General features: G+C 42.6%; 5 protein-coding genes across 6 annotated transcripts; all 5 read right to left on the bottom strand.

Annotated features, from left to right (window-relative positions):
- Window positions 1-2,940: 2,940 nt before the first annotated feature.
- Window positions 2,941-3,947, bottom strand: LOC309326627 (olfactory receptor 4N2-like; the record flags this gene model as incomplete). Its single annotated transcript, XM_081835497.1, has 1 exon — window positions 2,941-3,947. The coding sequence occupies one exon, from the start codon at window positions 3,945-3,947 to the stop codon at window positions 3,024-3,026; it is 924 nt and encodes a 307-aa protein (XP_081691623.1). The 3' UTR covers window positions 2,941-3,023.
- Window positions 3,948-7,780: 3,833 nt separating this feature from the next.
- Window positions 7,781-8,857, bottom strand: LOC309326617 (olfactory receptor 4Q2-like; the record flags this gene model as incomplete). Its single annotated transcript, XM_081835486.1, has 1 exon — window positions 7,781-8,857. The coding sequence occupies one exon, from the start codon at window positions 8,855-8,857 to the stop codon at window positions 7,913-7,915; it is 945 nt and encodes a 314-aa protein (XP_081691612.1). The 3' UTR covers window positions 7,781-7,912.
- A 7,901-nt stretch (window positions 8,858-16,758) lies between these two features.
- LOC309326879 (uncharacterized protein) lies at window positions 16,759-36,163 on the bottom strand. Its single transcript, XM_081835911.1, has 4 exons — window positions 34,970-36,163; window positions 23,256-23,334; window positions 22,428-22,494; window positions 16,759-17,954 (listed from the first exon to the last, which is right to left on the bottom strand). Exons 1-4 carry the CDS (start codon window positions 35,944-35,946, stop codon window positions 16,999-17,001), a joined length of 2,079 nt encoding a protein of 692 aa, XP_081692037.1. The 5' UTR covers window positions 35,947-36,163; the 3' UTR covers window positions 16,759-16,998.
- On the bottom strand, window positions 28,376-35,026 carry LOC309326614 (olfactory receptor 4Q2-like). Of its 2 annotated transcripts, none has more exons than XM_081835482.1 (2): window positions 34,906-35,026; window positions 28,376-29,405 (listed from the first exon to the last, which is right to left on the bottom strand). In XM_081835482.1, the coding sequence occupies exon 2, from the start codon at window positions 29,398-29,400 to the stop codon at window positions 28,450-28,452; it is 951 nt and encodes a 316-aa protein (XP_081691608.1). In that variant the 5' UTR covers window positions 29,401-29,405; window positions 34,906-35,026; the 3' UTR covers window positions 28,376-28,449. The 2 variants fall into 2 exon arrangements, with proteins under 2 accessions (XP_081691608.1, XP_081691609.1); XM_081835483.1 differs by lacking the exon at window positions 34,906-35,026 and adding an exon at window positions 31,398-31,545.
- A 6,309-nt stretch (window positions 36,164-42,472) lies between the features above and the next one.
- Window positions 42,473-43,408, bottom strand: LOC309326625 (olfactory receptor 4D5-like; the record flags this gene model as incomplete). Its single annotated transcript, XM_081835495.1, has 1 exon — window positions 42,473-43,408. One exon carries the CDS (start codon window positions 43,406-43,408, stop codon window positions 42,473-42,475), a length of 936 nt encoding a protein of 311 aa, XP_081691621.1.
- Between the last annotated feature and the right edge of the window lie 28,433 nt (window positions 43,409-71,841).

Here is a 71,841-nt window from a genome sequence, read left to right on the forward strand (position 1 = left end):
AAACCGTGGCGCGCAGCTCTACGTCTTAAACCCTAGACCGCCGAAGCTCTGTCTGAATCTCCTCCCCTCTGACACCAGTTTAAGACTCTAGCCCTGCTCCACCTCTTCCTCTGCTCTCTCCTCCGCTGGGTCCTCCTGTCCGCTGGGGCATTCCCCTTTCTGGACTCTTCTGACGCTGAGTCCCCTGACTCCTCCCCCTGCCTCCGGCGGGCTTTAGGACCTGGTTCCCAATCCGGGTTCTATGCTGTCCCGCGCGCCTGTACATTTGAACTTGGCGCTCGCGCCAACCCAGTGACCTTCCTCCTGACCGTTACACTGCTTTTGTCGCTGCTTCCCTCTTCCGGGAGGCTAGCTGGACCTGACCTCCCCTCCGTTCCCTAACTCTCCGATGGAGGCGTGGTCAGCCCTGACTCATCTTCTCTCCCTGCTGGGGAAGACGCTGGCCCCGATACCTGGGACTCTTCCCCCCCACTACGCTCTGGTGGGGAAGCTGGTCCTGATCTCCAACTGCTGCTCTGGGAGTCCCCGCTGGCCCCTTGCTTCTGGAGTGTCCCCCTTGGGACCCCCCTTGCCCTGGCCACCGGTGCCCCCTTCTGTGAATCTTCTGATTCGCTGGAGAGGCTCATGGAATCTCTCGGGCCACTGTCATCTTCTCCTACGCTGCCCTCAGATTCTTCCCCTTCGCTCTCCATTTCCTCTCTTCCCTGTGCCTCTGCTCCTGAGCCCCTGACAGATACTAATGTTAAAAAAACTCTCTAAAATGTACAATTTGTTGTTAGAATGGCATACAAAGGATGAACAAGTTAAATCTGTGATGATTGATTGGGGAAGAGATGCTGGACACAATATAATCTTGGAAGATTGGGAAAGGCTATGGAAGAAAGGGGTTAAGTTTACTGCATGTACGGTATTAAAAGAAAACATTATGAAAATGGTGTATGGTACTTAACCCCGGTGAAATTAGCAAAGATGTATCATACAAAGGATAATTTGTGTTGGAAATGTAAAGAAAAAGAAGGTACTTTCTACCATATGTGGTGGACGTGTGAAAGACTTCTGGGAGAAGATTTATATTGAGTTGAAAAAAATGTTGAAAAATACGTTTATTAAAAAACCAGAAGCCTTTCTACTTGGAATAATAGGAATAGAATCCCCCCCAAAAGATGTTAGATTGTTTTTGTATGCCACTACAGCGGCAAGAATTTTATTAGCCAAAAACTGGAAATCACAAAAGATACCAACAATAGAAGAATGGCAGATGAAGATGTTGGACTTTTTGGAGCTGGCCAACCTGACTGGAAGAATCCGCAACCAGAAAGAAGAGGAGACCCAAAAGGATTGGAAGAATTTTAAAGAATATCTAGCTAAATACTGTAATATAAGATAAAGAGAAATCTCTTGGAAGTAAAAAATTAGGACTAGGGTTACAATAGTGTCAGGGTTTTAGGGAGAGAGGAGACAGAGAGCGAGGGCGAGGAGGAAGAGGACGACAACGAGCCGAGGTTGTCCCAAAGTCCGTCTAGCGAATCAGAGGATTCCCAGAAGGGAGCCCCCCTGGTCAGGCCAAGGGGCAATAGAGAGGGAATCAGTCAGAAAGAGGGGAACGAAGAGGGAATCCCCAGTGGGAGTGGCAAAGCGGGACCAGCTCCCCCGTCGGAACGGAGTGGAGGGGGGGGAGTTGCCAGTGTGTCAGAAAGAGCAGGACAGGAAGGAGGAAGGGGGAGGAGTTCGGAGCAAGACGTCCTGCCTGAAAGGGAGGAGTGTAGTACCGAGAGCAGCGTAACTGTAGAAAGGAAGGTCAGAGGCAACGTACGCGCGCCAAGTTCAAATATAGAGGCGCGCGGAAATGAGGAGAGCTCTGAGGAGGAGCCTGGTGCCAAAGCACGAAGGAGGGGGGAGCAGGCGGGAGAAGACTCAGCCTCTGGGGAGTCCCGGAAAGAGGGAAGACAGGGGGGCAGGAAGACCCTGCGGAAAAGGAAAGAGAGGAAAAGGTGGAGCAGTACAAGCCTCTTAAATTGGTGCAGGGGAGGGACGGACTCAGAGGGGACTTCTAACATCTAAGGGTAACAGATGCGGAGCCACGGAGTTTGGATGTAATGACGACAATGATCTTCAATAAAACCTTTTGTATATAGCTTGGACTGGACTTTGGTCTCTTGTGAGCTGGGACCCAGGGTGGCTCTGACAAATAGGTTGATGTAGTTAAAAATACAAATGATTGGAATATTAATAATGGAGAAGAAGTTAGTAAATTAAAGAAGTTAATATTATTAGAAATATGAATTTGGAGAACTGCTAATTAGGTGATAAAATGAAATTCAGTTACAGGGGATTTGAGGAAGTCAGTCATCAATGTAATGCAATCAGGATTTGGAAGTTAAAATTCTTTTCTATGTGTTTTTCTGTTTTTTGTGTATTGTAATGTTTTTCTTTTGTATTTTTTCTTTTTCTTTTGTATGTGACTAATGTGAAAATTAGTTTAAAAAATTGGGGGGGGGGGAGTATTGTCCACACTGATTGACAGTGGCTCTCCAGAGCTTCCCTACACTTCCTGGAAATGCTAGGGATTGAATCTGGGAGTGTCTACATGCTCTTTCACTGAGCTATGACTCTTGCAAGACAGCTTTTATCTACAGAGAAGGGAAATGACTGGTTGTATGGTAAGGAGGGGTTGCCATGATGATTTTCTGGGGGCAGTACAAAGGAAAAGGATTTGCTCCATTTCTGCACTCCCCAAAGAGGACACATATTTTAGAACAATGACCAAAACACTAAGACCTTTATTGCTTTTATTTTGTTTTTTATAAAGGTTTTGTTTCCTCAGTGGGGGAAAAAGTGGAGTCTTTTTTATTTGGCATTATTTATTTGTTTTATTTTATGTTAATACCATGGTTACTCCAAGGAACACAAAACAGTATCCATGGTCACCTGTTCCCCTGTATTCATTCATTGGAGTGTCAGAAAAGGGTGCTGTCTAGCCTGTGCCCCATGAATCTTGGGAAGAGGGACTGATTGTGAAATCACTAATTTTTATATTTCTTCAACAGTCTCCACATAGCAACTTTTATCTCCTTGTTTCTCAGTGTGTAGATCATGGGATTCATCAGAGGGAAGACCACGGTGTGGAAAAAGGCCACCACCTTGTCAAAGGGATAGTCCTGGAAGGGACGGCAGTAGATGTAGATGGCTGGACCAAACATAATGCAGGCGATGATGATGTGGGTGATGCACGTAGAGGAGGCTTTATTCTTCCCATGGCTTGAGCTTGTCCTCACCTTTATTAGCAGGGCCCCATAAGAGATGAGGAGGAGGATGAAACACGCAGTGCTTACAAGGCCACTGCTAACAAACATGACAAATTCTAATGTGTAAGTGTTGGTGCAAGCCAGCTTAATAATCTGGGTGATATCACAGAAGAAGTTGTCAAGCTCATTGGGGCCACAGAATGGGAGAGGGATGATGAGAATGACCTGGATGATGGAGTGCAGGAATCCTCCAACCCATGAACATACCAACATACCCCAGCAGACTAGTTGGGTCACCACAGTAGCATAGCGCAGTGGCTGGCAGATGGCCACATACCGGTCAATGGCCATGGCAATGAGAAGGAACATCTCAGCTGCACCAAGAAAATGAATGAAAAAAATCTGAGTGATACATCCCAGGTATGATATAGTCCTGCGACCAGAGAATATGTTAGCCATGAGCTTTGGTGGGGTGACACAGCTGTAGCAGATGTCCAAGAAGGCCAGGTTGGCTAAGAAGAAAAACATGGGGGATCCCAGATGGGGGTCCTTACAGATTGTCACAATGATGACAAAGTTTGCAGGTAGGATGATGATGTAGAAGAGCAGGAGAAGAACACAGAGGAACAGCTGCATCTCCCAGAGCTGTGACAACCCCTGGATAACAAACTCTTTCACTACAGTGTGATTCCCATTTTCCATCCTTGCAGATGTAGTCCTGAAAAACAATTATATCTGAATTGTTAAACAATAAATGATTGCAATACCCCTGCTCCTTTTTAAATCGGGCTCCGGTGGCACGGTAGCAGTGGGAGGCCCCATTAGCTAAAGTGGTGCTTCAGGTTAAGAACAGTTTCAGGTTAAGAATGGACCTCTGGAACAAATTAAGTACTTAACCTGAGGTACCCCTGTACATTATTTATGCAATGAGTTCTGCTTCCCTCCTGGAGCCTGATTGGTCTTTTCCTGCAGGCCAATCAGTTGTTGCATTCTAGGCTCCTATTTGCCTATTGTTCTAGGATCCAAGCTTAGTACATAACACAGAGCCAGTGTTTTGTAGTGGTTAGAGTGTGGAATTAGTACCTGTGAGACATTCAGAAAAACCTTCTGACACTAAGAGCTGTTTAGCAGTGGAACAGATTCCCACAATGGGAATCTGTGGTTTTTTAAACAGAGGTTGAATGGCCTTCCAATTCTAAGATTCTATGAATTGGGTCTGGAAACTAAATGATAGCTAGTGCAGTCAGGCCAGGATCAGTGTTACATGATCAAACCATCTTCCCCAGTGAACAACCTGACTGTTGAATTCTCCACCAGTTAAAGCTTCCTAACCTTATCCAGTGTCAACTCCACATATAGTAGTAATCTAACTTAGAGGTTACCAGAGCATAGACAACAGAAGTTAGGCTATCCCTGTCCACAGGGTCACCAGCTGAAGATGATGGAAGACACTCTGCATCACTGAAGCCATCTGAGCCTCAAACAACAGCAATGAATCCCGATGTACCTCCCTCACAGGGTAGTGAGAGCTAAATGAGGTGGGGGAGAACCATGTATGCCTTCTTGAGCTCCTTGGATGGAAGGTAGAACATAAATGCAAAGAAACAACAAAATTCTTTCCTTGTTGTTCTCTATTCCTAAGTTTTATAGCACCTCTGTCAATTACATGCATGTTTTGCATTTACCTAGAAATAGGAATCAGGGACACATACAGCACTGACACATACAGCACATGTCTGTGTTTGTTCTTGCCTTCTGATGCCACTATTCCTTTTTTCATACTTCATTTTCTGTTCACAATCGGCCAAATTTACACAAGGAATATTGTCATGATGATAGGAAAAGTATTTCCTTTGCAATTCAGGTAGAGATGGGTAGATCTATCAGTTTCAGGTTCTCTCAGTTTCTCATCTTTCCAATCTTAAATTCTCTATATTTACACACAACTCCATGGTTTTTTTAAAAAAAGAAAACCACATAAATATTTATCATCATTTTATTGCAAATTTCTCCTAATATAAATATTTTTGTATGCAATTTTGCAAAATATACACAGATTTCTGCAAAACAATTTCCTTTGATCTAAACATTTCCGTTAAATATTATTTTCACTTATGTGCATTTTAATGCACTTTTTGCTATATTATCAGCTACACATTACTTAGGTGTAGGACTAGGATGGTATTCACCTCTAGTCCTACTCAGCGCAGACACATTGAAATTATTGGACATGGCAATCTTTTGTTCATTAATTTCAATGGGTCAACTCTGAGTAGGACTTAGGTGACAATAATTCCTACACTGCAAAATTCAAACAGGTGCAAATTTCAAAGGTTGTCTTTTCTTTGGTTTGCATATTGTTCAGAAAACTAAACGCAGGATATGAGTTACATGGAGTCCTCTGTGATCTGAACATGATGTCACTAATAGTGACGAGGAGAAATTCAGTTCAGTGTGCAGTTAAAGCCAAATTGACCACATTTGCACTTTCAGAAACAATAAACAAACAACAACTATTCTTTGAAAATTGCACTTATCTGAATGGATTGAGCCTGCGACCTTCTGAAGTGCAAAACAGATTACCACAATGGCTCATTTCCCAAATCTAAGGCTAACAAGACAGTGATCCAGTGCTGTTGCTGCTGCTGGTGGACCCTACACCTTCCTCCCACCAACCACAGAGATTCTCAAGACCATGAGCAGATCTGGCAGAACCCTTTTGCTGCCTGAAGAGATGAATTAGATCAGGCTTCCACAACCTCAGCCCTCCAGATGTTTTGAGACTACAGTTCCCATCACCCCTAACCACTGGTCCTGCTAGCTAGGGTTCATGGGAGTTGTAGGTCAAAAACATCTGGAGGGCCGAGGTTGAAGAATCCTGAATAAGATGGTGTCCCCCCCCCCAATAATACCACACACAGCTGCTGACAAAACTGACAGCTTAACTTTACTTTGATACCAGAGAATCCTCAACTACACCTCAACTACAAATAGCTTAGGATGCAAAGGGCAAGCCATATGGCACACCCAGTTCTGTCCTGCACATTTCCCGCCCTCCAGCATTTCCCCCCTTGAGGCAGCTTCGTCAATTTGTGTAAATGGTAGTGCTGGCCATACATGCAGAGCTCAGGGACTAGGGACAGAAGGATTTGTCATTTTCAGTTTCTTGGTTTCTCATTTTTCCTATCTTAAATTCAGTTTCCCACATTTCAACATCAGTTTGATATTTGTTTAGAAAAAGAGTCCTAATCAAAACCAATCAGCATTTTAATACAAATTCCTTCTGATTTTTGCATTGAAAGTAATGACTGTCCCCTTAAATCAAGAGTAGGGAGCCACTAGTCCTCTAGATATTGCTGGACTACAACTGTCACCATCCCTGACTACTTGCCATGGCATCTGGAGCTGGTGAAAGTTGAACAACAGCTGGAGGGCTGCAGTTTAGCCAACTCTGCCATAAAGGCTTGATCCTCCACCAGACCCCTTCCATGTTCTTTTTGCTTCCTTAGTATTGATCAGCAAGGAAGATAGGAACATAAGAAGGGTCTGCAGGATCAGGCCAGTGGCCCATCTAGCTCAGCATCTTTTTCTCATTGTGGCCCACCAGATGCCAGCAAGCAGGTCAACAGCACTCTCCTCTACTGTGGCTTCCAGCAACTGGTATCCAAAGTGAGCTGAATGATCAACAGAGGGGCAAGGGAGGAAAACTAAAGCCATGTAAAAAGACAATGTAAAAAAAGCAAAGATGAGACAAACATTTACCCTTTGTTGCCCTTCAATTTGCAGACAGCCTTTCTGGCAGAATAAATCTTCCTCATCCTCATAGTTATATTGCTTATGGAAGAAGTGCATCCAAGAATATACTGAGCCCAGAAGAAACACCTTCCACTGATCCCAGAGGACCTCATTAAAAAAGTTAGCAATAGCCAATTTCTTTTATTTCAGTGGTGCTTCAAGGATATTGATGGTCCCATTTTGACAATCCCATTTTCTAGTCACTTCCCCATTTAATTGTCTTATTTATTAAACCTCAGCACACAATGCAGATAATAGTTCTCTTTGTTTGTACATGAACTAATTATATGATACATACATGGCTATGGGCTTTGGGTAGTAATAACAGAGTTTTGTTAAATGACTGAAATGTACTCTAGTCTTCCCCAGCCTAGTGCCTTCCAGATGATGACAACTCTCATCAGCCCAAACTAGCACATGATAGAATACTCAGAAATGTATTAAACTTCAGAGACTTCCCTATGGCTTGAGTAAATTAATGAATTCAGGGTAGAGTGATAATAGCATAGATTTCAATGTAGAGTGATAATCATATCAGGGCTTTTATTCAGCTGGAACTCATTGGAACTCAGTTCCAGCAGCACTCAGTTGGGCACCATTGTCATAAGACAACAACGGAGGTGTTCAGGGTGAATTCCAGCATCTCTTTTTCTAGGAAAATAGCAGTGATCATGATAATGATTTCCTATAAACCATCCACCATACTAGCAAAAGAACAGGGTGGGTCATAAAATAATATATCAGAGGAGTCAAAGCATCTCACATTTTATCAGTTCATGGCTGTTTAGATAATTACTTTGGAGACTTTCCAGTTAACACACTGTGTACATTTTAACTGCTGTGAATGTCTTTATAGGGAAGAATGCAGGGAATCACATGTCTACCTTCCCACCAGAAATTGTTTCCCTGCTTCTCAGCTTCCTCATGGCTGACTTCACATCTTTATTTCTCAGAGTGTAGATCAATGGATTCAGCATGGGGGTGATGATATTGTAAAGGACAGAGACCAGCTTATCTACTGAGAAAGTGGAGAAAGGCCTGGCATAGATAAAGATGCAAGGACCAAAGAACAATGTCACCACAGTTAGGTGGGAGGCACAGACATTGAGTGCTTTGCGACGTCCCTCAGGGGAGCGGATCCTCACCAGAATAGTGGCATAGGAGGTCACCAGGATGACAAAGCAGCTGCTTGAGATGAGGCCACTGTTGGAGACCATGAGGAGTTCAATAACATAGGTGTCAGTGCAGGCCAGCTTGATCACAGGTGGGACATCACAGAAGAAGTTGTCAACTTGGTTAGGTCCACAGAAGGGCAGCCTCATAGTAAGGATGGTCTGGACTGTAGAGTGGATGAAGCCTCCGGTCCAAGAAGCTGCCACCAACCAGCTGCAGAGTTGCCTGTTCATGATATTGGGATAGTGCAGAGGCTTGCAGATGGCCACGTACCTGTCATAGGCCATGATGGTGAGGAGGAACATCTCGGCAGCACCCACAAAATGGAGGAAAAAGAGTTGAGCCATGCAGGCATCAAAGGAGATGCTCCTTTTCTCGACCAAGAAGTCCATCAACATCTTGGGGGCTGTGACAGTGGAGTAGCAAAGATCCAGGAAGGAGAGGTTACCCAGCAGGAAGTACATGGGTGTGCTCAGCCGGGGGTCAGAGGTCACTGTAAGCATGATGAGGGTGTTTCCTGCTAGGGTGGCTGTGTAGACCAGGAGGAAGACCACAAAGAGGGCGGCTTGGGACTGCCATGATGGGGAAAGGGCTGCCAAGAGGAATTCATTGACCCGAGTGTAGTTTCCTTCCAGGTTCTCCATTTTTTCCTATGAAAGCAAGGAGAGAGATTTATTTAGTTATTTATAAATTGCTAGCAGAATAGATTACTGTCTCACTAACAGGGAGGCCTTTTAATTAATCAAAAACTTCAATATCGATAACAGTGATCATTTGCCTCTAATCATCTCCACTATTGGCCAAAATTCAATTTAGCACTCTCACATAGAACAAGGAAAAATTGATAAAGCTAATGTTCCAGCATTGTGTAGGAAAAAATGGACACCTGAGCTGGCTACTATAGTTGAGACTGGATTGAATTCGCAAACTGCAATTAATTTAAGATCAACTATAATCAATGACCTATCAACAGATTCCTCCCTGGTGGTTTACGATAATCTCATTGAGTTCTTGCAGGATGTGGTCTCTGTTAACACAAACCCAGCCAGCAAGCCCCATATAGCTAAAGGGTTCAGATGGTTCGACCAAGAGTGCTGCACGAAGGAGAAAGCCTTAAGGAACTCTTATATGGCCTATAGAAATGCTGGCCTAAACCATTTACCCCCAACTTATTTCAAAATTTAAAAAGAGTACAAAGCCCTTTTGGCTTCAAACAAAAGGCAGTCTGAACAAGACTCCTGGTCTCTCTTACTGAATGCCTCGCTAAACAATGAAACAAAACTCTTCTGGAAACTGGTCTCTGGCTTCCTGAGCAATAGCAATCCAGCCCCTAGCTGTGCCATTCCAGCTCAGGTATGGGAGAACCATTTTAGAAATATATTCATGGAAAATTCAAATCTCCCCTCCAGTTTTTATGATGAAGATTCGGCAGAATTGTCACTGCTCCCACAATGGAGCCCAGTTACAGTGGAAGAAGTCTACACATTAATTGGGAACCTGAAGAGTAGTAAGGCCCCGGGAAATGACTTTATCTTAGCTGAATTGATCATATCAGATCAGCACTGGTGGGATCCTCTTCTGGCAGCACTTTTACGTTAGTAAATAACTTGGGCAAAGTACCGTCTAGCTGGAAACGTGCAATAGTAGTCCCAACCTTTAAGAGACGCCAGCCAAATGTGCCTTCTAATTATAGGCCAATCAGTCTGTTTTCAATTTTGGAAAGCTGTGGCCCCGCTTTCTCTGTAACAAATTGACAACTTTTCTAAATGACTATAATATACTATCTGAAACTCAGGCAGCTTTCCGCGAGAACCACTCAACATCAGACCACTGTCTAATGCTGTCCCTCCTAGCCGAGAAGTACACCAGACCTCTACAGGGAATACTCTTTGTGACCTTTATGGACCTGAAATCTGCCTTTGACTCCATCCTCAGATTCCAACTATGGTCCAAATTACAGCTAGTACTAAGGATAAACACCTCCTGCATCTTATTAAAGCCCTGTATTGTGGAAGCAATTTGCAGGTTAGGTGCAGGTTGCAGGGCCAGCTCTCTGACTGTATTGAGATGGCCAGGGGAGTGAGAAAGGGATGCATTTTGGCCCCTACTTTGTTCAGTTTGTTTTTGATAACTTAGAGGCAAGCTTAATGGGCCCTGATGGCCATCTTCCAAAAATGGGGATGAGAAAGACCCCTCTCTTGCTGTATGCGGATGACATGGCCATCCTCTCCTGAACCAGACCTGGCCTGAACTACCAACTAAGGAAATTCTCAGACTACTGCTCTGGTAATGGGTTATCCATCAATTATGAAAAATCAAAAGTCCTGGTGTTTGAGAAGAGATTCTCCCTGAGTAAATAGGTACCAGAGCAGACCAAATTTGTCCAGTACGTAGGGCTTCTATTCCATCATTCCAAGTCCTGAAAACATCATTGGCAGGCAGCCTATCAAAAGGCAGAGGTAAGCAAACTGGCTATACTTCGATTCTTTTATCCAAGGGGAGGCTATTATGTTCCACCAGCCATTAAGGTATTTAATGCAAAATCAGTCTCTCAACTCCTCTATGCCTCAAACGTCTGGTTCAATGCTCATTCTCCAGGTTTGATGGCTTCCAGGCAAAGTTTCTCTGGTAAAATGTGTTCCAAATGCAATACTATTTTTAGAAACAGGTGAATGTCCTTTATCAACTAAAGCATGGTGGGCTGCCCTGAGATACTGGCTCAAGATCTCAGTCTTTGGCCTAGGGAAGGGTTTACGTCCATACCTAAACAACGAGGAGTTTACCAGCTCATGGATGAAAATTATGGTTAGAAAAACCACTTCAATTGATATGCCACCTTCTCTCCTGTACCATCTGGGCTATGATACTGCCTTTGAATCTCTGGGGCAAAGGCATATCACATAGTGATCTCCAATCTCAATCTCATGTTATCTGTGGCCCATTAGCAGTAGGAATTTACTATGGGTTCAATTTTCAGACACCTGCATATCTTAGAAATTTGTCTGTACCAACATCTTTTCACCAAAGCCAGATTAATTGTATTCCCATCAGAAGTGTTAAATAGCAGACTGAGAGGTATTCCTTATCAAAATAGGATCTCTGTATGCTCTCAGGACTTCGACTACATGAGGCACATTTTATTGCATTGCAGACAATATTATCAAGCTAGGGAACTATTGATTAAAGCACTATTGGCAAATCGACTGGGTCAGTCTGAAGCCTATTATACCAAATATCTTCTGGACGACAAGTCCAAAGATATCACAGTGGCCATGGCAAAGTTTCTTTCAGTAGTCATACGAATCAAAGATCAACATGACTAAACAAATAATGCTTCGGTCTCCCTTCCCTGGGGGGTTGTCTGTATGAATCTGTATTTTATTCTGAATCCATGTTATGGGTTGTTGGACCACAATAAAGATTTATATATATATTGCTAGCTCATTAAGCAATATCCTGGTGATATACAATTAAATCATTACAACATCATAAAATGAGCTACTTTGGGAGAAAAGGCGGGAAATAAAAAATAAAACTACTTAGAGCAGATCCACTGAAATAAATAAACATGACTCATTTAGGACAATATATTTCAACAGGTCTGCTCGGAGGAGCACTAGCATTGCATTCAAACCAAGATTAGTAAAATCCAGAAATCATAAAATTCAGAAGAAATGGCCAGTGCTTAATCAAACCATTTATCTAAAAATTCTTGTTTTTAGAAGGTGACCAAGTACTTCAATGGTAAGTGCTTGTCTGATTTTGATAGTCACAGTCTTGCAAAAATCCTGGTGCCACCATGCTAAAAACCTTAATTTGGTGAAGATACTGCTTAAAATAACCTGGTCCCTTGATGGCTTAAACATTTTCGTGATTGTCCCTCCATCTTTTTGGCAACTGGAGGATGTGGTCTAGAAGATACCAAAGCCTACAGCATTATGGTCAAGCTATTCCTTTCCAGAAATAGGAATAGCTGAGATGTGTCAAGGGCCATTTCAAGGTTCTGTTTTACCCTGTTTCTTCTGGTTAGGTATGGTGCTTTTAGAGTGTTGCTATGGTTTTAGAAGTCACTCTCTGCTTTCTATGTGTGTCTCTCTCTGACTTGCTTTCTCTCTGAATCAAACTGACTGGGCTAGCAGTTGACTCTGGCAATGGGAGAGTATCTTCCTCCATTGTATCTGATGACAGCAGACTAGTTTAGTGACTGCATAGAAACATAGGAATCTGCATTGTACTGACTCAGACCTACAGGTCAATCTGGCTCACTATTGTCTACAGTGGCTCTCCACGGCTTCCCTACCCTTCCTGGCAGTGCCAGGGATTGAACTTGGGAGTTGCTGCATGCAAAGTGGTTGTTCTTTCACTGAGCTATGATCCTCTCTCTTGCAAGGCAGGCTGTGTGGCACACAGCTGTGATCTCCAGAGCAGGGAGATAACATATGGCTACTGCTACTACCTCCCATCATCATTATAATAATAATAATCACCATTATTATTATCCTGAGTTAGTTGGCCACCTGAAGCAGTTGCCTCATATTGCCTAATGGTAGGGCCAGCCCTTCTTCTGTGCTTGACAGGAGACAATTGACAATATTGTAGAATAATCACAACCTATCCCTAAAATCGTTAAACTCAAAAGCATCAATCACCACAAATACTCTTACAGAAATAGAACATCTATAGCCAATGATATGCCCTTTAAATGTTATTCAACTCCAACTCCCATCAGTCCCAGCCAACATGGTCAGTGATAAGGGGAGTTGTAGTCTGGCAACATCTGGAGGACATGATGGTTTCTGTTTGAAGGGGGGAAATGATTAGCAAATTTGTTTCAGGTCTCCCCCATCAGCCTTGTTGATTCCACTTGCTCTCTACTTACTCAGTCTGAAGTTGTGTGGAAAATGTCTCTCCCCAACTGATCACATCTTGGAATGAGAAGTGAGAAGTTGTGTTCTATTGTCGCTCAACGACATCGAATGCTCTCTGCAAGCCAGAAAATGAGAACATTGAAAAGACATCTCAATTTATCCATTTGGATCTTGGTGAGGCAATCAGGTGCTCTGGGCATTAAGGAGTTGCATGACTGTGATTGCAAAGGGAGTTTGTTTCCGCTGTTGCTGCTCTCATGTCTCCAATGAGGAAAAGACAGAAAACTCTGAGAAGTTGTAAAGGAAATTCCTCCTCAGCCCAATTTACCTTTAATTTGCACTGAAGTCCAGTAGAGTGGATTTGTACTTTGCAACCAGCTTCTTGTTTTTCATGTTTGACATTTTATATGCTGTATTGACTTCAACTCCCATCATCCATGACCATTGGCCATACCTCCTGGGACTGACGGGAGTGGGAGCCTGTGGTGTATATATAAATGAAAGTGTGTAAATATTAGAATAATTACAGTAAACTAGTATGTGATAGTATATATATTTTGCTAAATATATAGGTGAGTATAATTTCTTTCTTTCTTTCTTTCTTTCTTTCTTTCTTTCTTTCTTTCTTTCTTTCTTTCTTTCTGGTGTCATGGTTAAGAGCAGTGGACTCTTAATTTGGTGAACTGGGTTCGATTCCCTGCTCCTCCACATGCAGCTGCTGGGTGACCTTGGGCTAATCACACTTCTCTGAAGTCTCTCAGCCTCACTTACCTCACAGAGTGTTTGTTGTGGGGGAGGAAGGGAAAGGAGATTGTTAGCCGCTTTGAGACTCCTTGGGGTAGTGACTCCTTAGGGTAGTGAAAAAGCGGAATATCAAATCCAAACTTTCTTTCTTTCTTTCTTCCTTCCTTCCTTCCTTCCTTCCTTCCTTCCTTCCTTCCTTCCTTCCTTTCTTGACATGCACTGGAAGCCAGTGCAGTGCATTTCAAATACAGTGGTACCTCGGGTTAAGTACTTAATTCGTTCCAGAGGTTTGTTCTTAACCTGAAACTGTTCTTAACCTGAAGCACCACTTTAGCTAATGGGGCCTCCTGCTGCTGCTGCACCACCGAAGTACAATTTCTGTTCTCATCCTGAAGCAAAGTTCTTAACCTGAAGCACTATTTCTGGGTTAGCGGAGTCTGTAACCTGAAGCGTATGTAACCTGAAGCGTATGTAAACAGAGGTACCACTGTAATGTTTATTTATGATCTTCTTGGTTTACAAAAGTGTGTGCATTGTCTCTTTTTTCAGGTTGTATAATAGTTGAATTAAGGTGTTAGGCTGGGAGAGGGAGAGATTGTGCTTGGAATGTTGGAAGAAAATAGTAACTGGATAAGAATTTAGATAAATTGACTACTGGTGGGTTTTAGTTGAAAGGAACAGTGGTAGTTGGAGTTTCATGGGATGGGGTCAAGTGTTTGGGGAGCTGTGGCATCATTAGTGAGATAGAGTGGGGTTGGTGTTATTAATGGTCATGGTTTTGGGACAAATGGTGAGTATATATTTAGCCTGGATATATTTAGAATGGTAGAGTAGGTAGGAATGTTCATATGAACCAAAATCATATCTTAAGTATGTAACTGAAACCATATGCTAATTGCACTGAACTATCATAAATTCATTTATTATCTCTGTGATCAATAAAATTGTGGGTGACTGCTGACTGAGGTGGGACTCATTCAGTATCTGTGAAGGCAGAAAAATAAATAATTTTTAAAAGGTCTAATAGCAATCCAGTTCACTGCTCTACAACTTAGAGAGAATGGGGTACAGGGAGGTTGAAGTAGATCTTTTTTTTAAAAAAAAGGATATTTATTAAGGTTTCCAAATTAATACAAAAACAAGAAAAAACATAAAAATAACAAAAATGCAAAAATGCAAAATTAAAAAACAATTAAAACAAATACAGTTTCCATTACTTATTTCCATTATTTCCCAGACCTCCTCTCACCTCCCCCTTTTGTATTCCAGTTCCAATTATTAACTCAGCAAATCCTTATTATAACTTATTATAACTTATTATAACTTATTATAACCTATTTCTCAACCATTACATTACAGCTGATAACCACTTAATTTCAGTCCAACATCATTCTAATCTCCATTAATTTTACAATGCCTCTGTAGATAATCTTTAAATTTCTTCCAGTCTTCTTCCGCCGACTCTTTTCCCTGGTCTCGGATTCTGCCGGTCATTTCTGCCAATCCCATATAGTCTATCACCTTCATCTGCCATTCTTCCAGAGTGGGTAGTTCTTGTGTCTTCCAGTACTTCGCAATGAGTATTATTGCTGCTGTTGTTTCATACATAAAAAAAGTTCTGTCCTTCTTTGACACCAGTTGGCCGACCATGCCCAGGAGAAAGGCCTCTGCTTTCTTCAGGAAGGTATATTTAAATACCTTTTTCAGTTCATTATAGATCATTTCCCAGAAAGCCTTAATCCTTGGGCACGTCCACCAAAGGTGAAAGAATGTTCCTTCAGTTTCTTTACATTTCCAACATTTATTATCGGGCAAATGATAAATTTTTGTAAGCTTGACTGGTGTCATGTACCACCTATATATCATTTTCATAATATTCTCTCTTAAGGCATTACATGCCGTAAATTTCATACCTGTGGTCCACAACTGTTCCCAGTCAGCAAACATAATGTTATGTCCAACATCTTGTGCCCATTTAATCATAACAGACTTCACCGTTTCATCTTGAGTATTCCATTTCAACAGCAAGTTATACATTCTTGACAAATTCTTAGTTTTAGGATCTAACAATTCTGTTTCCAATTTTGATTTTTCAGGGAGGTTTAAGTAGATCGGAGGGTGGTGCCAGAGAACCACATAGCTGAAGGGAAGGCAGGACAGGTGGGTTTTTGGGGTGAGATACAAACCAGAATGATACAGACAGAAGTGGGTAAAAAGAATAAATGGTTTTGGCTTTGAAAAGATGTAGTCCCCTAGTGAGGATTGGGTATAAAGAGAGTGATTGGGGGGGGGGGTTAGTTTCTGAAACAATGACTAAGCCTCCACCTCTGTAACTTTGCCAGATGAAATCAGTGATGAGAGGGTTAACACTGTACCTTATTGATGACACTGTTCTCATGAGTCAATCTGCATATTATACCTTAAATGGATTTCCCCACTGCTTCCTTTGTTCTCTTGGTCTTCCTTTTCCACTTTACTCAAATTGGAAAATGTCAAGGTTAGGGCTCTGTAGAGGTGGCATTATTTTCCATCACAGAGTTGGGCTGGGTGGGAGGGTTTAAACCTTGACAATTATCCAAGCATTGTGATGCTACAAATAAAATTATGTCTGTATGTCTTTATGTTACCCACTTCAGATTTCACTGCTGACTCTCTCACCCACCCCACCCCAAAATATTTGCAGAGCCACTCCTAGTCTTCTGGTCTATGGAGAAGCTCACCAACTATATTATATTTTTAAGTTACATACAACATTTCATTCTCTCTCTCTCTCACACACACACACACAACACCATTGTATTATCCCGTATATTAATGTTATTTATTTGAACAATGATATTTTGATTAAATATCATACTCAGTTTATTTGATTACATGTTGTATTTTCATGTGCTTGATCTCTTTATTTATTTGATTGCATAGGATGTTTTCATCATTGTCAGGGAGTAATAATTGTGATTCAATCTCAAGCTTCTGCATAGGAAAAGAAAACCAAAGTGCTATAATATCAGTTTTAAAATGAAATGTCATTGTTGATTAAGCATTTGCAGGTTAGATTTGTATGTTGCTGCTGTTGTCATTATTTAAATTTGTTATCCACCCTTCTCCATAAAAGCAAAAGCATGGCTGTTTAGATAGTTTCTTTGGAGGATATTCTGTGAAAGTCTTTAGAATCACGTCTCTACCTTCCCATCAGAAATTGTTTCCTTCCCTGTCAGCTTCCTTATTGCTGACTTCACATCTTTGTTTCTCAGAGTGTAGATTAATGGATTCAGCATAGGGGTGATGAGATTGATATTGTAAAGAACATGGGTCAGCTTGTCTACTGTGATAGCAGATAAAGGCTCAGTGTAGATAAAGATGCAGGGTCCAAAGAACAATGTCACCACAATTAGATGGGAGGCACAGACATTGAGGGCTTTGCGTCGTCCCTGAGGAGAGCGGATCCTCACAAGGATGGTTGCATAGGAGATCACCAAAAGGACAAAGCAGCTGGCTGAAATGAGGCCACTGTTGGAGACTATGAGAAGCTCAGTGATGTAGGTGTCAGTGCAGGCCAGCTTGATGACCGGTGGGACATCACAGAAGAAGTTGTTCAATTGGTTGGGCCCACAGTAGGGAAGGCCTATAGTGAGGAGTAATTGAACCATGGAGTGGATGAAGCCCCCAGTCCAAGAGGCTGCCACCAGCCAGCTACAGAGCTCCCTGTTCATGATATTGGGATAGTGCAGAGGCTTGCAAATGGCCACATACCTGTCATAGGCCATGACAGTGAGGAGGAACATCTCAGCAGCGGCCAAGAGATGGAGGAAAAAGAGCTGGGCCATGCAGGCATCAAAGGAGATGCTCTTCTTCTCAGACAAAAAGTCCACCAACATCTTAGGGGTTGTGACATGGGAGTAGCAAAGGTCTAGAAATGAGAGGTTCCCAAGCAGAAAGTACATGGGTGTTCTCAGTCGAGGGTCTGAGGTCACTGTCAGCAAGATCAGGCTGTTTCCTACTAGCGTGGCTGCATAGACTAGGAGGAAGAACACAAAGAGGGTGGCTTGGGATTGCCATGTTGGAGAAAGGGCCACAAAGAGGAATTCATTGACTCTGGTGTAGTTTCCTTTCAGGCGATCCATTTTGCCTGCAAAAGTGGAAAGAAGCATTTTTATTTATTTATTTATTTAATAAGAATATTGATAAGTGGCCACTTCATTAAAACAGATCATGGGGGTGGAAAATAAAATAACGAAAACCATATAAAATTGGCTGCTTGTGTGTGTGTGGGGGGGGAATGGCAAGCTATGACCAACCAACCAACCAACTAACTAAATAAATATATGCTGTATCCAATGCTATTCCTACTTAGAGTAGAGCCATTCAAATGAATGGCCTGCCATTTTCATTGGCTCTACCCTGAATAGGACTACCATTGAATTCAACCCTAAATCACAAAACATGGATCAGATTATCAAGACTGAATCTAATCAATTCTCTATAAGTGCTTGGTGAAACTAAAAATATTATCAACAGATGGAGAAGTAGCCATTACCATAAAAACTTTCAGTTGGTACAGAAAATAAATCAATATGCGATAACTGTGGGACAGTCGGGAAGGCTTGGCCAAGTGATTATACTGATCCAACCTGTACACTAGGGAAAATTTGGTCCTTTGAGTAACCTGGATCCAGGTTGTTTAAGCACTTTATTCACTAACAATAATACTGTTACCTCCAAGGGACTTTTTAAAGTGTGCAGTTGGACCTAGAATCTGGATGGCATATACGCAACTTAAATCAGGGTAGAATGTGCTCAGTGTTTATACTTAAAACAAACTGTCCAAATCACCTTCTTATTTTTGGCCGCAACCTCCTCCTCTTCACCATCTTCAGGCTGGTAACATTTTGCCCCATCCTTATAAATACTGCTAAAGTGATCCTTCCCCCCTGCTTTTGATGACTTTAGTTACCGACTAAGGCAGATTCCTAAATGAATTGTTGTTGTATAGCAGATAAGAACGACTAGTGTCTACGGAAAAACCATCACTGATAGAATGTAAGCAAGGATCGAACTATGCTTTGCAGTTGTTCAGAGCTTCAGAGCTGCTCTTCTTCTTCTTCTTCTTCTTCCTCCTCCTCCTCCTCCTCCTCCTCCTCCTCCTCCTCTTCTTCTTCTTCTTCTTCTTCTTCTGGGTGTCTCATGGGGAGCTGAGATAATGCCTGGTTAGCTCAGTAATATTCTGGCCTAGTAATAGAATGACATTCAGCACCATTGTAGTATGTTAATAAGGAGGTGCTCTGGCCAAATGCTGGGATGCAGCATTCTGCACTAGCTGCAGTTTCAAGTGTAGCCTTACATAGAGTGCATTGCAATAATGCAGGGGTCAGCAAATTTTTCCAGCAGGGGGCCGGTCCACTGTCCCTCAGACCTTGTGGGGGACTGGACTATATTTGGGGAGGGGGGATAATGAATGAATTCCTTAGCCCCACAAATAACCCAGAGATGCATTTTAAATAAAAGGACACATTCTACTTATGCAAAAACACACTGATTCCCGGACCATCCGCAGGCCAGCTTTAGAAGGTGATTGGGCTTATTGCCTACCCAGGCAATAATGCATTCTAGAAGTTGCCAAGGCTTGCTCGACTGTGGCCAAGCTGTTCCTTTCCTGGCAAAACCATAATAGATACATTATAGGGCCATGTTAGTCCTTCCACCCCTGACTCCTGCCTGGTTTCTTTGACCCATGATGGGGCTTCTAGGTGGTTTTTAAGCATAATTGCCAATTGACACTCATTACCCCTACAGTTCAAAAAGTCCAATATCAAGCCCAAAGTTCAAAATCATGTGAACATTTGAATTTCCAGATACAATTGATCAATATCTGAAGACTTTTATTTCCCCACTCTTCTGCCATACATGCTACACATACTGTATAGGTGACTGGAGTCATTTACTGGTGTAAGCTTTTGGACACTAACAGCAATTGCCTGGGACTGCCAACTTTCACAGGTTGAATGGCAATAGCAACAACATTTTAGGTATACAGGGTAATATCTCTCTGTCTGTCCATTCAATTATTTTATGTATCTGGTCTCCAGAATGTCAAGGTGTATACAGAATATACAAGGTGTAGGAATTGGTAAAACTGTCAATTTCATTTTAGCAATTTCCCATTTTTGCAGCATCCAGTTCACTACATTTCTATATCAGTTTGAGGGGATGCAAAATAATAATATACATTTGGGGGTGCCAAATGTGGCCTCATAAAGGCCTCTTATTATGAAAGATTACCAAGGTCTGCCCCTCCACAATTGGCTAGGGAACTACAAAGTCAAGTTTTACAAAATGTCAATAAACCTCTAGTAACTTCCAATAGAAACAAGATCCAGTTAAGCACTATATCCCTGGAACTACTCAGCGCTTTAAACGGGATGAGGGTAACAAGTTCTGTTTTCTTTATTTACATATTCATAAACAGCACTTACATACACAATATCGTAAGGTGGTGTATAGTCTAATTAATACCATAAAACCAATAAAAGCATCAATAAGAGCCAAGACACTGCTTGTCATGAGTTCTCTAGTGCAGCAAGGAACTGTTCTAGGCACCCATATAGATAGACTACGACAGTTAGTAGTGGGATGCCTTCTTCACTAAATTTTCACAGCATACAGTGTACCTCGGGTTACAGATGCTTCAGGTTACAGACTCTGCTAACCCAGAAATAGTACCTTGGGTTAAGAGCTTTGCTTCAGGATGAGAACAGAAATTGTGCGGTGGTGGCGCAGCAGCAGCAGGAGGCCCCATTAGCTAAAGTGGTGCTTCAGGTTAAGAACTGTTTCAGCTTAAGAACGGACCTCCAGAACGAATTAAGTTCTTAACCTGAGGTACCACTGTATTCAGTTCCTTACACAGAAAACTCTTCTAATGATCACTCATGATGGCAGTGGGTATCATTTAGCACTCTCCTAATGAAGCAGTTTTTAAGATATCTTCAGTAACTCTAGCAAACATGATTAACACCACAGTCCTAGAAAGGTGTGCACTGGAATGCAAACTTTATGTCATAATATTATACCTTGCATTTTGAGGACCCAGGTAGTTCTGCATCAGGACATTTTAAAATTCTATCCATATTGTACATTGGGGGTGGGGGATGGGGATAAGAGAGAGCTAATGAAATCAATAAAACTGCCACATTATACCTTATTAGTCCTGACAAATGTCAAATGTCTCCTTTAATAAGGTGATTGGGAGATTGCTATCAATAGCTGGCTTTTTGTGTGGTCCAAGGGATATCTAAGAGTAAGATCTCTTTGTGGGCCCTTTCAGGGTGTCATCATCTTCAGGTAGGATTCAGTTACTTTATGGCGAATTCAGATTGTACATTTACAGTTGTTTGGGAAATCTTGCACTCTAGACATGCTCCCCCCCCCCAAATATTTAACTTTTTTTCTGATAAGGAAAATGCGGAGGAAAGTATGTGGCAATACTTCCTTGATGCAATGTTGCCTAACCAAATTACAAATGAATTGGGCTGACTGCTCAATAAACAGGTCTTCTGCAAGTGCCCAGAAGCTCTACTCCCCACCCTAGCTAAGAATTGTGCAATTGAGATGCCTACCTAAGAGCAAGAGATGGATTTGGGACTCGGGAGTTAACAGGGTTTGGGGGGGTACTGGATTTCTCCCTGCGAACCTGATGTTGGCGGGTGCAGTGGTTCTTAGCAGTCTATTAGGGTGTTTAAGCTATTCCAGCACCTATGCTCAGCTTGTATTTTTGCAAAGAAACACACATATTACAAAATGCCAATAAGCTTCCAGAGATCTCCCTCCAACAGGAACCAGACCCAGGCAACCTGGTACAAGAGGCTGGGCAGACTTTTGAAATACACATACTTGCAGAAAGAGAAATAAACCCAATCCCAGAGAGAAGAAAATAGGAGAATCACAGACCCTTCTTTCTAATTGTCATCTGCTCCATATGAGGACTTGTTGTCTCAGTTTGATTCAACTGTGTCTGCCTCAGCAATCTTGGGGACTGGATGTGGTGTGTGAGATGAAGCAGCCAGAGGGTTGCTCTCCACCCATCCCCAGCATTATCACCACCACCACCATTATCCTTTATTATTTGCCCCCCCCCCGAAATGTGACCCAGAGCAACTTTGAAATGAAACCGCCATGTGCCACCTCAAGTGATTGTCTCACTTTGCCCTGCTTCTCTGTTTGACAAGCATCACAAGACAATTGAGAGAATTATGGAATAATCACAAAATGCAAAATCTCCCCCTAAAATCACTCAACCCCAAAGCATCTATCATCACAAATCCTATAACAGAGAATTAGAACAGGGCTGTCAATTGGATGCCACCCAGGGTTTATTCAACCCTAGCTCCAATCAGTCCCAGGCAACATGCTCAAGGATAATGGTAGCTGTGGTCCAGAAACATCTGGAGAACACATTAGCTAGCTGTGAATTACAAGACAAGTTCTAACCCTTTCTTTTTTTTTGCAAGCTAGTCTGTGTCTGAAGGAGGGAAATTGGTTAGCAAATTTATATCAGGTCTACCCCATCAGCCCTGTGTGTCTCACTTGCACTCTCTTCCTTACTCACTCTGAGGTTGCACAGGGAACATCTCTTCACAGCTAATCAAATCTTGGAGTGTGAAGTGAGAAATTGCCTTGCAGTGTCACTCAATGACTTTGAAAGCTGGCAAATGGGAACAATGAAAAGTCTTATTTAATTATCTCTTTGAGTCTTGGCACATATCTGTAGGCATTAAGGAGCTGGTGAGTGTGGTTGCAAAGGGAGTTTCTTTCCAAAGTTACTGCTCTAGTATTCCCAGTGAGAGAAGGGCAGTAAACTTTGAGAACTTGCAAAGGAAATTCTTCCTCAACCCAGTTTTCCTTTAATCTTCACTTAGCAAGTCCATTAGAATGGATTTGTACATTGCAACCACCTTCTTGCTTTACAAATCTGAAAGCAATCCACAGTGTTGCAACACCAGTGTTCACGGTGCTTTGCAGTATTGAATAGACCAAGACTCTGCCTACAGAGTGGTGTGGTGTAGTGGTTAAGAGAGGTAGACTCGTAATCTGGTGAACCGGGTTCGCGTCTCTGCTCCTCCACATGCAGCTGCTGGGTGACCTTGGGCTAGTCACACTTCTTTGAAGTCTCTCAGCCCCACTCACCTCACAGAGTGTTTGTTGTGGGGGAGGAAGGGAAAGGAGAATTTTAGCCGCTTTGAGACTCCTTCGGGTAGTGATAAAGCAGGATATCAAATCCAAATTCTTCTTCTTCTTCTTCTTCTTCTTCTTCTTCTTCTTCTTCTTCTTCTTCTTTCCTGTTTTGCCTTAAGTCATGAAGTGAGACTGGCTGCCTGTACTCTTCCCATAGCAGAGGTTCTGGTCTAAACCAATTTTAGTAGAGTCTTTTATTTACCAGAAGCAAGATGGTATAAATAGGTGAAGGTGAACTTGTGACCATGCAGCTCTCACTCAGAAAAATGAAGTAAAGGCACCTATAACAAAACAGGAACTTTATATGTTTATATAAGAGGTTGTAGCTTAACAGTGATGTTTAATAAGTCTTCACTGAAGATATTAAAGTGGACAGAGAAATGCTTCCTATGACTGGCTATTGTTTTACTCCACCCACAGAACACTTCCAGCCCCTCCAGATCTTAACACTTTCTTTAGGTAAAGAGAAAATTGTTTGGCCACAGACTATTCCTAATGCCAACACTAACCCACTCTGTTTCATCTATCCTATCTGAGTCTGCTCGGTTAGCCAGAGCCCACGTTGATCACAGCGCAGAGACACATGGTAGACATGGAATGCAGTCAGCTTTTTATTAACAGAAAATAACAACACAGTAGAGTCCTCTGGTTTCTCTTAATCCAGCTGAGATGTTGCTGAAATTGATCACTAGCCCTGACCTTTCCCCTCTAGCCTCTCACTCTGGATTCATCTCAAGCAGACAAAGGCTGTGTTGGTGGGGGGGGGGGCTCCTCCTCTAGACCGGTTTGGCCTGTTGTTCGGCAATGTGCAGGACTCTCCTCAAGCGGGGTGTCAGAGGGGGAGGAGAGCCAGCAGGATTGGGACTGTTCTGTTGTTGGGCAGCAAGGGCAACCTCTGACTCTTCTCTGTCTGAGTCTGTGCTCACACTGTGACTCTCAGTCTCTAACCCTATCCTGGAAGGCCCTCCTTCTCCTGACCATTCTTGATCACACAACTCCCCCCCCCCCCGTGCTTCTTGCACCACTCAGCTCATCCCTTCTGCAGACTGCTCTTCAGTGTCCCACCACTGTGATCCAGGATCTAAGTCATTTTCTGTGTCCTTCCTGAGGGGCTCTTGGGTGGGCAGCTTCCAATGCTCTTCCTCATCCAGCCAGTCCTTGACATCCCATTCCCCCACGCCTCTTGATTAGTTGATCTACTTGTCAGCTCCCACTGGCAGTTGGGTCACAAAGAGGCAGACCCAAGGGTTCTCCCTCACAACGTTCATATACATATATATCTGGTATATTTTTATGTATACACACTGCACCATATATTAGCAGGTTTATTTTCTTATTGAATACTTAGCTTATTGTTATTTTTTACAATAATATTTTAAACCTCTTTGTTTATCTGAGTATATGTGACATTTACATCACAGTCAGGAATTAACATTTGGGATTCAGTCAGAAGCTTGAAGGTAATCTACCTAAGAAATGGAAACCATACTGCCATAATATCTATTTTAAAATGAAGATTCCTTACTGTCTAAGGACTTCCTCCTTAAGTTTGTATTTTGCTGCTGTTATCATCATTCAGATTTCTTAACCACCATAAAATCAAAAGAATAGTTTGGGTCCTAAAATCATACATTCAAAGTTTCAGTGCCCCTCACATTTTTTTGAAACCACATCAGTTTAGATGGCTGTTTTTGAGACACTGCCATCACATATTTTGCCCAGCTTTGCTGTTGTGAAGGTCTTTATAAGCAGCAATCCAGGGAATCACATGTCTACCTTCCCATCAGAAATTGTTTCCTTTTCACTTGCTTTTCACTTGTTTTTATTTTGTAAAATGATTTTACCGTATGGTTCGTATTTTAAATTATCATAAACCACTAAGATAGATTTCTATGATACAACAGTATATAAATATATTTATAACAAAATAAAATAAATCTTCATTTTAGAATACTTGTCTTTATTTACAAATATACAGTTCGAGCAAATATGAAGGGACAGTTAAAATATGCATGCCTATGAATGGGACTTACTTCTGAGTAGATATGGATGGGATTGCACTGTCAGTCTAGATCAAATCCGGTGTGTTCAATAGGACTTGGACTAGGGAAAGAGTAGACTGAGTTGCATCCTTTATGTACCAGGATTTGCTTTAACTTTTGAGAGCATCAGTAGTACTGCATCAAGAAATTTTAATATTTATCTATATCGTACACTGGGGGTTGTGGTGCTGGCTGGACATGAGACGGTTGGTGGAAACAGGAAAAGCTGTTGGATAAAACCTTATCAGTCCTGAAAAAAATGCCAAATGTCTCATTTGACTGTGGAGAGGTGTGTGTGTGGCTGCTTGCTATCAATAGCTGCCCCTTTGAATGGCCAAGAAGTAAAATCTCTCTTTGGGCACCACCATCTTCAGGTAGGGTTCAATCACATGCCAGCAAATTCAGGTTGTGCATTTACATGTGATTAGGATGTCTTGTGCAACAAACATGCCTCCAAAAAATATTGCACTTTTGTGCTATGGGACAGACAAAAATATGAATTGACACTTCCTTGATGCAATGTTACCTAACCCCCCCTCGAATAAATCATGTGGGCTCACACTCTCTACTCTCCAACACAGCTAAGAATGGTGAAAACAATCTGTCTGAGAAAAGAAACTGCAGTTGGTGAAAAAAAGAAGGGGGGTAGAAAGAGGGACAGAGAAATGACTTTGGGGCTCTGGGATTTAACCATGATTGAGGTGCTGGATAGCTCCCCAGGAACCTGACAGAGGTGCATTGGACCTGGACAGTCTGGGGGAATATTTAGGATACAACTTCACTTGCACCCAGCCTATAAATTTCTGAATAAACACATATACTGGAAAATGTCAGCAAGCCTCTAGAGATCACCTTCCAAATTGAACCAGATGCAGGCAATCTGGTTTAACAGGTTGTGTAGGCTTTTCAAATACATAAGCATGCAAAAAAGAATGCAAGAATCCCAGAAGAATGAAAAAGGACAAACAGAGATTCCTCTTTCAGCTTCCGATAAATACTTTTCATTCCAGTTTGGTTTACTTTTGTCTGCCTCAACGATCTTGGAGAATGTCTGTGGTGTGTCAGGGGAAAACCAGAGAGCTGCTGCCTCATAGCAGTAATATTATCACCACCATCACAAGTATCTTTAATTAGCTGCTTTTTTCACAAAACCTAACCCAAAGCAAGTTATAAAATGGTACCAACATGTGCCACTGAGGGTGATTGCCTCACTTTGCCCAATAGCAGTAACAGCCCTGCTTTTGTGCTTGATAAGGACTGCTAGACAACTGAAAGAATTATGAAACAATCACAAGATGCAAAATGCCCCTCCTTAAAATTTCTCAAAAGTAGCTATAGTCACAAATCCTATAATAGAGAATTGGTGGCAGCCAGTGGGATGCTGCCCAAGGGTTATTCATCCCCAGCTCCAATCAATCCCACACAGCATGGTCAATGGTGATGGGAGTTGTAGTTCAGAAACATCTGGAGGGCACCTATCTGGGAATTACAAGACAGGTTGTAACATTTTTTGCAGCCTAGTTTGTGTTTTAAGGGGGGAAATTGCTCAGTGAATTTAGAGCACGTCTACCCCATCAGCCCTGTCCATCTCACTTGCTCTGTCCTTACTCACTCTGAGGTTGCATGAGGAACAACTCTTCACAGCCACTAAGATCTTGCACTGGGGAGTGGAAAGTGGCATTCCAGTTTCACTCAATGCCTTTGAAAGTTAGCAAGTGAAAATAATGAAAAGACTTCCTGATTTATCTTGGCAGGGCAAACTGATATGGTGAGTATGGCGGAGCTGAATGATTGTGGCTGCAAAGGGAGTTTCTTGCCAAAGTTACTGCTCTGATGTCTCCAGTGAGAGAAAGGCAGAAAGTTTTGAGGATTTGTAAAGGAAATTCCTCCCTGGTCCAGTTTACTTTTAATTGGCATCTATTATGTGCCATGTGTAAGGTTCCATGGTGTAATGGTTAGCACTTTGGACTCTGAATCCAGCGATCTGAGTTTAAATCTCGGTGGAACCTACTCCTTAGTTTTAAGGGACTACTCCTTAGTTTTTAAGGTTCTAAACCACAGAGCCTAGGGCTTGCCAGTCAGAAGGTCAGTGGTTCAAATCCCCGTGACGGGGTGAGCTCCCGTTGCTTGGTCCCTGCTCCTGCCAACCTAGCAGTTCAAAAGCACATCAAAGTGAAAGTAGATAAATAGGTACCGCTTTGGCAGGAAGCTAAACGGTGTTTCCGTGCACTGCTCTGGTTCGCCAGAAGCAGCTTAGTCATGCTGGCCACATGACCCAGAAGCTGTATGCCAGCTCCCTCAACCAATAAAGCGAGATGAGCGCCATAACTCCAGTCGGCCACGACTGGACTTAATAGTCAGGGGTCCCTTTACCTTTACCTTTTATGTGCCATAGGATGGATTTGTACTTTGTAAGCACCTTCTTGATTTAAAAATTTGAAGGGAATTGATGTTGTTGCACCATAATTGTCTAGAGTACGTTACAACATGAAAGAGAAAAGAGCTCTGCTTCCAAGGATCTTACAGTTTAAAAGAAGGAAGGGTAGTGAGAGATAAACAGGGAAAGTGCATGTAAATGATTTAGTAGCACCTGCTTGGATTTGGCTACAGGATAGGTGACAGAAGGGCATAGGGATCTAAGGGGTTCACAGAAAGTGACTGCTAGTTTCCCCTTCCATGTTCAGAATAGGCAATCTGGATCAGAACCATAGTGTGGGGAGAAAGGGTTAAAGACCATGCATGTCATGTCCCCAAAATAATTGGAGTAGGGTGGTTGTTTAGAAATAATTACTTTGGTAGTGTCAATGAAATATGTTTTTGGACTCAAGAGTGTTCCCAGTTCTACAACTTAAAATATCACACTATCAGGTTTATTGAATGTTATATATCAAAAACTGATATATTTGTTTAATACACATACTAAGTTTATTTAATTACAGGTTATATTCACAGGCATTTAACCTCTTTTTTATTTGATTGCCAATGATATCTACATTACAGTCAGGCAGTAATAATAGGGATTTGAGCAGAAGCTAGCAGGGCTTTTGCATAGGAAATGAAAACCATAGTGCTATAATAATGCTTTTTAAAAATGAAGCCTCCTTACTGATAAAGGACTTGCTGATTAAGCCTGTAGGTTCTTATTGTTCTTGTTGTTAATTAGATTTCTTACTAACTCCTCGGCATTAAAAAAGAATATGATGGGTACTTAATTCATATTTCAAATGTGCCAAAGCACATTTTTTAAAGATCAGTCCAATTTTTATCAAAAATGGTTGCTTTCAACACTCTCCAATTACATGCTACACCCAACTATGCTGCTGTGAAGGTCTCTATAAGCAATAATCCAGGGACTCACATGTCTACCTTCCCATCAGAAATTGTTTCCTTCCCTGTCAGCTTCCTTATGGCTGACTTAACATCTTTGTTTCTCAGAGTGTAGATCAATGGATTCAGCATGGGAGTAATGATATTGATATTGTACAGGACAGGGGTCAGCTTGTCTACTGAGATAGTGGATAAGGGCCCACCGTAGATAAAGATGCAAGGACCAAAGAACAATGTCACCACCATTAGGTGAGAGGCACAGACATTGAGGGCTTTGCGCCGTCCCTCAGGGGAGCGGATTCTCACCAGGATGGTGGCATAGGAGGTCACCAGGATGACAAAGCAGCTGATTGAGATGAGGCCACTGTTGGAGACTATGAGCAGTTCAGTGATGTAGGTATCAGTGCAGGCCAGCTTGATAACTGGTGGGACATCACAGAAGAAGTTGTCCAATTGGTTGGGCCCACAGTAGGGAAGCCCTATAGTGAGGACTAACTGGACTGTGGAGTGGATGAAGCCCCCAGTCCAAGAGGCTGCCACCAGCCAGCTACAAAGCTGCCTGTTCATGATATTGGGATAGTGCAGAGGCTTGCAAATAGCCACATACCGGTCATAGGCCATGATGGTGAGAAGGAACATCTCGGTAGCACCCACAAAATGGAGGAAAAAGAGCTGGGCCATGCAGGCATCAAAGGAGATGCTCTTCTTCTTGGACAAAAGGTCCACTAGAATTTTAGGGGTTGTGACTGTGGAGTAGCAAAGGTCCACGAAGGAGAGGTTCCCCAACAGGAAGTACATAGGTGTTTGCAGTCGAATGTCAGAAGTCACGGTCAGCATGATAAGACTATTTCCTACTATGGTAGATGCGTAAACCAGGAGGAAGACCGCAAAGAGGATGGCTTGGGACTCCCATGTGGGGGATATGGCCATCAAAAGGAATTCATTTATTCTTGTGTGGTTTTCTTTAAGGTGCCCCATTTAGCCTGTAAAAGGGGAAAGGAAACATATTTTTTTATTCATTCATTCAAAAATATTTTATAAGCTGCCAGCTCATTGAAGAAATCATCTCAGTGTGCTATAAAATTGCTAAAACATCATAAAATAGGTTCCTTGAGAGAGAGGACAGGAAACAAGTAAGTAAACCAAAGCTAAACCCATTTTTTTCCCCTTTCAGAGTAAACCAATTGAAATGAATGAACATGACTAGCTTTCATTTGCTTCTAAGTGAAGGGGGTACTTTTGATTCACTTCTCTATGCATGAAACATTTATTCCAGAACTGATCTTCTGCATAGCTTTTTCTGGAAGATGTTTGAATAGAATATATCGTGTTAAAAAGCCAGGGATTTTTTCTGGGGGTACTCAAGGTTATGCAGTACTGACACCTTTCTTTCTAGAAGAAAAGCACTGTTTAAAACCACCACTTTATTTCAGATCCTTTTATCCCTTATTTACTCAAACCTCTGTTGTTGTTGTTGTTGTTGTTGTTGTTGTTGTTGTTGTTGTTGTTGTTGTTGCTGCTGCTGCTGCTGCTGCTGAAAACTGTCATTTTCTTCTGTGTCCCTTCCTTCCCACTTTGCTCAGACCATTTCCATTATTTAAAACTGCTATTTTCTGTTCAGTGTCTCTTCACAACTGCTTTGCGCAAACTTCTGCTGTTATAGAATCAAAGAATCATAGAACTGTGGAGCTGGAAGGGACTCAGAGAATCATCTAGTCCAATGAAGAAGAGTGAAAATTGATGTTTTAAACTTTTCCCTTTTCCATTTCTCAGTTGCCTCATGTGGGAAAGATAAAGGATACAAGGCCCTCTAATATTCCATTGTATCTACTACCATCACTCCTGGTACCATTTGTTGTCTTTAACATAAGGTTCTAGATTCAATGTGGTAATTTAGAAAGGATATTTTAAACATCCATATGTGCACAACATCCATCAACTGAACTTGAGATTCTCTATCTGAATAAGCAAAGTGACAGCTTGCTCTTAAGATTCTCAGCAACATATATCAGTATGGGTTGAATACACAAAGGGGGCTGCAGAACAGGAGAAGGTATGGAAATGATGGTGATCACACAGAAAGGGAGAACTAAGAAGAGAAAGGGGAAGGGTGGAGAGATTTAAAAAAGAAAGAGTGAAGCTGAAAATGAAAGTGGAAAGGGGGTTGCCAACGTTTCCCCCCCCCCACAAAAACCCAGAGTGAATAGGAGGAATGGGAATGAGGTTGAATATGAAAGCACTGGCATAGAAAGGTATACAGCATGGGAGTTGGGCAGAATGTGAAAACAGTGCTTAGATGTTGAAGTCTTTGGGAGGGGGAAGATACAAGAGATACCGTACATGCAGTGGTTTGTGTGCAAGAGAGGTTGTAGAAAATGTGAGGCAAGCATGAGGTGAAGGTGAAAACAGAGGAGCAGAGCATTTTGTGCTTACAGCAATCAGCAGACAATTGACAGAATTGTGGAATGGTCACAAACCACAGAATCTCTGCCTGACGTCTCTGAACTCAAAATCATCTATCACTCCCATATCCTACGGTAGAGAATTTGAATAGATATAGCCAATGGAATGTTGTCAAGATGTTAATCAACTCCAACCAACCCAGCCAACACATGGCCAGCGATGATGGAAGTAATAATAATAATAATAATAATAATAATAATAATAATAATAATAATAATAATTTATTATTTATACCCCACCCACCTGGCTGGGTTTCCCCAGCTACTCTGGGTGGATTCCAGCAAAATAATAAAATACAAGAATTTATCAAATATTAAAAGCTTCACTAAAGAGGGCTGCCTTTAATCCAGCAGCATGTGAAAGGCATAACATTGATAAGGTCTGAATTAAAATATAGATTCTAAACCTTCTTTGCAACTCAGCTCGTGTCTGAAGGGGGGTAATATTTTTTTAGCAAATTTGAATCTGAACTACCCCATCAGCCCCATCCATCTCACTTGCCCCTTACTCACTCACTCTGAGGTCACTTGAAGATTGCACAGAGAACTTCTTTCCACAGCTGATCCAATCTCAGTCTCAGAATCAGCATTCCGGTTTTGCTTGATGACTTTGAACTCTCCATGCCAGATGGAAAATGGGAACAATGAAGAGGATGCTTGATTTATCCCTTTAGATCTTGGCAAGGTAAACTGGTGCTATGGGCATTCAAGAGCTGGATGGTCATTGTTACAAAGGGAGTTTGTTTCCAAAGTTACCACTCTGACATCTGGCTCTGGTGTCCCCAGTGAGGCAAAGGAAACAAACTTGGAGAACTTGTCACCATCTGCAAAGCACAGCAAATTCATCCTCATGCCCTGTTTAGATTTGATCTGAACTCACTAAACCCAGCGGAGTAGATTTGTGCAGTGGATTAGCCTCCTTGTTTTACAAATGTTAAAGAAATTGTTTTGTTGCATCAGCAGTGTACACAGTGATTCACATCCTAAAAGAGAACAGGCCTCTGCCTCCAAGGAGCTTACAGACTAAAACTTGATTCAAGAAAAACAAGGAAGGAAGGATAGAGAAGGAAAGAACAGGGGGAAACAGAGAACAAATCTTTAACTTGGGTTCAGCTACAGGACAAAACCCTAGTGGGCATTGGACCCCCTGGAAGGCCAAGATTAACCCACAAACCAGAGCTCCCCTCTCCCGAGTTGGAGGAAATTTGTTTTCTGCTGCTCAGGAGGGTAGGATCCAAACCAACGAATTCCAAGTAAAAGGTGGGGAGGGGGCTTGTCTGATAGTATGAGCTGTGCAACAGTGGAGCAGCCTTCCTTAGAAGGCACTGGACTCTCCCTTCATTAGAAGTGTTGAAATATAGGTTGATGTCTGCCTATCCCTACCAGGGATGAATATTTATTTATTTATTTAACTTTGATCCTGCCATTCCTCAAAGGACCTTAGGAAAGCTTCTGTGGTTCTCCCCCCCCCCCACCCTGCCCTGCCCAATTTTATCATCACAACAATCCTATGAAGAGGTTTATGCTTAGTGAAAAGGCCTCTCCTCCTTCTGGAGGGGAGGTGTTGTGGGCGGGAGACGATTTCCGCATCGCGCAGGGGGCATTACGCCCCCTGCCCCATCCACATGGCTGGCACCCCACGCCCCAGGTTGAGCACCCAATCAGGCGGCTTGGTGGGGGCGTGGTTTGCTGCTCAAGATGCAGCCACGCCAGCCATTCAGCCCATTTGCTCACGGGTTCATCTTTCAGATCGGGGAAACGACATTTGGCTAGGTAACATCGTCAGCAGTATTAGGGATTGGTTACAGCTGTGAGGGTATTGGGGGCAAGCCTCTTGGGCTCGGGTGGCAGTTAGGCATTGGAATGTGTTGCTGGTGTGTGGAAGGGCAAGGTGTGGCCATCGCCTACCCCTTCAAATTTGGGTATTCCGTTAAAGGAATCCGGCGGTCATGAATCCTGTCCGATGCCTGTGTCATGGGGGGGCCATGGCATGACCCTCGGTGACATCGGGGAGAGCTTTTAGTTGTATTAGCATCAACAGGCTCCCCCTACTGGTGGTTAACCCCTCTGCAGACTCACCCCTCTTTGAGTGGGTGGAGTCAAATCTTCCGTGGTCCAATGCCTAAGCCAATACCTTCTCTCTTGCTGTAATCAATAAAGTTGTGGCCTTTTCTTGCCCATTAACCTTATATTCTGTGTCCATGTGTCTTTATTCCACCAAGCGGGGGTCGGGTCCTCGAACCACAACAACCGGTCCCATTTTACAGCTTAGTGAAAATCAGTGTGATTTTAAAGTGGTGGAAGCTTCTAGGCCTTATGAAGATTTTTGATTTTTTTTGAGAGAGAGAGAGTGATGCATAGAAGGAATAAAATGAACACCATGGGATAACTGGATGTGCATGATAAGACATATAAGAACATTTATTTGCTTGCAGAACGCACTGCACTTTAAGCTTCTAAGGGGGGAGGAAGGAAACTTAGTAGAGTTGTGTGTGTTGAGCTGGTAATTCCACCTTCTGAATTAAACAGTGGTGAGGGTTTATGAGGCAAGCAGCAGACAGAGAAGAGGAGATTGTTCTGGCACTTTCTCATGCCGTGAACAACTTGATGCAGATCACTGTCATGTAGAAAAATGAGTGTTACTGCACTTTTATGGACTGGATCCCGAGCTGCTGCTTCTTTCACAATATATATGTTAATGCCAATGTATATTGAGCAACACGGGACATGGGTGGCACTGTGGTCTAAAGCACTGAGCATCTTGGGCTTGCCAATTGAAAGGTCAGCGGTTCGAATCCCCACAACGGAGTGAGCTCCCGTTGCTCTGCCCCAGCTCCTGCCAACCTAGCAGTTTGAAAGCACGCCACTGCAAGTAGATAAATAGGTACTGCTGTGGTGGGAAGGTAAACAGTGTTTCCGTGCCCTCTGGTTTCCATCACAGTGTCCCATTGTGCCAGCAGCAATTTAGTCATGCTGGGCATATGACCCGGAAAGCTGTCTGTGGACAAACACCAGCTCCATTGGCCTGAAAGCGAGATGAGCCCCGCAACCCCATAGTCACCTTTGACTGGACCTAACCGTCCAGTGGTCTTTTACCTTTATCTTTTATTGAGCAATAATGTATATTTGTGTACAACTACCAGTCATTGTACAACACATGGAAGATATGCACATAATCTGTTTATGAATGGGAAATTGTGTGTACTCCTCTCCCATACATATTGGGGGACATGCATATCTCAGCTACATCTTATACATTCTCCAGACATTAGGCATACTCTCTAACAGACTTTGAGGGGTGTGCATGTGTCAGACCATTTTGTACATTCTCCAGGCATAATGTGTAATGTCTGTGGTATCTTAATTTCATTATGCAAACTCTCCAGCAGGCCTCAGGTAATGTAGACATCTCAGTTTTTATTATTTCACAGCAGGGTTTTGTATTCTGGCATTGAAAAGATTTCTTCATTTCACACTGCTTAAGGACGTTAACACCATTTAAAAAACAAGCTTACTCCATGAAACTGAGCTCAGTAGAACAATAGAGAGAGCTTATTAATAGTTCACTTAACCAACATGTACATCTTTAATATAATTTACTTACAGGAATTTTATCCCATGTACTTGTTGAAAGGCAACTGATAATTTGTTAGATTTTTTTTAAAGACTGCTTCTAAAATTTTATTTCACAGGAGTCTTTGAAATAAATTTATTCTGTTATAGAGCACACTAGAATTTAGTTGGAATTTACATGATCAGCTTTAATGCAAAAAAATTATGCCATTTTCAGTTAGAATTTTCCTATAATTTCAGCGTAAGTTAAGAAACGACTATTCATGAGGTAATTGAATAGAATATTTTATATGGATGTATTTCAATTCAATCATGTAAGAGTGTGAATGTGTAGAGGCAGAAAGGGGTTGGGGAGATCAATCATAAGCAAAAGAAGCCACTGGAAAATTGTGGAGAAATGGTGTTTCCTAGTGATGTTTCCTTATTAAAACTGACCATATCTTCTCACCCTTGGTCATGCAAGGAAGACCCCAGGATGACTACCATTCTATTGATCTCATGTTTCCTTGCACAGGAGGTATCTGTTGACCACCTTCTTCATAGCTGTGGTGATCTCCTTATTCCTGAGGGTATAAATAATGGGGTTTAGGAGTGGAAAGATTATTGTGTGGAAGACAGAGACCACCTTGTCAGGAGCATATTCATCAAAGGGTCGGGCATAGATGTAGATGGCAGGGGTAAACATGAAAATGACTATGGTGATGTGCGAATAGCAAGTGGAGAGAGCCTTGCTGGCTGACTCACCAGTGGTGTTCTTCTTCAGCATGGTGAGCAAGAAGATGTAGGAAACCAAGAGGGCCACAAAGCAGACCACAGAGATGAGGCCACTGCTGAATATCATGACCATCTCCTCAGCAAAGGAGTTGGCACAGGTGATCCTAAGAACCTGGGTGATGTCACAGAAGTAATTGTCCAATTCATTGGGTCCACAGAATGGAAGGCGGAGTATCAACACAACTTGGATGAGAGAGTGGACAAAGCCCCCAGCCCAAGAGGCTATCACCAATAGGATGCACAAGCGCCGGCCCATCATAGTGGAGTAGTGCAAGGGACGGCAGATGGCAACGTAGCGGTCATAGGCCATGACTGTGAGCAGGAACATCTCAGAGGCACCCACAAAGTGGAGGAAGAAAAGCTGAGCAATGCAGCCCCAGAAAGAAATGATCTTGCGCTCAGCCAAGAAATCAACTAGCATCTTGGGGGCAGTGATGGAAGAATACCAGATGTCCAGGAATGCCAAGTTGGCCAATAGGAAATACATGGGTGAGCTGAGATGAGGGTCACTCCGGATGGTGATGATGATCAGCACATTGCTTGGCAGGACAATCATGTAGAAAGTGAGGAACAGGGCAAAGAGGAAAAGTTGGACCCCACGTTCATGTGACAGTCCTGTCAGGATGAACTCAGTCACTTGGGTGCTGTTCCTCAGACCCTCAAAGTGGGTAGACTTCAGCAACCTAAGTTTGGCCACTGCTGTGGTGTCCTCCATACCTCAAGTGAAGTTTAAGTGATCTGCACCTAGATAGGAAAGGGGGACCAGAAAAGAAAGAAAGAGGAGTGGGGAAAGAGGAGGAAATAATGAAGGAGCGTCTCCACCCCCATTGTTCAGTCCGGATACTGAGGTCCAGCTCCAAGGGCCTTCTGGCAGTTCCCTCACTGCGAGAAGTGAATTTGCAGGGAACAATGCAGAGGGCCTTCTCAGTAGTGGTGCCCACCCTATGGAATGCGCTCCTATCAGATGTCAAAGAAACAACCAACCAACCAACCACCACCAGCAACAACAACAACAACAACATTTTATTTATACCCTGCCCTCCTCGGCCAGGGCTGTGCTCAGGGTGGCTAACACCGAATATAAATTACAATAAAATGTAATAGAAAAAAAAGAAAAAAACAGTTAATTAAAATACAGCTTAAAATACAGCTATCTGATGTTCAGAAGACATCTGAAGGCAGCCCTGTTTAGGGAAGTTTTTAATTACTGATATCTTAATGTATTTTTTAATCTCCTGTTGGAAGCTGCCCAGAGTGGCTGGGGAAACCCAGCCAGATGGGCAGGGTATAAATAATAAATTATTATTATTATTATTATTATTATTATTATTATTATTATTATTAACCTTTGAATTAAAGAAGGGCTTCTCGGTGGCTGCTCCAGGACTCTGGAACTCCTTCCCTGGAGAAGTTAGACTGGCTCTTTCCTTCCCTGCAAGTGAAGACTTTCTTATTCCAATAGGATTTTGGTACCTGACTGCTTTTAAGGAAAGGATGAGTGCTGTGCTGCTTTTATTATAATTTTCTGTATGTTTTAATAGATCATATATCTCTTGTTTTCTATGCAGTGATGGGTGAGTGATTGGATCAATAAATAGACACATGAGTAGATCAATTTACCCTAGTCTTTTTACACACACACACACACACACACACACACACACACACACACCACCCCATATTATGATTATGATTATATCCCACCTTTTCCCCTGACAGGAACTCAAGGTGACATAAAGAAGACAGCACCAGCTTCCTTTGTTCTTATTTATGTGTTCCTATGACTTAGCATAACCCAGCTTCCTTTGTTCCTTAATTCACCAAGGACCTGATTAGGTGCCAACCACACCAAATAAACCTCATTTTTACTTTTTCGTGGTGTTTCACCCTAGAGCTCCACTTTACATTTTCAAACAAATCGCCAATATAAGGGAAAGTAAGAGGGAATCATAGAATCATAGAATCATAGAGCTGGAAGAGACCACAAGGGCCATCAAGTCCAACCCCCTGCCAAGCAGGAAACACTATCAGAGCACTCCTGACATATGGTTGTCAAGCCTCTGCTTAAAGACCTCCAAAGAAGGAGACTCCACCACACTCCTTGGCAGCAAATTCCACTGTCAAACAGCTCTTACTGTCAGGAAGTTCTTCCTAATGTTTAGGTGGCATCTTCTTTCTTGTAGTTTGGAACCATTGCTCCGTGTCCGCTTCTCTGGAGCAGCAGAAAACAACCTTTCTCCCTCCTCTATATGACATCCTTTTATATATTTGAACATGGCTATCATACCACCCCTTAACCTCCTCTTCTCCAGGCTAAACATGCCCAGCTCCATTAACCGTTCCTCATAAGGCATCGTTTCCAGGCCTTTGACCATTTTGGTTGCCCTCCTCTGGACACGTTCCAGTTTGTCAGTGTCCTTCTTGAACTGTGGTGCCCAGAACTGGACACAGTACTCCAGGTGAGGTCTGACCAGAGCAGAATACAGTGGCACTATTACTTCCCTTGATCTAGATGCTATACTAGAGGGAGCTGGTGTCATCACAGGAGCCAACTCTTAGGGGCCAAGATCCCTTCAGTTCCCCTCCCAAGTTGATGGGCATTGCCATTCAAATGGTGCTTGTGCACTGCATCTCATGAGTGGGGCTTACCTGGGCTCCCCCCACCGTTTTATTCAAGTTGGCACCCTTGGGTGTCATTGTGTGTAGGAGGGCAGAGAAGAGCAGCGGTGCTGAGTGTGTCTGCCTCTCATCAAAGCAGCAGCTGTGACATTAAAACAGAAAAGTATTTGTAAGCTACTCTGAGCAGCTTCCTATGGGTAGGGGTTATAAATCTTTATATTAAAGTGGCAAGCCTGATATTGAGGACCTCATGGAAGATGTTCTAAGTCAGCCAATGTGATCCCTTTCAGATGTAGTTGGACTATAACTCCACCTGTAGCACCATGTTGGCTATTCCTGTATTTAGACAACAGAAATTACTTCTGTGTCTTTTGCTGTCACTTGAACACAGGAGCCAAAGGTTCATCCGACTGGCAGCAGCTCTCCAGATTTTCAGAAAGGTCCATTTTTCCTAACCCTATCTGAACATGTCAGGGGCTGAACCTGTGACTTTCTACATGCAAACAGATGTTCTGTCACTGAGCTGCAGCGCTTTCACAAGCATGTCTCTGTCACACCCCCGTAAGAGCTCCTTCCTAAAAGCAACAACAGAGTCTTGCGCAATCTTAATGACTGACACTTTTATTATGGTATAGGCTTCCATGAACTCAAGACTGCAGAAGCTTATGCCCTAATCAATGTATCAGTCTCTAATGTGCCACTAAACTCTTGGTTGATTTTGCTGCAATAATAATTACATGTCTATAGAGATTTATAAAGAAGCGTTTGGATTTGATATCCCGCCTTTCACTCCCTCTAGGGAGTCTCAAAGCGGCTAACATTCTCCTTTCCCTTCCTCCCCCACAACAAACACTCTGTGAGGTGAGTGGGGCTGAGAGACTTCAAAGAAGTGTGAGTGGCCCAAGGTTTCAAAACATTCCTGGTTTAGCTTATTTAGGATGTGTTCAATACCTCAGGCAAATTGGCTGAAATACGAACCTATTACTCTCCTCTCATTTGGTCCTTTCTCATCCATTAGCTGTTTCAACATTCTTGCTCTCTGATTTCTTTCCATCCTAATATCTATCATCAGCCTTCAGTCATACCTGACTAATACTTTACACACACCATACTCACTTCTTAGTCACACATCTTTTTCTGACCTACTTCAGACAAAACTCCCATTAATGAGGGGCGACCCAAAAAAAATTAAAAACAGTACGTCCTAGCATCAATTCTGCAGAGTGCTATAGAAATAAATTTCTGAAATCAAAGAGGTATTTCTTCTTCCTGTAGCAATCATACTCTCTGTAGGAAAAGGCATTACCTTAAAACAAAGGGCATCCTGTAAGCCTTTTATGGGGAAGAATCACTCGCAGGACTATAGGGACTATGGATTAGCAGAGTCTGCATGGCACCTACCAGCTAAAGTGAAGCCACTTCTTTCCACCAGCACAGCATTTGCTCTACCTGAGAGAGCATCTTCTTAGCAACATATGATTTGATCTACAAAATGCAATGCCCTTAATGGGCTTGGAAGTTCTGGATCGGTTGGGGCCCAAGAGAGCATGAGCGACTTCTGGGCGACATGCAGGTTGCAAGGGGAATTATTAAAAGTGCAACTTGGGTTTTCCCATGGGGTACTCAGAAGGAAAAAACTTTGAGGAGCTCCCCTGGCTACTGAAAGTTACAGTGGGAGATGAGAAAGGCAATGGGCCAGCATCCAAGAATTCCCTGTCTGATTCATTATATCATCGCAACGAACCTGTGAGGTAGGTTAGGCTGAGAAGCAGGGCCTAGCCCAAGGTCATGCAGTCTGCTTTGTAACCAAGCGGGGTTTTGAACCATGGTCTCCCAGGTCCTAACCACTATACCACCCTGTCTGTCAGTGTTATGTAGGGATTGAAAAATTTGTCAATTTCAGTTTCCCTCAGTTTCTCATTTTCCCAGTGTTAATTTCAGTTCCTTCCACACAGTTCCACAGTTCACAACCACCACTACCCTTAAAAAAGTCACCACAGAAATTTGCCAGCATTTTGGTGCACATTTTCCCCATACATATATGCATATATGGAATGACATTTTACCAAATAAACACATTTTTAACAACCTGTAATGCATTTTTTAACAACATGTAATGTATTTTTCGATGTTCTTTTCACCAATAGATGCAGTTTTACACGTACATTCCCCTAAAATACAATGTTGTACTCTTTTGCATAGGATTGCATAGGATTACCTTTACCTTTTTTACCTTTACCTTTTGCACTGGTAGTTTAAGATTTCAGCAGGAGCTGCTTGGTTTGGGATTAAGATGGAATGGGAGGTAGAGTGGCTTGCTGCTGATTCATCTGTTTCTTAATAATACAGTAATACACCCACACCCACACACCATACTTTTCCATGTATAAGACTAAGTTTTTTTCCTTTAAAATTATGCTAGAAAGTGAGGGTCTTATACATGGGTAGTGCATAGGATGGACGTTTGACTGGTTTCTGCCGCGGCTGTCAGTGGCTATTGGGCATGTCATTGGTTGCTGCATCAATGACTGGTGTTGATTGGCTGACACTGCAGCAATTGGGCGGGCCATTGGCAGCTTCTGGCGGAATGGGGACAGACGAGAGGTGGATTTTGTGACATGTGCCACCTCCCCCCATTTTCTTAAATTTGAATCCCCCAAAACAGGGGGCATCTTATACATGGGGATGTCTTATACATGGAAAATTACGGTATGTAAGAAACCAAGTTTTCCAGGAAGCTTACAGTAATAATAATAGTAATAAAAACCTAGAAGAACAGAAACGTATAATACAACATAAACTGGAATGCAGAAGCAAATTAAAAAAAGCACAACTATCTCAACCTTGAAACAAAAAACATACATGGAGTTGTAGTGTTGTTGTTGCTGTTGTTGCTGTTACTATTGTTGTTGTTATATTAAAAATCTATTTATTTAATTTTCCAGATTAATATTTACATTCACATAATAACATAATATATAAAAACAAGATTCCCAAGAATCCCTTGGACTTCCCTCCTCCCTTTTGTAGTATTATTGTTAATACTTTCCTTCTGCATCTTTTATATTAATCCAAATTTGTGTATCTCCATTATGTCCGTAGTTCATTGTTACATTACAAGTGTTATTCCAATCCCACTAACGATTTTAACTGTTTACAATGGTTTTTAAGATAAATTATAAATTTCCCCCATTCCTTATTAAAGCCTTGGTCATCCTAATTTCTGATTCTTCTGGTCATTGTTGCCATTCTGGCATAGTCCATCAACTTAATCTGTCATTCTTCTCTGGGAGGGACTCTGTCTTCTTTCCAGCTCTGGGCTAATAACATCCGCACAGCCGTCAGTGCGTACATAAATAATCTTTTCTGCTCCCTTGGAATTTCTGCACATAACACATATTTGATCCTGTTTTATACATTATTGCTAATTTACTTGGAGTTAGATACCATCGATACATCATTTTCATATAATTTTCTTTCAAACGTACAACATGCTGTAAATTTTAAAATCACATTTCCATAACTGCTCCCATGCTGCAAATTGTATATCATACTCAAAATCTTTCACTCAGTGTATCATTGCAGATTTAACCTGTTCATCTTTTGTAAACCATTCCAGTGAAGTGGTATTATTAATAATAATTACATCATTTTGTTTGGCTCAGAGGAGAGCCATTGAAATTCTCCAAATATTTGGCACCATCAATTTTGCCTACAACATTGATGTACGTAGACAATATTGTACAGTATTATACATCAGCCGTTCAGGATTTCAGGCAGGGAATCGTTCCATGCCCTACCTAGTGTTGATGGTGACTGAACCAGGGACCTTCAGTTTTGAAAGCAGATGCTCTCCCACTGTGCCACAACCCTTCCCTTAATGTTCAGGCTGTGAATGCCATTGCTTATGTAGCAATGCTAGGAAAGATGCTAGGTCTGGGAAATTGTGGTGGATGCAAAGTGGTGTGGAAGTACTTGTTATCCATAGCAGTGGTAAAAAACAAGTAACCTCAGGAAAACAAGAAGGGAGTTATTTCTTAGTGCCACTTGGAAAGGTGAGGGCCCCCAAACCCTGAGAAACCATTAAAGAATTGCTTTCCTATCCCTTAGAAAATTCTGGGATGTGGCAGCCCCAATTTCTCTCCCCCCAAACAGGGTGCAGAAAATCAAGAGGTTGCTGTAGAAATCAATAAGGTCTAGACTTCTGGATAATTGACAAATCAACTTTGCTCTGCACAACAGTTAACATTTGTATGAAACAAAGGATTGGGATAACTATAAACTGTCACATAACACTAAGAAAGCTGCTGAGCAAACCTATTTTTGTAACTTCTTTCAACTTTTGTAATTTTCCAGTATATTTGAGAAAGTGACTTGTGTGCTTGTCATATATCAACTTCTGTATAAATATTTTGCACTTACAATGTTCAGAGCACCTATGGCACAGGTGTGCAAGGTTTCTCTCCTGATACGCATATCAGAAAATAAAGTGATGCCCCGGCATATGCTTCAAATGATTCTCTCATGGTCTGATTTCCACAACGTGGTCATTTGTACACAGCTTCACCTTGAATGGTGAAGAAACCATGTACAATATGAATTGGAGTCAGTTGCAAAGTCTGTCAGGGAGTCAATTTCTTCTGCTTCTTTCCCTTGAGCTTTTCTAATGCAACTTTGAAATCTTTGTTCCTCAGGGTATAAATGAAAGGGTTCAAGATGGGAGTGATGACAGTATAGAGAACAGAGATGGCTTTGTCCATGGGGAAGCTGTGGAAGGGATGGATGTAAATGTAGATGCAAGGCCCAAAAATCAGGGTCACGACAGTGACATGGGAGGCACAGGTGGAGATAGCTTTGCTCCGGTTGGGTGCAGACCCTGCTCTGAGCTTGGCCAGAAGGATGGAGTACGACACAAGCAATACCACAAAGCACATTAAAGTCACGAGGCCACTATTGGACACCATGAGTAGCTCCACCACAAAGGTATTAGTACAAGCGAGTTTGACCACCTGTGGCACATCACAGTAGAAGTTGTCCAGCTTGTTGGGACCACAAAAGGGCAACTGGGTAATAATGGCCACTTGGATGATGGAGTGGACAAAGCCACCAGTCCAGGAGGCACATACCAGGGCACCACACACTGCCCCATTCATGATGACCATGTAGCGCAATGGACAGAAGATGGCAATGTAACGGTCATAGGCCATGATGACAAGAAGGAAGATCTTGATGCCGCCAATGAAGTGGAAGAAGAAGATCTGGCAAATGCAACCCACATAAGAGATGGTGTTGGTCTTTGATAGGAAACCAACCAACATTTTAGGAGCAGTTATGCTAGAGTAGCAGAAATCAAGAAATGAGAGGTTTCCTAAGAGGAAGTACATAGGGGTATGGAGGATAGGTGCATAAGCCACTAGGCTAGCGATTAAGAGGTTGCCCAGCATGGTTGTGCCATATACAGCCAAGAAGAAAGCAAACAAGAGGACCTTCACTTCTGGCTTGCTGGTCAGCCCAAGAAATACAAACTCTCTCACAGTGGTGTCGTTCTCTCCTTCCATCATGTGTGTTGAGGCCTCACTGATGGGACTCTGAAAGAATACAGGATAGTTATCAATAAAAGCTATGGAAGAAAAAATTAAATAAAGAAAAAATGTTCCATTGATGTTGTGGACAACGTTTTGTCACATTTTGGTAGGACCATAAGAAACTGCATTATATCAGTCCAGACCATTGGACCATTCACCTCAGTATTGTCCACATGGGATGGCAGTGGCTGTCCAGGGTTTCAGTTTGAGACATTCTCAGTCCTACCTGGAGATGATGGGAATTAAACTTGGAACTTCCTGAGTGCAGATACTCTACCACTGATCTATAGTTATAACTTGATAGAATTGGTTGGTTGGATGTGTGTGTGTCCAGAAAAAAGCATCACTTTGTGGGCTGTATGCAGCTGGTGGTATTTCTGAGTACAGTGGAACCTCAGGTTACATACCATCCTCCTTACAAATGCTTTGGGTAACGAGCTCCGCTTACCCAGAAGTAGGTCTCCTGGTAGCGAACCTTGCTCTGGGATGCGAGTGGAAGTCGCGCGGCAGCAGCGGGAGGCCCCATTAGCAAAAGCACGCCTCAGGTTAAGAATGGTTTTGGGTTAAGAACGGACCTCCAGAATGAATTAAGTTTGTAACGGGAAGTAACACTGTACTCGTTTTGCTCTCATTCTTGAAACATAGGAACTGCAACAAAATTGCAATGGGCAGAGCTGCTGTTTTGATCTCCAGTGTTTCTACTTCATTCCAACCCCTCTCCCATTTTATATTTCCCCTTTTCACGTGGGCATTCCATGACAATGGTCAGTTCTCGCTGGGAAGTTTTGGGGTCCGCTTCCCTTAGAATACTTTCCTTCAAAATTGCCACGAACACCTTGAAGTTAATCTGTGCCTTCTGGTACCTCCCTCTCATGAGTGGTGCTATTTTGGTTACATAAGCAATGACACTCACAGCCTGAACATTAAGGGGAGGGTCAGGGCTCCATGGTAGAGCATCTGCTTTGCACCTTGAGCCACAAGGTGATACTGTGATTCAGTATAAGGCAGGTTGCTATGCTCGTATTGGAGACAGAGGGAAAGATAAATTTGTCCTGTGCCACATCAGAGGCCACTCACATCGGATCTGGCCAGCTACAGACCTATCAGCCTCTTACCTACAGTTAGTAAATTATCTGCAAAACACCTCCACAATAAATTAATCAACTGGATTGATGTGAGGCTATCCTTGCGGAAGAGCAAGCAGGATTCAGGCAAGGCAGATCTACTATAGACCATTGCTTTGTCCTAGCCCACCTCATAGATAAGTACACCAAGCAATCTCACGGTGTGCTGTATGCTGCTTTCGTTGATTTGAAAGCTGCTTTTGACTCACTCTCACGAGTAAGACTATGGGCTAAACTGAACACCTCAAGCATAGACAAAGATTATTATATCTGATTAACTGCCTTTATAAAGACACTGTGCTGAAAGTGTGTTCCTCTACAAATGGCCAACTTACAGGATCTGTACCAGCCACAAAGGGAGTCAAGCAAGGATGCATTTTAGCTCTGGCCCTCTTAACCTATACATAAACGACATGGTCCAGTGCCTAACATCTCCAGATTTCCATGCCCCTAAACTGGCCTCAAAACCAATCACTGTACTATTATATGCTGATGATGCGGTCCTCTTATCCCAAACAAAAATAGTCCTAAAAAGATTGATAAGAGAATTCTCAGTGTATTGCCAGAGAGAACACCTGGTCGTAAACTATCAGAAAACTAAAGTTATTGTTTTCTCAAGAAAATATAGGCCCCACAGTTGGTGTATGGACAATCAACCAATCAAACAGGTCAAAGCTTTCAAATATCTGGGCCTTTTCTTCCAGTCTACGGGGTCATGGGGAGTGCCAAGACTTTGACTCGCTTTTTCCATACAAAGGGTGGCAAACATATACCATCAGCCCTAGAAGTCTTCCAAGCTAAACCCCTAGCACAGCTACTATACGGGGCTCAGATTTGGACTGGTAACCATCTTAGCACTTTGGAAGCTGTTCAATCAAAGTTTCTAAGGCAGATTTTTTCCTGTACCACCATGCGTCCCAAACGCATCATTGAGACTGGAGGCAAGTCTCCCTTCAGTAGAAGTATAGACCTGGCAAAGAACTCTTAACTTCTGGCTCCGCCTAAACTCAAATCCCCCCGGTTTACTAGCCCTAGTACTTCAAGACTCCCATAAAAGTGCCTAGCTTAAAACCATCTATCCAAAACTTCACTCTTGTGGCCTATCCCCACAACACCTACTTACTATGGGCCCTACTAAAGTAAACAGTCTAATTGGTCAATGTCCACAAAATATCAAGCATCAGAATAACCTGGCCACTAGAAGGAAAATCTGCCCTTGGTATGTTCATTTTCCACCTCTCCATTTTGATTCTCTGGCCCTATATCTGCACAAACGTATTATCCCAAAATACAGATGTGCTTTTATACTTGCAAGACTGGATGTTTTGCCACCTGCAGTACTTGAGGGTCGATTCCAAAAGATTCCACCTGAGAAACGTCTTTGCCCCTGTGGAGATGGTAGCACCGAAACAGCGGCACACATCCTCCTGTCTTGTACTCTCTACAAAAACCTGAGGAACGAAATCATCACCCCACTCGTACTAACCATCCCAGGGTGCTCAACCACTGGCACAATGTCCTTTCTTCTATGAGATCAAAATGAGCAGATAACAGCAAAGGTGGCTAGGTTCATAGCAGGGGCAATCAGAATAAGGGCCACTAACTGACGGCTGATTCAGGACTTTAAATTGTGCTCTTATATCAAACTTCCTTTTCTGCATATACTGTAATGTTTTACTGTTGCTATGGCCATTGGGTAATGCTAATAAAGTTTTGTCTTATCTTAAAAAAATAAAAAATAAAAAATTTGAAGGGTGGAGCTAAGGTTGCTGTTGTTTTTCTTTTAAAACAAAGAAAAGAGGGGTGAACTTCCGCCTACACCTCTGCATCATGACTATATTGATTATAAATAGAAATTTGATTGACAGATAAGATACTTAGTAAGCATTTGTAATGCCCCTACAGTGGTACCTCAGGTTACAGACACTTCAGGTTACAAACGCTTCAGGTTACAGACTCTGCTAACCCAGAAATAGTACCTTGGGTTAAGAGCTTTGCTTCAGGATGAGAACAGATATCATGTGGCAGCAGTGCAGCAGGAGCGGGAGGTCCCATTAGCTAAAGTGGTACCTCAGGTTAAGAACAGTTTCAGGTTAAGAATGGACCTCTGGAACGAATTAAGATCTTAACCCGAGGTACCACTGCAGTTATGTAATGTTACTGTCGATTTTATGCTATTATGCTGTGATTTTTTCTTCATTTTGGAAGTATAGAATAATTGCAAATAAATAAATACACAAACTACTTGACTTCATCAGGTTTCATCTTGCCATACTGTTTTTGACCTGCATGTCCATTCAACAAAGTATTGTTTTACATCAGAGATGGGCTAACACCTGCCCTACATGACACAATTCCACACACACACACACACACACACACACACACGACTCCCACCTACATATTTTAAGTCTACAAAACAAGAGTGCTTACTCAGGTTCTCTTAACTAGCTGCTTCAGGTCAAGGTCTACCAAGGCAATAATTCTATCTAACAGCCTCAGCAACTAGCACAGCCATTAGAAATGCTGTAGTAAGCCATGGGAATGTCTTAATTGACTTTGGTTTGCAGGCATTTACCTCCATTGTCCTGGTGGTCTTCAATCTAACTTGCAGCTTCATTTAGGAGTGTGGAACTGTTACATTTCCTGGTCCCACCACACAGAGACTCCACCAAGATGGAATATGTTTGTGGCTGCTGATATATCACTTCTGAAGGCAAAGGAAACAAGTATAAGCACAATGAATGAGTAGTTCATGAGAAGTTAGTGACACCATATCCCAGAGCTTTGTTGCAAAGGGAATTATTAATTTGTGACTGTGCGGTGCTCATCTGCAGACAGGAAGTGAAAGGAACTTCATGTCCTCAAGAGGGTAAGAGTACAGGGAGGGTGCATTATTCTGTGTGTCAGAAAGCTCAGTTTCTGCACATGTACAAGACTTTTTGCATCATCCTAAACCACCATAGTTGTCAATGGAGACAATTTGTACCTTGTGTGATGAGAAACATTCTAAAGTCAAATAACATATTTTGCTAAAAGGAAAACATGGAATATGTTTGGTTCTTTTTTAAGTATTAAGGGACTTTTTTTTTATTGGGACCACAATGTGCAGGGAGGGATGGTTTAACATTCCTCTCGCCACCTGTTATCCCTCTGCAATGAAGCAGTTGTCCTTAATGAACAAGCTCTCATTGTCCGCCCTGTTATGTACTGAAGTTCTCACCCTGGACCAGCAAGGGGATACTGTAGATAGTTATGCAAATGAAGGATCGAAAGTGACATTCAGTGATTGGATAGTTTTAGAAAGTTGTTACAGTAACGTGGTACTGGAGCTCTATATAAGCAGGCTGACTGAGCCCTTCAGTGGAGTTCTGTCCTGGCCTGTGAATAAACAAGAGTTGTTTGAAGAATCGCTGTGTCGTCTGATATGTTCACCCACAACTTAACACCCCCAGTGCCAGGTTATATGTCTTTCCTTGGGAAGGGCATTCCAAAAACTGCACCACCACAAAGGAGGCCCTTTCCCTGGTTTACCAACTGCATAAGGTCCAAAGAGGTATATATAGGAGGAGGTGTTCCTTCAGGTCTCCTGGTGCCAAGCCATTTAGGTCTTTTAATATTAAGTATTGGACTTTGAATTGGAGCCCCAGCTTTTTATTATCAGACATGCAACAGAGAGAATGACCATCACACTGGTTTTTGGACTTCCAGGACCATGTGAATTGATGTGATTAAGAATGTAAGAGCAATTCTACTGGATTGAACCAACGGCCCATCTAGTCTAGCACTCTATTTTCCCTTGGTGATTACAAACAAGACATGAAGCCAGTAACCCTCTTGCTGCTGTTTACCCACAGCCACTGGCCATTCTGACAGTGGGGGCAAACCTGTGATACATCAACTCACACCTCTGAATAGTTAACATGAACACTGTTGATACTTCAGAAATCTAATGATTCATTTGACTCTAGCCTTACAGTGGGGATGGAAAACTTGCGGCCCTCCATGAGAACCCCAACTGCCATCATCCTCAGGTAGTGTAGACAATGGTCAGGGATGATGGGAGTTGGAGTCCAGCAAAATCTGGTGGCCCACAGGTTCCTCTTCCCAAAGGGGATCAATAATGTGAGCAATGTAACATATGCTTCCAGAAATGGTCACCTCCTCTGGTTCCATCCAAGGTCATTAAGGTACAATTGAGTGAAACTGAGCACAAGTGACCCTCCTGTCACTTCCGAGAGAAGAGATGCAGCATACTTAGACAAACATGTTTTCTTACACAGTGTGCCTCTGGAGAGAAGATTATGAATCCTGTAATTATCTGAATGTACTCCACATCTTGTTCACTCCCAATCTTGGCGGTTCTCAACAGACTTTGGAGAGATCATAGTCAACATCAATAACCAACCCTGAAGGCTTATATAAAATGCCCTTTTGCCATACAGAACTGGGTGGGGAGGGACTCTGGAAGTTTTTTCTCCATGCTTTATAGTTTGTGGGCAAAGTCCTTTGATAGTTTTCCATGTGATTTCCCACCCAGAAGGTGAAATGATTAACCCAGGTGCAGGTTTGCTACCTCAGTGACGTTTGTGTTGGAAACTGCAGGACTATTGTCAGGAGAAAGGGGTTTGCCCCCCCCCCCCCAGAATGCTTGGTCTCTTCCTGTTTCTTCTAGTTATTCAGCCTCAAAGATACAGTAAGGCAAATCTGTCAATGTGCACTTTGGACAATCCAGTCCATATCCAGCACCAGTATTATCAACCAAGTAGCTTCATCATTGGTGGAATTGCTTCTCAACTCTTATTCTTCTCAGATAGTATAATGTTCAATGGACCACCCCAAATGAAGCAGATAGAGGGACTTGCGTAAGTAAAGGCACTTGGAGACAGCAGTTGTTTGGGATTGGGACTAAATTACATCCTGAGGTCTTTCGTGCAGACACTGCTAGTGTCTTATCCATGGTTTTGCAGAAGCTGTGTAATCAATATTGTAGACCCAGTTCTGTGGAACTTCTTCTTTACTGAAATTAGATAGCCTCCTTCCCCAGTGAAGACTTTAAATAATAAATAAGTAAATAATCAGTGGGCATTTTAATATCACTTTTCTAGTTACTTTTCATTGATTTCATTTCATTTTGTAACCTTATTGTACACTGCTCAGAAATTACAGCGTTAAGCAGTATCAAAATTGTTCAAACAAACAAACAAATGCTGATTAAGATAGAGACACTGATAAGACTGCTTGGTTTGGTAATGGCAGTTTCTACCTTTGTCTCTTCTTCTTTAGGGGCTCACAGAGAGCAAAAATTGACATGTGATTCTTCTTGCAGATCAGTGCCAAAGAACTATCAGCATGTCATCTCCTTGGTGTTTGCTGTGAAGGAGATCAGTGAGAACTCTGAGCTCTTACCCAACATCACTTTGGGTTTCCATGTCTATGAGAACTACTTTGATGCAAAGATGACTTACCAGAACACCTTGAAGCTTCTCTGCAGTCAGGATAAGATTGTGCCCAACTACACCTGTGACACTGAGAAGAAGATGGTAACCATCATTGGGGGGCTGGACTTGGAAACCTCCCTCCACATAGCCACTATCTTAGGCACTTACAAGACTCCACAGGTAGGAGTTTAGGTTAGGTTTATTAAATTTATACAGCACTTCCCACTAAAAGAAAGTGTCAGGGATTGGACTGAGGGGGACTGGACCGAGGAGGAGTGGTGGAGATCGTCCCCCCCTCCTCTTGAACCTTCCAGAGAAGAGGAAGGCAGTATTGATTTACAGCAGTGATTTGAGGAAGGTCACAGATCAGAGACAGGTGAACAGAAGAGTTGGGAGGTGTAGGGAGAAGATAAGGGGGAGACAGAGACAGAGCAGCCAGCTGATACATTATCACTGGAAAGCATTCCTGAGCCCCCTTCTCCCATAACCTGGCATGCACTGAAAGTGGAAGAACAAAGGACTCAGAGACAATTAGCCCCTGTTGGCCACTGTAATGGTAAGTGCTGTTGCTAAGAAGTGAGGGGGGAGGAGCTCAGTTGGAGCATACCTATGCCCCTTGCTGTGTATACTGAATAAAGACTCGGTCAGAGCTTCTTTGTCTACTTCCCTTGGCTGTCTGCCATGAGTGGAGTTCACTGAACTCTTACAGAAAGGACCAAAGTGATTTACAGCTAGACTACAAATGCAACAATAAGACACGAACAAAAACAATTCTAAAATGGTATGTGCTGTCCAATGACTCTGGCAAAGCCTCTTCTTTGCCTGGATGGAGGACAAAGGAGTGTGTGAAGAATGTAGACTATTTTACAAAGATAAGTTGGTGGTGGTGGTGATGTTTCATTTCATTTATGAATAGCTTCCTACAAAGCATCTCCAAATGATTCCACAATACAATAAAACATATATCAAGTAATTGCATTTATAAACCCAATGACATATATGAATATATATCATTGCTTCTCACACTTTTGCTTCTCGATCCACCCCTCACTGGTATGTGGCCCATGGAACTTTGCCCAGAAGGCAATATGGACCTTTTTTGCTGTACCAGTTTCCCAGCCCCCTGCCTTAAGTGAATGAACTTGAGATGCAGCTCTGGAGCACCCCTCTAAGGATTTCTGAGGCTTCCCCTTTCCTGCATTTCAGTCATAAAGAAACTGCAAACATTTCAATCCCAGCAGGCTTTTAATGTGAGATTTTGCCTAGTGTAGTGAAGATGAGTGTGTGATGATGAGTGTGAAACAATCTCTACCCCAGCTGAAAAGACACACTCCACTCCTTGTTTTTCTTAGGTCACTTATAGCTTATTTGCTCCAACAGTGAATGATCGAGCCAAACTCCCTTTCTTATACCAAATGGTCCCCAATGAAGCATATCAGTATGAAGGGATTGTGCAACTACTTCTGCATTTCCAGTGGAACTGGGTCGGGCTCATTGCAACAGCTGACGATAAAGGTGAAACTTTTTTGCAGAACTTGATAGCAAAGCTTTCCATGAATGGCATCTGCACTGCCTTGACTTACAGAATACCCATCATGAAATACTTTTCAGACATGGTGAACGACTTTGATATCACAAAGAATGAGATCATTTTCTTAAGTAAGACCACCACATTCAGTGTCTTTATTGTAAATGCAGACATTCAGACCATGCTTGGGTTGAACTGCTATTTATCTCTTGAGACATATATGGGAGGTGTGTATGCTGGCAAGGTGTGGATTATGACTGCCCACTGGAGTTTTGAATTACAGACATTTCAAAGGGCATTTGACACAGATCTGTTCCATGGTGCCTTGTCTTTAGCAATTCACTCCAGTGAGGTGACTGAATTTCAACATTTCCTTCAAAGTCTAAATCCCCACTCAACAAGAAGAGATACTCTTACTAGAGTCTTCTGGGAGCAGGCTTTCAGCTGTTTACTTTCAGGTTCTGGAGAAGAGGATATGGAGGTACACTGCACAGGGGAGGAACAACTGGAAAACCTTCCTGGGCCTTTATTTGAAATGAGCATGACTGGCCAGAGCTACAGCATCTATAATGCTGTGTATGCCATAGCACATGCTTTGCATTCCATGCACTCCTCAAGATCCAAATGTAGAGCAGTGGCCAATGGAGCTATGATAGAGTCTGAAATCTTGCATACATGGCAGGTAATTAATGTCCTCAAAAATAGCTACACCATTTTGGGTGTGAACATTTATTTATTTATAAAAGTATTTCTAGACTGCCATATCTATCATCTATCTATCTATCTATCTATCTATCTATCTATCTATCTATCTATCATCTATCTATCATCTATCTATCTATCTATCTATCTATCTATCTATCTATCATCTATCATCTATCTATCTATATCTATCTATCTATCTATCTATTTCTATTATCTACGTATCTATCTGTTAGGTTTACAGCATTATACCACCATGTGAGGTTTTGTACAATCAAGCAGTATAAATATATAAATACATAAATAACATAGATAAGGTTAAAACTAGAATCAAATGGCTGCAAAGCCCTCTCAGCCTAAAAAGATCTTCAAGAGGTGCCTGAAATTCCAAAGTGAGGGTGCCTGCTGGATCACAGCTGGAAGAGTGTTCTGCAGGTGGGACTGGTGACAGTAAATGCTCAACTTCTAGTTGAGATCACTTGGGCCAGTGTAACACAGAGAAGACTCAACAGTGCTCCTCAGGATTATCTCAGTTGGAATATAAGGACACAAGAGGTCCTCAAGGTATCCAGGGTCCAAGTAGTTCAGAGCTTTGTATGTCAACCCAAAACCTTGAATATGCCTTGAAAACCTATGGGCAGCCAGTGTAGATGATCTAGCAGATGTCTGCCCCATCAGCAGCCTCAGCTGTTGGATCCTGCAAAAGCTGGAGCTTCTGAACAAGGCCCAAGGGCAGCTCCACAGAGACAGCATTCTAGTAATCCAGTCATGAAGTGGTATCACATGACAAGTAGGGAAGTGTGTCCCACATGCGCTTTTCCATTAACATCTATATTTTGCCTTCTTCACTTTCATTCCAGCTTCACCCTTTTCTTCAGACAATCTCATTTAATAACAGTGCTGGGGACACAATATCTTTCAATGAGAATGGTGTGTTAACAGCTGGCTTTGATATTATAAACTGGGTTACTTTCCCAAACAAATCTTTTAAAAGAGTAAAGGTAGGAAGGATGGATCCCCAAGCACCAGGCAGAGAGTTCACTATTAATGAGGATATTATCACCTGGCACAGCGCGTATAATCAGGTAGGATATCAAAGTAGTTCTAAGGCATATTGAGAATGCTGGGTTAATTCTATACAATATTATTGAATCTCTGGACTTAGCCCTTGCAAAAATGTTTTTATGCACATATGAATCTTGCCAACAGTTCCAGGATCTGTCTGTGCTCTTTTCCCTGTTGAATTTATACGAGGAACAAGCCTTGACAAAAATAATGATATACATTTCAATTTGCGCTTTATTTTTGTAGTTTAGTGATTTGTGAGCACAAAATTAATGTATTAGACATTTCATTTTAACGAGAATGTGATTGGCTTTTCACCAGCTAGCATGGTGCTGTGATGAGAGTGTCAGATCAGGAGAGGGGAGAACCAGGTTCAAATCCATCCAAGCCATAAAGCTCCATTTGTGACCTTGTGCTAGATCATAGAATCATAGAATCATAGAGTTGGAAGAGATCACAAGAGCCATCAAGTCTAACCCCCTGCCAAGCAGGAAACACCATCAGAGCACTCCTGACATATGGTTGTCAAGCCTCTGCTTAAAGACCTCCAAAGAAGGAGACTCCACCACACTCCTTGGCAGCAAATTCCACTGTCAAACAGCTCTTACTGTCGGGAAGTTCTTCCTAATGTTTAGGTGGAATCTTCTTTCTTGTAGTTTGGAACCATTACTCCATGTCCGCTTCTCTGGAGCAGCAGAAAACAGCCTTTCTCCCTCCTCTATGTGACATCCTTTTATATATTTGAACATGGCTATCATATCACCCCTTAACCTCCTCTTCTCCAGGCTAAACCTGCCCAGCTCCCTTAGCCATTCCTCATAAGGCATCGTTTCCAGGCCTTTGACCATTTTGGTTGCCCTGCTCTGGACACGTTCCAGTTTGTCAGTGTCCTTCTTGAACTGTGGTGCCCAGAACTGGACACAGTACTCCAGGTGAGGTCTGACCAGAGCAGAATACAGTGGCACTATTACTTCCCTTGATCTAGATGCTAAACTCCTATTGATGCAGCCCAGAATTGCCTTGGCTTTTTTAGCTGCCGCGTCACACTGTTGGCTCATGTCAAGTTTGTGGTCAACCAAGACTCCTAGATCCTTTTCACATGTACTGCTCTCAAGCCAGGTGTCACCCATCTTGTATTTGTGCCTCTCATTTCTTTTGCCCAAGTGCAATACTTTACATTTCTCCCTGTTAAAATTCATCTTGTTTGCTTTGGCCCAGTTCTCTAATCTGTCAAGGTCGTTTTGAAGTGTGATCCTGTCCTCTGGGGTGTTAGCCACCCCTCCCAGTTTGGTGAAATCTGCAAATTTGATCAGGATGCCCTTGAGTCCATCATCCAAGTCGTTGATAAAGATGTTAATAAGACTGGGCCCAAGACAGAACCCTGTGGTACCCCACTAGTCACTCTTCTCCAGGATGAAGAGGAACCATTGATGAGCACCCTTTGGGTTCGGTCAGTCAGCCAGTTACAAATCCACTGAGTGGTAGCATAGTCAAGACCGCATTTTACCAGCTTCTTTACAAGAATATCATGGGGCACCTTGTCAAATGCCTTGCTGAAATCAAGGTAGGCTACATCCACTGCGTTCCCTTCATCTCCCAGGCTTGTAATTCTGTCAAAAAACGAGATCAGGTTAGTCTGACATGACTTATTTTTCAGAAATCCATGCTGACTATTGGTGATCACAGCATTCCTTTCTAGGTGCTCACAGACTGTTTGCTTAATGATCTGTTCCAGAATCTTCCCTGGTATTGATGTCAGACTGACTGGGCGGTAATTATTTGGGTCCTCTCTTTTCCCCATTTTGAAAATAGGGACAACATTTGCCCTCCTCCAGTCTGTCGGGACTTTGCCTGTTCTCCAGGAATTCTCAAAGATGACTGCCAGTGGTTCTGAGATCACATCTGCCAGTTCTTTTAATACTCTTGGATGCAGTTCATCTGGCCCTGGAGACTTGAATACAGTGGTGCCTCGCAAGACAAAATTAATCCGTTCCGCGATTTTCTTCGTCTAGCGGTTTTTTCATCTTGCGAAGCAAGCCCATTGACAGCTTAGCGGATTAGCGCTATTAGCGGTCTAGCGGCTTTTAGCGATCAGCTGAGAAGCGGCTTATCAGCGGAACAGCTGATAAGCGGCTTAGTGCTTAGGGAAAGGGCGGGAAAAAGCGGGGGGGAAATGCGGGAACTCGCAAGATTTTTTCGTCTTGCGAAGCAACCCCATAGAGAAATTTGTTTAGCGAAGCGCCTCCAAAAACGGAAAACCCTTTCGTCTAGCGGGTTTTTCGTCTTGCAAGGCGTTCGTCTTGCGGGGCACCACTGTACATCTAAACTAGCCAAGTATTCTTGTACTATTGGAGAAGACTGAGGCAAAGAAGGCATTGAGTTCAGCCCTTTCTGTGTCCCCTGTTTGCATTTCACCATCTTCTCCTCTGAGTGACCCCACGGTTTCTTTGTTCTTCCTTTTGCTACGAACATACCCATAAAAGCCTTTTTTGTTGCTTTTAACCTCTCTAGTTCATTCTGTGCTTTAGCTTTTCTGACTTTGTGTCTACACGTGCTGGCTATTTGTTTGAATTCCTCTTTGGTGGTTTCCCCCCTTTTCCACTTTTTGTACACATCCTTTTTTAAGCTTAACTCAGTTAAAAGTTCTTTAGATAGCCACCCTGGCTTCTTTAGGCACCTTCCATGTTTCCGTCTCATTGGTATTGCCTGAAGTTGTGCTTTTACTATCTCCCTCTTAACAAACTCCCAGCCATCATGAACTCCCTTTCCTTTTAGTATTACTGTCCATGGGATCTCACCCAGCACTCCCCTAAGTTTTATGAAGTCGGCTTTCTTAAAGTCAAGAAATTGAGTCCTAGTATGCTTGGCTGGGTGGCTGGGGACGCGGGTGGCGCTGTGGGTAAAAGCCTCAGCGCCTAGGGCTTGCCGATCGAAAGGTTGGCGGTTCGAATCCCCGCGGCGAGGTGCGCTCCCGCTGCTCGGTCCCAGCACCTGCCAACCTAGCAGTTTGAAAGCACCCCCGGGTGCAAGTAGATAAATAGGGACCGCTTACTGGCGGGAAGGTAAACAGCGTTCCATGTGCTGCGCTGGCTCGCCAGATGCAGCTTTGTCACGCTGGCCACGTGACCCGGAAGTGTCTCCGGACAGCGCTGGCCCCCAGCCTCTTGAGTGAGATGGGCGCAACAACCCCAGAGTCTGTCAAGACTGGCCCGTACGGGCAGGGGTACCTTTACCTTTACCTTTATGCTTGGCTGCTCCTTTCCGCTGTATAGTAAACTTCAGAAGATCACCTCATCCTTGTGCTGAAGGGGGCTCATTAACCTTGTTTGAGTCTACACCTGCATATTAAACTGCAAAATCTTTGAAATATCCAAGCAGGCACTATCCAGTGAGGCTATCAACACCAGTGTGGTGTAGTGGTTAAGAGCGGTAGACTCGTAATCTGGTGAACCAAGTTCAATTCCCTGCTCCTCCACATGCAGCTGCTGGGTGACCTTGGGCTAGTCACACTTCTTTGAAGTCTCTCAGCTTCACTCACCTCACAGGGTGTTTGTTGTGGGAGAGGAAGGGAAAAGGAGATTGTTAGCCACTTTGAGACTCCTCAGAGTAGTGATAAAGTGGGATATCAAATCCAAACTTCTTCTTCTTCTTCTTCTTCTCCTCCTCCTCCTCCTCCTCCTCCTCCTCCTCCTCCTCTTCCTCCTCCTCGTCTTCTTCTCTTTCTGCAGGACTTTATTAATAGGGGCAGGAAATCTCAGGCCCAGGGGCTAATTGGGGCTTTTGGAGCTTACTTTCTCCAACCCAACCTGCTCACTGGCTCTACTTCAGTTTTCTGCTTGGCTGGAATGTGCCATTGAACTCTGATAAGGCACCTTGTTTGGATGAAGCATGGAAAACTTGCTATGTGTGTGTATTGTGCAAAGATAAACAAAGTTTCCACCCACCAACAGCATGTGGCCCTCAGAAGGCTGCCCAGAAAGGAATGCAGTCCTTTGGCTGAAGGAGGTTTCAATCCACACCCCTGATATAAAGTTTCAGTCAGATCCAGGCTAGTGCTTCTAGGCAGTTCTCATATGCAGCCTAAACCTGCATATCTATTTAAAGAGAGCTGTCTGTGGTCCTGATCTTCAACTTTCTGCTCTTTATTATTTGTGGATTCCAACTAGGAACAGCATCTTTGTAAATGGCAATGCCATGAAGTGAACCTGGTTTCATTATGTACCAATGTGTAGTGCTAAACTATGGTCCCTCCCTAGAGGAGAAAATACAATCTCTCTCTCTCTCTCTCTCTCTCTCTCTCTCTCTCTCTCTCTCTTTCTCTCTCTCTCTCTGTGTGTGTAGGTTCTGCCTCTTTCTTTGTGCAATGACAACTGCCATCCAGGCTACAGAAGAACAAAGAAGGAAGGACAGCCATTTTGTTGCTATGATTGTGTTCCATGCCCCAAAGGGAAGATGTCTGACAACAAGGGTAGGATGTGCAATGCTCAGTGCAGAAAAGCATAGTAGGATAAGCAAAATAGCTCAGTTCTGATTGATTTCAATTCTTCCTCCCACCCTCCCTCCCTCCCTTATTTTATTTTTATTAGATTTATTTCCCATCCTTCCCCATAAAGTCTCATAACAGGTTCCAACAAACTTTATAACACAGGTAGGGACTCCCAGGCCTTTAAAAAAAAGTAAAGGGCCTCTGTATGGTTAAGTCCAGTCAAACCTGACTATGGGGGTGCAGTGCCCATCTCACTTCAGGCCAAGGGAGCCAGCATTTGTCCACAGACAGCTTTTCCAGGTCATATGGCCAGCATGATTAAACTGCTTCTGGTGCAATGGGAAACCATGACGAGTGCCAGAGTGCATGGAAATGCTGTTTACCTTCCTGATGTAGTGGTAGCTATTTATCTACTTGCACTGGTATGCTTTTGAACTGCTGGGTTGACAGGAGCTGCGACAGAGCAACAGGAGCTCGCCCCATTGCGTGGACTTGAACACACTTAATTTACCTTTAACAGAAAAACAATGAGATTTCTTCACATTTTCCATTGCCTGTTATACTTTCTGCCACTTAGAAGATAACTGAATCATAATTTGCCTTTAGAATGTAATAATTCTGTTGTTTATTGCCCTCTGTCAGCACAAACAGCAGGATCTTTGGGTTATGTCAAGACTAACATATGTATTGTGGCATATACTTTAGTTGGCCAGACTTCTCTTTGCTCAAAGCCAGTTCAGAAATAATTCTAAGAAAGCTATGTCTTTATTTGTTCTGATTCTGACCTGCATTTTGAAGGATCTCCAAGGGAGTTGCTGCATGATGATGCTTCATGCTGATTGTATAGGCATAACCAGACCCTGGACATTATCTGACATGTTCAATTAGTGTAAAGATTTATGCTTGCACCATAGAACTTACCCCATCCTCCCTCCTCCCCATGCACCCTAAATCAAATCTTGGGAATTCCCACAACCCTCTGGAGCAGATCTGAGGAAACTACAGGGCACACCCAGGGAGAAGAGAAGGTGGAAGTCCCATTGTGCAAGAGTAAATCTTTGCACTGATCAGATGAGTTTGTTGGATTCTGCCTTTGAAAGAAAATCTAGTTGTTTCCTTCAGCATGAAATAAAACAATTATGGCATGTTACAATGGCAAAACAGTTATGGTATGTTGGAGTTAAAGAGATCATATCTCTTCATTTCTTTGTCCATTCCACCCCCCAGACATGGATGACTGTTTCGCTTGTCAAGAAGCTCTGTATCCAAACTCCAATAAAAATGGATGCCTTCCAAAGGATCTACACTTCCTATCTTTTGTTGAACCTTTGGGCATCAGCTTGGCCATTTTGGCTCTGACTTTTTCTGCAGCCACAGTTCTGGTGCTTGGAATCTTCATCAAACATAGGAAGACTCCCATCGTCAAAGCCAACAATGAGAACCTCACCTACACTCTTCTCATCTCCCTCCTGCTCTGCTTCCTGTGTTCCTTGCTATTCATTGGCCATCCCCAGTTGCTGACTTGCTATCTACGACAAACAGCTTTTGGAGTAGTCTTCTCCATGTCCATTTCTTCCATCTTGGTAAAAACTCTTACTGTGGTTTTGGCTTTCATGGCCACGAAGCCTACATCCCAGATAAGGAAATGGATTGGGAACCGGTTTTCAGTCTCTCTTGTTCTCTGCTGCTTAAGTATTCAAGCAAGTATTTGCATGATATGGCTATGTGCTGACCCTCCTTTCCCAAATTTGGACATGCACTCCTTGCCTGAAGAAATCATTGTGGAATGCCATGAAGGATCAACCAACATGTTCTACTATATTCTTGGCTACATGGGATTGCTGGCTTTGGTCAGCTTCACTTTAGCTTTCTTTGCTCGGAAGCTGCCGGATACTTTTAATGAAGCCAAGTTCATCACCTTCAGTATGTTGGTGTTTTTCAGTGTGTGGGTCTCTTTTGTTCCAGCTTATCTAAGCACCAAAGGGAAATACATGGTGGCTGCAGAAATTTTCTCCATCTTGGCCTCCAGCGCTGGATTGTTGGGCTGCATCTTTTCCCCCAAAGTATACATAATTCTTTTGAGGCCTGAACTGAACAGAAGAGAGCAGCTAATAAGGAGTAACAAGAAGAAAATAAACACCTGAAACTATTACTGATATAGTATTATGAAATTGTAATGTTAACTGGAAAGTTAATATGAGAATGTGGATCTACAACTTTTGGGGTTTGGTTCTAGTTACATTAATATCAGTAGGATTGAAGTGTGATTCACTTTGCCCGGCTCAAACCCAAATTCTCTTCATTCTAGGGTTGAACAAATCTGTTATTTGTGGTTCCTCTCAGTTTCTCATTTTTCACAACATTCCCATATCAGTTTGCAAAGTCCTCACAATAATTGGTCAGTGTTTTAGTTTTTGTTTCTCTTAATATGTACATTTTTGTAAGCTTAATAAAATGCATTTTTATATGCTATTCTCATGAATGTACACATTTTTTGCACACATGTTTTTGGTTCAAGAACTACATTGCAACATTTGGAGAAGTATTGATTTCAAAGGAGAGCTGTGTTTTGGTTCATGTATTGCGTTGGTAAATGCAAATTAGGAGCATTAAAATGTGAGCGAAACCAAATTTCTCTCTCATCTTTACTCCATGTCTCACAGAATATTTTCTGTGAAAAAGAAAAGTCATTAAAATATTGTCACTGGGCCAATATGTATTCCAGATGTCTAACTTAAAGCTTTATCTGCAAGTCTTCAATATGCATTAGAACAATAGCCATATGTTGTCACTGGATTTCTTCTAAAGCAAAATTTAAATGAGATGTGGAAGCTTGAGAGAACTTATTTAAAGAAACTGGGAATGTTGAAGTACTATTATATCCCCCCTGCAAAAAAAACCACCAAAAAAATACTGGCTGGATTAGTTTTATTTTTCTTGGTTACAGTTTCTGTTGTATCTCTGCATCACAACCATGCAATAGATAGGTAGAACTCCTAGTTCAATCCCTGGCAGCTCCTGGTTAGCAGGTGCCATATTAACATGGGCAATACTGTCAAGATGGACCAATGGTCTGGCTTAGAGTAAGACAGCTTCCTATTTCCATAACGTTATTCTGAGCACAGTGGTTGGGGGAAAATTCATTCCCCATGCTTCTACAAATGATTAGATGTGATAGCTGGCAAATACAGAAGGAACCCATGGTAAAAAATACTGGATGCAGGAAAGGTCAAGAGTGGTTCAGAAAGAGGGTGGGCCTGCTCATCAGGTATATTGGAAGGGTGCTATATATGGTGCCCCAATAGGGAAATCTCTCAAATCTCCATATTTGCACATGCTGAACTGTTTTGGAGCTGAATATTTCCCTAAATTTCTTGAATCATTATTTTTAATTACCCTCTGGGGCATTCAACAGTAGCAAGCGTTCCCCGGAGTTTTGACACCTTTGTCAATAATTTTCAGAAAAGGTCGCTAGGATGTTCACAGAGGATTCATAGAGCTCTATTGCAGGGGGCTCATCCAATTTGTTGCACAAGGACATCCCATGGATTACCACGTGTGGTTCAAGGGCAGGCAAAGCAAGCAGGTAGGTAACAAAGGCAGAGGAGCCCCTATTGCATCACTGACTTCTTGTTACATCAGACTGCTTTGATACGGCTGATGTGCAGGCCTCAAGGAATGTGGGCAGATGGGGAATGCATCTCCTGAAAACAGTCTCCAATTTATTTAAAACATCAAGAACAAATGAGACCCACAGGAAAATGTGGCATGGCTTGCAACTGTTCAGGAACATAGAAAGCTGCTTTGTAGAAAGTCTGACCATTGGTCCAAATAGTTCTGTGTTGTCTACACTGAGATGCTGGGAATTGAACCTGGGAACTTCTGCAAGCAAAGCAGATGCTCCACCATTGATCATGACCCTTCCCCATCCACACATTGGATCCATGATTCTTTATTTCCTTGAATAAAAAGTTAGCTTCACTAACAAGAAAGCCCTGCGTCTTTTATGCTGACTTGCCTACGACTCCAGCCCTGAGGGTAGGTTAGTTTCCACACACACTCACAGACCCCTTTCTATCCTCCATCCAGGCTTCCAAAATGCATTGTCAGAATTCAAAGATGCATTCTTGCCAGGCCAAAACATTCTGTGCATGAAGCAGAGCAAGTAAAGGGCATGGCCTAAGGAGGTGTGTGTTGCCCGGGGAACGTTCCAAAGGCCAGGCAGAAAGGCCTAGAGGGCCACATTTAGCCCCTAGGTCTGAAGTTCCATACCCATGAGCTGATGCTAAAATTCTGGATGACAGGGTGAAGAAAGAACATTTCTGAATGCTCCCACCTGAGTATCAAGGAGGGACACTGCACAAACATTTTGCATTGCATTGAATGTTAGTCATACTTGAAAAAGACCTGTAGGAATTAATAGTGATGACTAACTTAGGGCTATTAGAAGAAGAAGAAGAGTTTGGTTTTGATATCCCGCCTTTCACTCCCTTTCAGGGGTCTCAAAGTGGCTAACATTCTCCTTTCCCTTCCTCCCCCACAACAAACACTCTGTGAGGTGAGTGGGGCTGAGAGACTTCAGAGAAGTGTGACTGGCCCAAGGTCACCCAGCAGCTGCATGTGGAGGAGCGGAGACGCGAACCCGGTTCCCCAGATTACGAGTCTACCGCTCTTAACCACTACACCACACTGGCTTAATTTCAATGGGTCCCCTCTGAGTATGACTAATGTTGAAGGAAGCCCTTTCCCTGAAGTAGTATGTGTGAGCTCCATTTCTGCTAGTGAAAATAACGCTGTTGCCATCTTGATCATAACTGCTTTATTTAATTGCTCAGTTTTACTGTTTCATTGGAGTGTTGCTGAATGCAATTCATGGCAGAGTTGAAAACACATCAAACAGCCCAGAAGAAAGGGTCATGAAATAACAAATTTGAAGGTTTTATATGTATATACAGTCATACTGTGGGTTACATACGCTTCGGGTTACACGCTTCCAGGTTATGGACCCTCCGAAACCTGGAAGTACCAGAACGGGTTACTTCCGGGTTCCGGCGCTTGCACATGCGCAGAAGTGCTGAATCACGACCCGCACATGTGCTGACAAGGTGCTGTGGGTTGCAAACGCTGCGGGTTGCGAGCGTGCCTCTCGCATGGATCACGTTTGCAACCTGAGCGTCCACTGTATGTCATGATCAATACATCGGAGATGGGGCAGTATTGGATACATCCTCTTTGACAATATTTGCTGGAGTTTTATGAAGAGGAATCTCCAAGGGATGGGGGTAGGCAAAAACTTTGAAAACGGTATAGGTGCAATATATTCTGAGCAAAAGGCTAAACTAATTGTAGATGGTATGGTCATGGACGAGATTCCAATAGAGAAAGGGACACGACAGGGATGCCCAATATCCCCCCTATTGTTTATATCGGTACTGGAGGTTTTCCTGAACATGATTAGAAGGGACCAGCTGGTTAAAGGAATACAGGTCGGAACTAAACATTATAAGCTAAGAGCATTTGCAGATGATCTAGTTTTGACATTGCAACAGCCAGAAGCCAGTACAAAAAGAGTTTTGGAATTAATTGAAATATTTGGTCAAGTAGCAGGTTTCAAATTAAATAAACATAAGACAAAGGTGTTGGAAAAAAATCTAACGATGGGGGAAAAAGATAGTTTCCAAAGAGAAACCGGTTTGGAAATTGCAAAAAGAGTAAAATATCTGGGGGTGAATTTAACATCTAAGAATGTGAACTTATTTAAAGATAATTATGAAAAATGCTGGTTGGAAGTGAAGAAAGATTTCGATATATGGTCCAGGCTGAGACTTTCCTTGTTAGGCCGAATTGCTGTTATCAAGATGAATGTATTGCCGAGATTGTTATTTTTGTTCCAGACATTGCAAATTTTAGACAAGATGGACTGTTTCAAGAAGTGGCAGAAAGACATATCTAAATTTGTCTGGCAGGGCAAAAAACCCAGAATAAAATTTAAGATTTTGACTAATGCCAAGGATAGAGGGGGCTTTGCCCTGCCGGACTTAAAACTTTACTATGAAGCAGCAGCTTTTTGCTGGCTGAAACCATGGCTACTTCTTGAGAATACAGATATTTTGGATCTGGAAGGTTATGATAACAACTTTGGTTGGCATGCATATTTATGGTATGACAAGGTAAAGGTACATAGAAACTTTAAAAACCATATTGTTAGGAAAGCACTGTATAATGTATGGAACCGATATAAAGATTTGTTAGAGAGTAAAACCCCCAGGTGGTTGTCACCAATGGAAGCCAAGGCGGTAAAAAGACTGAACATGGATTCAGACTGGCCAAAATATTGTGAAATTATAGAATATGATGGTGAAAAGTTGAAACTACAGAGTTTTGAGAAATTGAAACCTAAAGTCCGAGACTGGTTACATTATTACCAGATTAATGAGACCTTTAAGCAGGACAGGAAACTAGGATTCCAGAAGGAGAGGTCAAAGTTAGAAACAGAATTGCTAGAACCCAATACTAAGAATTTGTCTAGAATGTATAATTTGCTGCTAAAATGGAACACACAGGATGAAACGGTTAAATCAGCCATGATTAAGTGGGCACAAGATATTGGTCATGATATTATGTTTGCTGACTGGGAGCAGTTATGGACCACAGGTATTAAATTTACGGCATGTAGTGCCTTAAAAGAGAATATAATGAAAATGATCTATAGGTGGTACATGACCCCAGTCAAGCTTGCAAAGATATATCATTTGCCCAATAACAATTGTTGGAAGTGTAATGAATGCGAAGGAACTTTTTATCATCTTTGGTGGACCTGCCCGAAGATTAAGGCCTACTGGGAAATGATCTATAATGAAATTAAGAAAATCCTTAAGTGGACATTTGTAAAGAAACCGGAGGCTTTTCTCTTGGGCATGGTAGGCCAAATGGTTCCAAAGAAAGATAGAACATTTTTTATGTACGCAACAACAGCAGCAAGAATTCTTTTGGCAAAGTATTGGAAGACTAAAGAATTACCTACTCTGGAAGAATGGCAGACCAAGGCGACTGAATTTATGGGACTGGCAGAGATGACCGGCAGAATCCGTGACCAGAGGAGAGAGACAGTGGAAGAAGACTGGAAAAAATTCAAAATCTATCTTAAAAATTGTTGTAAAATTTCGGAATGTTAAGATGTCAAGGGATTGGATATAAAGAATTACAGCTGTAAAAATCGAAACTTAAAAAACTTTAAAGAGATTAAATATAAAAAGGGATGAAGGATTGCTAAAAAAATTTTAAAACAAGGATGCAGTGAAGGGGAGGTTTGGGGAAGTCGTGTTATGTTTGTTTGTTTTTTGTTTATGTTGTAAAATTAATAAAAATTATTAAAAAAAAAAAAAAGGATACATCCTCTTGAGATTGGCACAGTGGTACATTGGGTTAACTATAGTGGTACCTTGGGTTAAGAACTTAATTTGTTCTGGAGGTCCGTTCTTAACCTGAAACTGTTCTTAACCTGAAGCACCACTTTAGCTAATGGGGCTTCCCGCTGCTGCTGCGCTGCCGGAGCGCAATTTTTGTTCTCATCCAGAAGCAAAGTTCTTAACCCGAGGTAATATTTCTGGGTTAGCGGAGTCTGTAACCTGAAGCCTATGTAACCTGAAGCATATGTAACCCGAGGTACCACTGTACTAAAGTCATCTGGGTTTTTAAGCTGAGGGTGGTTTTTTTTCCTTCCCACTTCCCACTTCTGAGAAAATGCATAATCTGGCATAATGGGAGCAGGAAGTCCCTGGGGTCTACATGGAGACTATGAAGGAGGAAGCCAACAGATAGTCCCCCCCTAGACTCATTGTGAAGTTGGAAGGGAGGCATGTGGAGGCTGGCTGAGGGCAGATTATGGTTGGTGGGACAGTGCCCCATTCCTCCTCATGGACTAACCTCCATCACATCTCACTGGTTCATTCTTAAGGGAGATGTGAGTTCAAATCCCAACTCAGTCATGCTGCGCCCACTGGGTTATGTAGGTTATTGTCCTTGGGCCATGCTAGCTCACGGAGTTGTTGTGAAAATGAGATGGGAACATTGGAGACCCTTGAAAGGTTCTGATACAAAACAAATAAAACACACCAATATTTACTAGCATCAGATCTTCTCCCAAGTGGGGCGGGGGAAGCCCAACATATTATGCAGCAGATAAGATCTTTTAAAACAGCTTCTAAGCCTCTTTGATTTTTAATTAAGTCATTTGGGACCACACAGCAGCCAGTACACTCTCTCTAGGCTGCTAGCAGCATCAAGAAGAGTTAATCCATGTTTATTCGCATAGGGTGGGAACCAAAGACATCTGTTGCAGGAGGAGTATATAAAAGGAAACTCCAAGATTTGCCACCTCTTTGTTCCAAAATGGTCTAGAAGAAATTTGAAGAAAGTGCTCATTCTTACTCGCATTCTCAATATTCACAATTGCATGGAGGATTCCCACCCACCCCCCCACTCAGGTTCTCAGTTTTCCTCACCACCATCCACCCCCACAAATGAATCCTGGAGATAATCACCATCCAACCATCCATCCAACCAACCTCCCCCCCCATTCTCCTTTTGTCCACGTAGATACTTTTAAAAGATCACAAAAGTTGGAGAATTCAGGATTGCATTGGAATAATGTGTTGATAACAGAGATTGAAGGAGGTATGGACACTGGATTGCCTTCTATTGATATGAAAGTGACCATGGTAGTTATTTCTAGCAGTGCCATGACTCTTGCATCCAGTCATTTTGTTATCATAGTTATCAGCACAATACTGTTCAGAAGTAAATCCCGCTGAGTTCTGTGGTAAGTTGATTTAGGATTGCAGACTATGTCTCTTCTCCTTGACCCTGCAATGGGAATTTATTTTTATTTCTTTATTATTGTTTTTACCCTGTATTTTACTCTGTGAACCACCCTGAGATTTTATGATGCAGGATTGTTTATAAATCTATAACGATGATGATGATAACGAATTCGTAGTCATAATTTAAGTTGTTGTTAATGAGATTTTGGATCTGTTTTCTATTTGCAGCTCCCAAAGTGACTTGCAAGCAAGAAAGACCAACACAATTAATAAAAATAGGAAAAACTAGAAGAATGATAACAGTAGAATCCTTAGCATGTAAATTCCAAAGTGTCGTTGAACACAACAGGACTATGCAGACTTCTTTGAGCTGAGGTCCATTTAACATAGTGAGACATACTTCTGAGGAAACATGAATAGAACTGGGCTTTATGGACAGCAGAAGAGAACACCACCATTTCTACCATAGTAGTAACTCACTTGCCAAAAATACATAAATCCCCACCTTTTAAAACAAAAAACAAAAAAATTGATAAGCTTTTATCTGCATCTAAAACTCCAGTAATAAAGAAACCAGATCTGGTCATTGATGTGCCCGATATTATGCATAGTCATAGTTGTATGCACCCCAAAATTTTGCTAGAGACAGAACTTGACATCCTGAAAACTCTCAGTTGTCATTCACAATCTAGTTTCTAGATCTCAATACTGTAAATATATGCTTGAAATGCTTAGTGGCATATCAAAGGTGATATTCTACTGTCAGGGACTGGGTTTCTGCACTCTATAGTCTTACCCAAACTCTTTATGCATAGGGTGTGTGTTTCTGTATGGGGGGGGGGGTGTAAATCAGCAAACTCATTAATCTGCCTAATTCAGGTATAGTGCTGTTTTAAACAGAGTCTTTTTCTTAAAGAGATGAATATCACTTTGAAACAGTTTGATGCATGCAGTAACTTGGGAATAAAACAGGAGAGATAGGACTAAGGACAGGTCCTCCCATAAGGCAAAGTGAGGCAGCCTGATGAAAGGGCATAGCACTCATTCTACCCTATGATGGTCATTGAATCCCCTACATTTCCTGCTCCGTATCTCTTAAGTTCTCCTGCACCCCTCAGATTTGGTGGAAGATATTGCCCCACCACCAGTGCTGAAACGAGATTCAACAGCCAGCTCAGTCAGATTCTGCCTATGGAATGGGCGATGCCCTCATGTCCTTCCCATCAGGCAGCAAAATGTATTGGGTTGTCCCTATGAACATGGGCTGAAGGAATATTACCACCTTGTGCCAATTCTCTCTGTCTCTCCTACTAGAATCACCCTCATCATGAATGGAAGCACGATTTCAGAGTTTATTTTGCTGGGCTTCTCTGCCTCTCGCCTTTCCCAGATCTTCTTTTCTGCCATGGTGTTTGCCTGTTACACCATCGTCATTCTGGGCAACCTGTTGATCATAGTGACTGTGATGTCTGAGACACAGCTACAACACATCCCCATGTACTTATTTCTCGCCAATCTGAGCCTTGCGGACATGTCCCTCAGCTCAGTAGCTGCTCCAAAGCTAGCTGCAGATCTGTTGAACTGTGGCCATAACATTTCCTATGGGGGCTGCATGGCCCAGATCTTCTTCCTCCATGTCTTTGGTGGTGCAGAGATGCTCCTCCTCACCCTCATGGCCTACGATCGCTATGTGGCCATCTGCCACCCACTAAGGTACACAGTCATCATGAATAGCCAGTGCTGCCTCAAGCTTCTCATGCTCTGCTGGGCAGGGGGCCTCATTCATTCCACCATCCAGATGGTCTTGATTGCCCACCTACCATTCTGTGGGCCCAATGTCCTGGACAACTTCTTCTGCGATATCCCAGAACTGATCAAGCTGGGCTGTGCAGACACATATGCCTATGAGATCCTCATGGTAGTCAACAGCAGCTTGCTAACTCTGCCATGCTTTCTGGCCTTGCTCCTTTCATACATCACAATCCTGACCAGCCTCTGTGGCCATTTCAGACAGGGCAGCGGGAAGGCTCTGTCCACCTGCAGCTCCCACCTGACAGTGGTCTGCCTCTTCTACGTGCCCTGTGCTATTGTGTATCTCAAGCCCTTCTCTAGCTCCCACACCAACAAGCTGGCCTCTGTGTTCTACGTGGTGGTCACACCTGCCCTCAATCCCTTCATCTACACCCTGAGGAACCAAGAGGTAAAGGAAGCCATGAGGAAGTTGAGGCTCAACTGTAGACTCCTCCTGGTGCCTCAAAGGAAGCAGATGTGTCAAAGGAACTGTTGTACTTAAGAGACATCATAACCAATCTGACTTCAAACAAATGGAGCACCACTTATGAACATTCATTTTGCTTGTGAAATGCATATACAGTGGTACCATGGGTTAGAAACATTTCAGGTTACAAATTCCGCTAACCCGGAAGTAGTACCTCGGGTTGAGAACTTTACCTCAGGATGAGAATGGAAATCGTGTGGTGGCGGTGCGGCGGCAGCGGGAGACTGCATTAGCTCAGATTAAGAACAGTTTCAGGTTAAGAACGGACCTCCAGAACAAATTAAGTTCTTAACCCGAGGTACCACTGTAATCATATTGAAAGGCATCGGAGGCAGCTTGTCCTTCCTACTTCAGTACTCTACCAGCCCTGTTTCCTCCTCTTCCCCATCAATCTCAGTCCTATCCTTATTTATCTGTTCAACTTGTCTTTCTTTAGTTTATCATACAAGCACCGTACTCTACCAAACTTTTTTGCTTGTTTTTCAACCCTTTTTCATTCTATTCAAGTTATTATATCCTATTTGTTATTGTAAAAATAAAACAACATATATATTTTTGGCTGTGTTTTAATGTTAGTTAGTTGCTTGCACAGTGTCACTTCCAGTATTCCTCCCTCTCCGCACCAATCTTGGCCCTTGTTGGTTAGGTTTGAGCTTCATCAAGACAAGCAATGCTACAGTCCCTAGAGTAGTTTAACAATCAATGCATCTTCCCAGGGAATTGTCACTGTGAGATGGAGTCTCTAAGCACTCTTAATGGACTATAGTTCCCAGGATTCATGGAGGGGGAGTCATTACTGTTTATAGTGGTATGATACTACTTTAATTGTATAGGGCAGATGACATTTACATGGCTGGACTGTAAGCTGCTGCACAAAGTTAAGAGTCACATCCATGTCTGCATCCACTCTTTGCCTATGCTAGCACCCATCACTGACACAGGACCCCTAAAAGGGAGGAATATGAAAGCTGGAATGGAAAAGTTTTCCCACCTGTTCTCTTTAGTTGTCCTTCCCAGCTAATGGAGAATGTTGATGATCAAGGGTTAATGATAGAAAACAAAGCTCAACATTCCAGGTTGGTATTAGCAAGTTTGCTGCAACAGGGTCTTGTTTGCCTGCCTTCTTCATATAAAACCTTACTGATGTGGAAAGCAGGTATAAAATGTTGTTCGTCTAGATCCACAAACATTTATGTGTCACAGGCAGATGGGACTGACCAGGACCTTTGATGACCTTGATGACCTTCAGCTATTATGGCTGTTCTCACTGATTACCACAGAAATGAAATATACTGTACTGTAAATTCTCTTCCTTCTCCAGGCCTTCCTTTATAGGCTGGGGGGTCACAGCCCCACCCCTAGGACCACCCACAAACATTGAGTATTGAGCAACCAGGATTGATGATGGGTTCTATTGGCATAGAACATAAAGCATTCAAAGTGACTGCAGGGTGTCTGTACAAAGTGACTACTATGGATGTCTGTGCAAAAGGGCCATAGATCAGTGATAGTTGCTTCAGCTGTATGTGTGGATATAGGCCTGTCAGAGTACATAATGTGTGAAGTGTGTGCCACATGTATGTATGTATGCCTCTCTGTGTGCGTGTGCTCCTGGTCTGGTATTGCCTGCTTATGTTAGGCCCACTTGCATGCAGGTCCCAGAAGGCTGACCATGAGGAGAAAGGTTTCCTCATTTGTATGTACATTTGAGAGGGGAACATGACACTTTGCATTTACTCCAGAGGTTGATCACACCCATTTGCACTCAGGTCCTGCTTGAGGACTTCCCATAATGGGAAGTGCAGTTGGCCATTGTAAGGACAGTATGCTCAACCAGCTCTTCCATGGATTCTTTCCATGCTGCATTCCAGCTGCATTCTTTATAGGTCCTTATTAGGGGGAGAAACTTAGCTTCAGCACTCCAATAGCCATAACCCACTCTGCTCAATTCACATTGCATGCTCACACAGGCCAAAGCTCTGCCCGTCCCTCTCTCTCCTTCTGCCTCATTCAGAACTTTAGGCTGTTCTTTTTCACACCAAGACTCCTTGCCTTGCCTGTCCCATCGGATGAGGGAAAGAAAGCTGTGTTCATTTAGCAACACCGCTGCACATGGCAGGATAGCAATTCCTTGCCATTGGCTCTTCCCTTGTCATTACTGAGATGAGCTATGAAGAACCATCACTGTTTTATTCCCAGGGCATCACATCACCTATATTTGCCTTATGAAAGAGTATGCCAGCCTAGGTTTCCCCAACTAGCATGACAAGCTATCAAACTTCCTCTTTACTACATCCCAAGCTTTAACCATAGATTCTCGCAATTGGAAGGCGCTGTAGAAGTTAACACTCCAAGGTCACAAATCTCATTTTTTACAGGCTCCGGCTTGGGGTTCATTTTGCAAAGAGGCTTGTTACTTTTTACACAAAATTGGGGTTCAGAATAAGTTCTGTTCAGCCCTTCCTTCAGTAGTAGTAGCAGTAGTAGCAGTGCCCTACCCATCTGACTGGGTTCCCCAGCCACTCTGGTTGGCTTCCAACATATATAAAAGCTGCAAAGATCTGTCATTTTAAACCAAATAAAGTACCCTCCTCCTCCTCCTCCTCCTCCTCCTCCTCTCTCTCTCTCTCTCTCTCTCTCATGCACACACACAGAATTTTGTTTACAACATGAATAAATTATGCAATTACAACATAATAAAAGTAGTCATGAACAATAAAACATCAAAAAATGCACAGCAAATGATTTCCACATAAATCATACGAGCTTTTAAAAATAAAAAAATATATCAATAACAGCAACCTCTTCCACTGCAACAACCCTGGAACAAAGACGGAAGGGGAGTTAACATGGAGAGGATGAAAAGGGTGGAGGGAAAGCTTGCATTTGGGGGTGAGAAAGAGGGGAGGCAAAGTTTGCACGGAGCTGGAAAAGAAGGGATCTTTGCCAAAAGAGGGAGA

This window comes from Podarcis erhardii, assembly GCF_964252035.2.
Source record: "Podarcis erhardii genome assembly, chromosome: 13".
NCBI classification, from domain to species: Eukaryota; Metazoa; Chordata; class Lepidosauria; order Squamata; family Lacertidae; genus Podarcis; species Podarcis erhardii.

Excerpts from the sequence above, each read along its gene's own strand:
- LOC309326879 (XM_081835911.1), bottom strand. The coding sequence starts at position 35,946 with ATGGAGGACACCACAGCAGTGGCCAAACTTAGGTTGCTGAAGTCTACC. Across the intron at positions 23,335-34,969 it reads GTGGTCAACAGATACCTCCT|GTGCCTTTACTTCATTTTTC; the intron begins GTGCAAGGAAAC and ends GTTTTGTTATAG. Across the intron at positions 17,955-22,427 it reads GTTCCCTGTGCAACCTCAGA|GCAAAATGGATCGCCTGAAA; the intron begins GTGAGTAAGGAA and ends CCACTTTTGCAG.
- LOC309326614 (XM_081835482.1), bottom strand. The coding sequence starts at position 29,400 with ATGGGGCACCTTAAAGAAAACCACACAAGAATAAATGAATTCCTTTTG.